The 72089-nt window shown below is 39.3% G+C and overlaps 1 protein-coding gene and 1 long non-coding RNA gene across 6 annotated transcripts; one reads left to right on the top strand and one right to left on the bottom strand.

The window, feature by feature from the left end:
• Positions 1-2115: 2115 nt before the first annotated feature.
• On the bottom strand, positions 2116-3550 carry LOC133628823 (uncharacterized). Its single transcript, XR_009820869.1, has 2 exons — positions 3028-3550; positions 2116-2687 (listed from the first exon to the last, which is right to left on the bottom strand). It is a non-coding gene; the product is annotated as an uncharacterized LOC133628823 (long non-coding RNA).
• On the top strand, positions 3217-59141 carry SPIN1 (spindlin 1). Of its 5 annotated transcripts, none has more exons than XM_062018419.1 (6): positions 3217-3366; positions 32673-32898; positions 48547-48595; positions 53801-54054; positions 55073-55324; positions 58528-59141. In XM_062018419.1, the coding sequence occupies exons 2-6, from the start codon at positions 32847-32849 to the stop codon at positions 58725-58727; spliced, it is 807 nt and encodes a 268-aa protein (XP_061874403.1). In that variant the 5' UTR covers positions 3217-3366; positions 32673-32846; the 3' UTR covers positions 58728-59141. The 5 variants fall into 5 exon arrangements, with proteins under 5 accessions (XP_061874403.1, XP_061874401.1, XP_061874405.1 ...); XM_062018417.1 differs by lacking the exon at positions 3217-3366 and adding an exon at positions 3557-3852; XM_062018421.1 differs by lacking the exon at positions 3217-3366 and adding an exon at positions 3557-3852 and having other exon boundaries at positions 55091-55324.
• The last annotated feature ends 12948 nt before the right edge of the window (positions 59142-72089 follow it).

The following is a 72089-nucleotide window of genomic DNA, read 5'->3' on the forward strand; positions in this document are numbered from 1 at the left end:
TAGCAACAGGTGTTTGATCATAAACAATTCCAAACACTTTTGCTATACCTTTATCCCTTATTGGGGAGTGAGGGTGAGGAGGGGACTGGTAGTAACATCCTTCTCTAGTTAGGTTCCTCACAGCAAAAATGCATGTCACATTTATGCATCTGGCTGATACAAGTAAAAAGAACAACAGCAGATAGGACCATTCAATCGACTGATAAGTTATTGAGACCTGTGTCTCTAACAGTTTGGAGTTGCTAAATGAAGTAGTACTGTGTTGGACTGTCACATGCAGGTGCAGTAGTTGGAGGGTCACAGCAAGAGTACAACATACCAATACATCAATTCTAAACATCCCTCATCCCTCTAGAAATGTGTTATGCTTTTGTTATAGCACACATGCTTAGCAGGTGATCAAAAACAAATTACTGCAGCTTGCAGAATTATGTAGGGAAAAACCTAGATGCCAGCATTGCCCATGATGTTTATATGGAGATTTGTGAGGTGTTGCTGTCAGCTATAGCTCAACCCCATGACTCTGAAGACCATGAAAGTTATTGCAGAATGAACTACCTCCAACTTAACAATTAAGGCAGAGATTTGCATGAGAAATAAGAAAGATCCCAGACTGGCTCATCCCAACACCACATCCAGTAAAACTATGTCAGCTACTTACTTAAAAATGTTGGGAAAGTGTCATTCAATGTTAAGTAGGGTCTGGAAGGGAACTATATCAGGTTTGGGAAGAATTAAGCAATCCTATGTTTTCTACTAAAACCTTCAGAAACTAAAAAAGTTCTATTAAAGAAGACCAGGTGCAATAAGATGGCTTGCACATCTCCATAACCACACCCCAGTGTGCTTCCCACTTGGAAATAATCCATCAGAAATAGACAGAATCATAGAATTGTTCAGGTTAGAAAAGACCATTGAGTACAACTGTTAACCCAATACTGACACATTCACCACTAAACCATGTCCCATAGCATTACATCTTTTAAATACCTTCAGAGAAGGTGACTCAGAAGCTTCTCTGAGCAGCCTGTTCTAATGCTTGACAAACCTTTTGGTGAAGAAATTTTTCCTAAAGTTCATTATAAACCCCTGATGCAACTTCAGGCCATTTACTCTTGACCTCTCATTTGGTTACTCGGTAGAAGAAAACTAGATGGACTAATCCAGAGCATCCAGACCTAAATCTAAGTTTAAAAGAGGTTGAAAGGTCTAGGTAGGTCCTAACAGAGAAGTCTTGTCTCCTATGAATGCTGCAGAAATAAGTTATTGCTAATAAGCTTTCTCAGGCTACCAAAAAGCGGGAAACTTTGATGTCTGTCATGCCTATTCTTTTGACCAACTGGGTACCAGACATTAAAACATCAGAAAAAAATCTTTCAAGGTCAGAAAATAGAAAAAATTATTACTAGCTCATGCTTACAGTATTCAATATCTTGAATCAGGGAAAATAACATACCTACTGCTATAGCACATATGCAGGTGCAGAATGTATCACAGACTATAATCATTGCCATGATCAGACATGCCAGAATGGGTAACATTCTTAAAGAAGTAACATCATTATCAAATCTTAAGTAACCATGAATGAGATTTCCCTAATAAGATGCAGCAAGTTAAGTGCTACCTATCATCTAGACATAAATCAACTATGGTTATTCAAAATTCTAATTTCAGATGCTGCCAGACATACATGAATGCCTGTCATCTGCTTAGGCTTGCAAGCAAAGATTTAGTATGTGTTCCGAGGAGTTGAACCACTATGATGCTGAGAAAGAAGTAGCTTTCAAACTGAATGTCGAAGGCTGTCACAAACATGACTCTGAAAGTTCAAGCTTGAATGACGTACCAAGCTAATAGACTAAAATTTGACTATGCTGTATCATATTTTCATCAGAATGTCCACAGATGTTTTTTTCTTTCCTGTGATTAAGAGCCTTACAGTTTCATCTGAAAATTTTTGGTATGGCTTTCTGAATTTCCTCATGTTCAACTCCATCTAGATTGTGTTCTCATGCAGCAAGAGCTGCTTCTCTTCTAGATGTTGAGAGTTTTAACAGTAATGGTTCAGAAAACAACACCTACCTATTGTGATAAATTATGTCTCCCCACACAGGATTTAAATTAAATTTTGGAATTTATTAAACAAATAAAAGCAAGCAAACAGCGCTGGGTGTGCAGAGAGCCTCTGCTCTACCAAGACGCACCTGTCACATCTGGAGTTCAGGTTGAATAGGCCTTACACATATTAATGAGACAGGCTTTATACATATTCGTAACTTTTCCAGGAGGGGGCTGGGATATGTAATGATTTCTGGGAAGAGGTTGTCTCCTTCTTGCTGTATGCTTTGTTCCATCTTGGGGGTCTTTCTCATCCTCTTTAGGTGGTCATGTGAGGAAGTCAGTAGTCTTCCTCACGGTGTCCCCCAGGCGACCTCCGTGTGTATATCACCACAAAACTGGTTCAAGCTAGTCTACCAAGACACCTGTCAAGCTGCCATTACGAACAGCAAGAACAAGTTACACAAGAACAAATAAAGCTACCAAAAATTACCATCCATATTCATTGTTCCACGAATCAGGGGAACACTTTTCACACTATGGTCTGGCAACTGCTGAAGAACAGTCTTGGCTTCTTGTTTTTCCATACATTGCCCTCTCGGGTATTTGGAACACCCAGAACAATCCATCTGTAAAGAACAAGTAACCAGTGTTTCTGTTTATCTGTGATTTCTTAAGTGTTCCCCCACACCCTTTTTTGTTTCCCCATTCCACAGACCACAAGAATCCATTCTAAAAGGAATCCTGTAAGTTTTTAAGAACTATTCCTTCTTCATCCCACTTACAATGCCTCTTTTGTCACAGTTTAGTAGAAACACAATCTTTTGCTTTTCTTTCGGAGATCATGCTACAATTGCTTCTATTACACTTTCCCCAGTCAGGTAGGCAAAATGCTCGTCAATCCCCACATGCCTACACAGCCATGAACTCCCCTGAACAAACCTAGGCACCAGCACCTCCCCAGATCACCTGAACATTCTTTACGGATTAGAAGACGAGCAGGGACATCACAGAAAACCCTTGGAGACCGCCGGGCCCCACGAAAACACGTGAGGCTGCCAGCCATAGCCCCAGGCCCCAAACGGGCCGTGGCCTCAGGGCCTGCCCGGGGAGGAGCCGCGGCTGCTGAGCGGCGCATGAGGAGCGTAAGGCGACGCTGCGCGCGCTGCGGTGAGCCAGCCAGCGAGCGGACGGGCGGGGCGAGGGCCACCCGCCGCCTCAGGGCCGGACAGGCTGTGTTCAGAGGTGGCCGGACAGGCAGCCGCCCGCCGAAGGGCTCCAGAAACTACTCGCAACACAGCCGCGACGGTGGGTAACAACCAGAGTAAAGCAGCGGCGACGGAGCAGCAGCGAAAGGCGGCCGCGGCCGCGCAGGCGCTCTGCGATGGGCGCCGGCGGGAGGGGCGGGGGAGCGCTTCCTGAGCTCCTGTCGCAGTTCGGGAGCCGCAGTGCGCCGGCGCCCCAGGACGGGGGGGGGGGGCAAAGCGGGGGAGGAAGGCGGGGCTCGGCCCTATGTTTTGAACGGCTCGATGCGGGTGGCTCACTATTTGGCAGGAAGGTGAGGAGGCCTGTATCCTAGCGGCAGAGCTCGCGTAGTGAGACTGGGATCCAAATGTGGCAGAGGCGAGCAGGAGGCAGCGGCGGCGGAGGGGGGCAAACGAGACAAGGGGAGCGGCCGTCCCCAGTGCCGCCGCGGAGGAGCTGAGCGGCCTGGCAAAGCGAGGGGCTGGGGCTGCAGCGCTGGCACCACCGGGACGCCCGCCTGGCACCCCTGGGCGCCTGTCCCGCCGGCAGGTGAGCGAGCGGTGAAGGCGGGGGAGGGGAGGCGGCGGGGGGGGGGGAGGAAGAGCGCAGCCCGTCGCGCCGCCCTTGGCCTGGCCCGGCCCAGTACCGGGCAGAGCCGGAGGGAGTCGCTGTGGGGGGAGCCGGAGCCGCAGCTCCCGGCACAGCCTTGCCTCCCCTCCCCCGGGGCTGACATGTGTCCACTCGCGGCATCTCGGTCTTGCGCCCCCGCCGTGATCCGGCGCCCCTCCCGGCCCACCTCTGCCACCCGCCTCAGCGACCTGCCTGGAAGCCGAGGGAGGCGGCCAGCAGCGGGACGACGAGGACCCCGGTCTCAAGTTGCCGTCATTGCCCTCCCTTCCCCCGCAACTCTCCGCTACCTGGCAACCTCCACCCTTCCGGGCTCCGGAGGGGGACTGTCGCCCTCCCCTGGCTCGCCGTCCACCCTCCATCTCTGGCCGGAGGAGAGGGCTCGGGGCCGTCCCCCCCCACCCCCCGCCCACCCTCACTCTGCGGGGTTATTGTATGTGGCCTGAGGCCCGCCGAGGGGCTGCCAGCAGATAAGCCATCCCCTCGGCTGCGCACGCCGGGGGCGGCGGAGGCGTGGGGACGCGTGTCCCGGCTCCCCTTCGCCGCGGGAAAGCGGGACGAGGGGGCGCAAGTGCGGTGGCGGCCGGGCCGCGACGGCTGTTGCGGGAGCTCTCCGGCAGCGGCCGAGCCGCGGGGAGCGCTGCGGCGGTATGAGGCTCCCCGAGCGCGCGCGCGGGTGTGCGCGTGAGTGCGTGCGCGCTGCGCTGGGATCCTTTGTCTGCTGCCGCCACCGCTCTCCCCTCCTCCCGCCCTCCCTTCCTTTGCTCCCTCTGCCTGCCTCTCCTCCCTCCTCGCCTTTCTCTCTCCCTCCCTTCGTTGCCCTCTCTCGCAGACTCCAAGCGGTGCTGCAGCTGCAGGTTTGTAAATACTGGACCAACACACACACAACATGGCTGACGCTCGCCCTGCTCCTCCACCAGGGTCTCCGCCTTCTCCCTCTGTCTCCGCCGCTTAGCCTCTCTTCCGTGTAGGCTTTTGTTTCTTCCCCCTCCCCCCTCATCTCCCATCCAAAAAAAAGAGGAAAAAACAATTCACTCTCCTTATTGCGCGCATGGCGGGATTTCAAGGGTAAGGATCCTCGCTTTGGAAGCTTTATCCTTTCATTTTACTGTTTACAACAAAATGAAACCTGAAATCAAAGGGGATTTGGGAACCTAGCAAGGCCTGGGGCGAGGGAGGGAGGGAGGAGGGGGGGAAAAACTGGGTGAGCCCCGCTGAGAGAGGCTTGATTGGAATGTGCATATCTTTTTCTCTTTTTGGGTGGGGGGAGGCTGATGCACCAAAGTGCTGGCAGAGATTAAATACTGTATTACACTTGCAGAATGATATAGGGCCGTTTCTTTCATTTCAGGACATAGTTTAGTATAAGGTATCAATAAAATAACGTAGCATAGGCTTTTTGGATTTCTTTGCGTTCCCTGTATCTCATTTTCGGTATCTTTGAACAGCTTGCAAATCATAGTATACAAAACTGGAATTAACACTTGCCAGGTCTTTATGTTGCTAGTTTTCTGTCACAGATTAATTTGCCCTTGTGATGACAATAGCACAAACCGAAGCATTTCCTTTTTTGCCGAAAGAAGCACTCCTGCTTTTCTGATGCCTTCTTTTGTAGGAAAAAAAAAAATAATAAAAAAAAATGTATGGCATTGTGAACTTAGGTGAGCTCCCAAACTAAAACAAGACAGCATGCTTCTGACCTCTCCTAACACAAGGCAAATGCTCAGTTCATACCCCCCACCTCAGTTATTCAGAGCACCCCCTTCTGGCTTTGATAAATATGTCTTTTTTTTTTTTTTTTTCCTGCTTATGATGTAAAACCAAAATACTGTTCAGAGGTAGATTGTTGAGCATATCTAAAGCGATCAACTGTGGGAGAAATTTATATCTAGGTAGTAACTTCAGGGTGAATGTTGAATGTGCAAAGATGTAGTGCTTTACGCTGCTTTCTAGACACGTTGCTGTAGTTCATAGTAAATGTTTCATTTTTCAAAGATTTCAAAGATTATATTTTAAGAAAGAGTCTTTATTCAGTCACATACACATGGATAACCATGGATTGTGTTAATATCTCAACACTATTCTAAAGTAATGAATGTCTTAGCTCTGTCATCTTTGTCTGCTTTGCTTTGGAAGCTTCTAGTGGAGGAGGACTGGCATGGCGTAACTTTTACTGCTGTAGAGATAAATATTACACTTAATTCTAGAATTAAGTATCATGTATTAGTACTTTTGTTGTTGTTCTTTTTCCATCTGTGTTAACCAGAGTTGAGGAGAAAATAATGTATAGTAATGAGTTTACAACACCGTAAATCTTGAGTAGTTATCCAAGTTACAAGATCTTTTTGGAATATGTATAGACATCATAGCTCCCGAGCTAACTGTACTATTGGAAGGAGAAGCCCAAGCAAAAGTCTGTAGCTTGATATACATCATCAGTAGATTCCTGCAGCAGACAGTTACTTTTTTCTTACATTTTAAGAACCTGAGGGCAACATTAGTAAAGCCACTAGAATATTATGCTGGTGGCAGCTACTTAGTCATCCATTATAATAGTCACCACATTTTGAAATTAGTACTCTCTTATTAGAAGTGTGACGTCCTCAGGTATGCAGCTCCTCCCTCATTATAGACCTTTTGATACTTGAACTGGGTCTTAGGCTGAAGAGTAAAATGAGCAAAAATGGGCTATTCACAACACATCTGTTTAAATAACAGATTAATTTAAAATAGTCATGTTTAAGTCTTGTATTTTGTAATTTTGTTTTTAGAACAGTATTCTGTAAAATTCAGCTCTAGTTTATTAGCTTTGTGAAGTTTCTTGTCTGTAGTATCTTTGATACAGCTTGAGATTGTGTTCTTTTCTCTTGCCACCTAGAAGGTGTTTTTTTTTTTTTTTGTCTTGGTTGTGTTCATTTGGTTGAAAGTCGCTATTGTGAGTTGTCATATGCCATGACGAGGTAACCTAGCTGAAGAACTTGTTGAATCTTTATGTCTGCGGTGTCACTAATTGAACACACTCCTGTGTTTTTGTCAGTGTAATATCCATGGTGTTTAACTAAATTGAAAACCAAGTATTAGTAACTTTTTTTCCCTAAACTGTTTACTTTTTCATTTTTGGGAGGAAAAAGAAGACCGTATGGTTTCAATGATTAGGTTGCTGGAAGATATTAAAAATTGTAACAAAGTTATTTTAGAAAGAAATGTTTTTCAGTGAATCTTTGGTCAAGTAAATAATGACTCAGGGTATTTCAAAATATTTATGAAATTACCAGTTAAAGTCTTAAGTCCTAAAGGTGATAAACGTTTTCAGTTGATCTTGTTCTTCAATACTTTTTGTATATTTTTTCAGTTGAGTGCTATTCTTCCATCTACTTCTTACCCTGTATCCTTGCTATCTGTTGCCAAGCTGCAGTCTGTGATATGTTCAGCTCTATAAACATCTAGCTGATGCAATAGCTTTTTTAAAGTGTTTTTTAATGTAATTCAGATTTTGCCTAATGTTTGACAAATGGAAGTTTCAGTAAGATTCTGTTTTCTGAAGAAAAGAAACAGCCTTTTTGCCTAATGTTTGACAAATGGAAGTTTCAGTAAGATTCTGTTTTCTGAAGAAAAGAAACAGCCTTTTTTCCTTTTTTTTTTTTCTGAAGAGTGAAGCCTGTTGCTGTGAACTTTTTGTGCCCTCTTTTTGTTTTTTCTTGCCCTTGCCTCCTTTCCTTTCTTTCACCAGGTATTAGAAAGAGCAAACTTGGCTTTTTGATGGTACAGCATGAGAATGTGGGTTTTTTTGTAGATGGCTAAAACCAATTCAATAAAGTGGTTTGAAACCCATCTTTTGAAAGCTGTTCACTGAAGCAGAACCAGGAGAGAATTGCTGTTACAGGAAGTTATTTCCTGTTGTGTCGGATTAGATGACTTGTTTTTCATACCAGGTATGAGAGATTTTTTTTGTTTTTTATTATTTTCCTCATCTTACTTATCTTCAGATGGTGGTTTTATGATCTGAAGGCAAATACTGATCTTTCTTGATGCTGGTTTTCTGAATGTGTACTTTCTGTATATCTACATACATCCCACTTTCTATCCAGATACAACCTAGATGTCAGTGTACTGCAGGACTTAAAAGAATGGTGAATATGACATTCCTTGTATAAATGTGCATCTGCATCACTGACATGGAAAACTGTTGAGTTCCTTGTAATGTTTTAGTTTACTGGTTTGTATTTATTTATGATGAACAGTTGATTCTATAGACAAAGAGACTTGGTCACTAATCTACATGAAACAATGGTGAAATAATTTAGTGCAAATGTACTGCTATCACTGTGGTGGTGTGTCATTAACAACAACAAAGAAAATATGCCAATATCACCACTTAAATGCTTCTGAGCGACTGTGTAATTGGGAGTGGCTTAGGATGAAACATTATTGCTCTTCTGTGGTGTACACTATGCAGAGGGATATTTCTGCTTCAGCACTGTATCTGGGCAGTCAAACCAATGGGCACTGTTGAGCAAGGGTAATAAATTTTATTAACTTCACTCACTATATATAAAAATATGTTTTTGTGTATATACACATACATATATTCTACTTTTCAGCTCTTTTTTAGAGGTTGACTGTGCTTATTACAAGTAAACTAAAAGTCAATGACATAGATGGATTAAGCTGGACCTGCCTCTGTAACTTTTCCAGTTCATCATTTGGGAATGGTCGACACTGTTTTTAAGGCCTTTGCAAGCTTTTGATAACAAGGAAGTGATACCTGTGCAGGACTCTGCTTCTTACTTAAGAATGGCTACACCGAGCCTCAGGAATGGACTTTTCCATACTTCATGCAGTTGAGTTTTCCATGCTCAAACCCCATTGTCCACAGGTGGTTGCAGCTGTCTTTCTGTTGTAGTGTAAAATGTGAATTTGCTGATGGTGTGCAGACTTCAGGAGGTGATTCAGGATTTGGCTGCCATGTGGGGTATAGTTCTACCAATCCAAGTTAGCTTTTTATGTTTCTTTCCTGTAATGTATGTTGTGAAACTGCCAGATATATCTGTGCTGTATGATCCCACAAAATGCTGAAATATATAGAAATTGTTGTCATGAACTGTGGTGTCTACTAGCCTTAACTATGACGTAATAGTAACCTAATCTTGCAGTTACTACAAGGTGGCTGAAACGGTGCTGAAATAATTCAACTATTATTTTCTTGAGATCTGCTTGCAGAATAAAGTTTACTGACAGTACATCATAGGCACTTACAAGTGGATTTTTATAGTCTTTTTAATAAGATTGTAAAGGTTGTAAACCCCTGAAAGCTAATTACCTCTTAGATTTGTTTGAGGTTTTTTTTGTTGTTTTTTCTTATGTGATTTTTAAAACATTTTCATGTTGAATGTTCCAGTAGAGTATTTGAGGTCTGCACCTATGAGTACTAGTGAAAGCATATGCTTTTTTTTGAGAGCAATACTATGGATTTTAATAATTTAATAAAAACTTACACAGAATAACTGCTGGACTTAAGACCTTTGGTTCCATACAGTAGTTTGAACCTAAGTGGAGTTTTTATTAGTGTCTTTTTAGTTACTCCTTTTTGTTTTCTAGTTCTCACATTGGTGGCCTTGTCTAGGGAGAACATTTTTACCACGATGACCAACTGTTGAGCCTGCTTACCGTCTTTCAAGTCATCTCTTAATTTTCACTTTGATTCTGGCGTAGCTCTATGCAGGTCCTGTTCCCTGACTCCGTTGTAGCTGATAGTCTCATTCTAATAGTGCCAGTTATGTCAGCTGAAGGGCCTGCACTCAATCACTGCCTTTCTCAAGTGTCTGCTGGTACATGATGACCTAACTATTCTTAATGATGGTTACCAGAGTTGTTTGGTTTAGTGTTAAGAGTGCTAGAGGGATTGTCCAGTCAAGTCTAAGACTGCTTTTATCTGCAAGCTTGGAAGTGTTTCAGAACTAAAGTTCTTCAATAAAACGTGTTACCTTTTTAAGGTCACTGGAGGCTCCTCCATCCTTTTGTTTTCAGAGTGTCTCCCTAGTGGTTGGGAGGCAGGTTTGAGTCCTGAGATTCTACTCTTAGCAAACTTAACTGTGTAAATTTGGGAGTAGACTATTACGATGACAGTTTCCACTGAAGATCTTCCTTGGAGGCTTCCCCCCCCCCGCCCAATGCATTGTGTTGCTTTATTTTCTCTCCTGAATTCTGTCAGAGCAGAACAGTTGGTGAATATAGGGAGTATCTGTATGTTTAATCTGCTTTAAGGTTACTGTGCTAACTAGGTTGTAGAGTGTGACATTACTTGGCAATTACAATGCCTACCACTCATGCCGATGTTTAGAGCCTTGCTGCTCTATCCAAATGAGTCCAGTCATATACAAAATGAAAAAGTAACAAGCTTTACTTCTTTTCCAGTGTTGTTTTTTTTTACTTGTTCTAAAGCATAGTAAGTAATTCTAGCTGATCTCTGCCATCATGCTGAGATCTGTAACATTTCACCTACGTAGTCATTAATTTAACACCCTTTCAAAAAAACCCAAAGTTTTTATTTCCTATGAACTTGTATTAATCCAATTTAAACATAAAAAAATGAACTTTGCTAGATCAACCTCTTACCTTAAGTAAGAACCCCAACCCTGCCTACTTATACAGGATGTGGTGCTTTTCCCCCCAAAAATCTGAACAACATATATGTAAGATAATAAAATACCATGTATTGTCACAATGCTGATGGCTCTTGTTAAACTGATGATCATACTTTTTTTCTGTATCGTCTCTGAAAGCAACATTGACTGCTGTATTTAGTGCTTTTTGTTTTAAAGTACTTCTTGCACTGATCCTCCAAATTTATCAAATCAGCATAGTTATCTGTAGATAAAACTCATAATACAATGCTGAATTTTGTTTTTGATGTCTTGCTGTTATTGTGTATTACAACCTTGACGACTATTGTAGCTATTCACCATTTAAGGGTTATATTCTGTTTTGGGTGAGATTTGTATTGACATTGTAGGTGGTTAGTGAATATCCTCCATTTTATCTGGAAAAATAAATATCACATTGTTGGTTAGTAACCATGTCAAGAAACTTGCCATTTTTAACTGCAAATGCTTTCTCCTAAGTGGTTCGTGTTTCCAGTGTGAAAAGTTACCTGAATGTATTTGTATGAAAACTGCTTTAATCTAAGCTAAAATGGCTGAAGGTTGAAGAAGATAGGTAAGAGAAATTCTGTTCATGACCGATTGCTCAGCTTTTTCAGGATACAGATTTAGGATGCAAGAGATCATTTTCCCTGAGTAGGGGTTTTATCAGTTTTTTTTTTTTTCCCTGGTTGCAAAGATAGGATGAAAGTGACTACTGATTTAAATTGTCTAATAATGTCCATAATAATGTCAGGTGTGTAGGGAGAAATTTTTCAAAGCTTTGGATATGGGCATAGGATCTCTATATAGCTATGACCATTCTTCAGTTTGCAAAATGTTGTTTACTTTTTTGATGCAGTAATTCCTAACAAAATTTGTCTGTTTTCTTGTGACTTAGTTTACCCAATAACTTTAATTCCTCTGTCTACTCACAGCTGATATAAGGAAGAGAACTACATTTTTGTCAGTAGAGGCAGTCAGTATTTGTGTCCAATAGAGACCCAAGTTAATACCTGTATTCATTAAACATTGTCTGTTATGATTGTGCTAACATTATAGGAGAAGTTTAGTCATGTGTGTCTCAGATCTGAGTAAATGGACTCAGTAGAAGTTGTCATAGTTTTTACTGTAAAAAGAATTAATGGGGATGACTAACCTAGTCCCTTTTAAGTATTTTGTGTTACTGCCTTTTTTTTTTTAGTGCAATATTACTACTTATTTGTCAATGCCAATTGGTTACTTAGGTTGAAGTGAATAACAATGAAATTTTTACTTCCTGTTCAGTGTTGGGAAAACCAATGTGTCCTAATAAGAGTTATAAAATCTCATGCCTTTTGTCTGTTATTAAAACTAATAGGTTTTAATAAGTAGTTGCCATAGCACAAGGATTGATGTGTGATTACTTGGCTTTCCCCTCCCTCAACTGTTTTTGGTGTCTTCTGGCCCTCTCCCCCCTGTTGGTGGCCTGCTACGGAACATCTTGAAAACAAATAGTGATTATGTCATGAGTAAGTTATAGAAAAATGGCTGAAATTGAATGTAAACTCTTAAGAATCAATGGTTGTTAAAGCATGAACTGTCATCTCTGAATGCAGGACACAAAGTCTGTTCTTTAGTGTGAGCCTTAAAGAATGAAGTTGTAGAAACCTGCTGCATTAGAGCAAAAGAAAGTTTCAAATACTTAAGCAGGCTATTTGCTCTTGCAAAGCTGATGTCACATTCTTAAGCTTGCTTTAGGAAAATATTTTAATTATGCTGATTTTCAATTAATTTGGATTAGGTCCATTTTTCAGAGCATGGATAAGGACAAAATGCTTGCATTGTAAAACTTAAAAGTTTACATTTTCCATGGAGCAGCAGCAAGCATGTGGCTTGTACAGTAATAAGTAACAGTAATAAGGTGTTGTATCCTGGACAGTGGTTATTTCTGTGCATACATTTTGTCAATTCAGAGGAAGAGGGTGATCGGTACCTATCAATAAAGAGAAGATAAGCTGCTGTGTATTTGCTTTGGTGCAAAAGTGTGCAACTTAAAAGCAATATACAGCAATTATATAGAACTGCGACAACTTGTTACCCTAGCATCTTCAATTTTTCTTGCCCTGTATTTAAATGCAAAGTATTTGCAGTAGACCGAAAAATTAATTAGAACTAAGTTAAAATTTACCTTTGGGTAAAGAGATGCAGGGAAGGTTCTTCTGGCTGTACATACTAGATCTCTTGAATTTTTAAAATCATTAACTTGTAAGATTTCTTTAAGCGTGGAGGGATTATGTATTTGTTCAGTGATCAATCAGTAAGTCAGAACATACACAGGTTTTGTCAGTGAGTGGTTTTGCATTGCCTGTAAGAGGAATTAGGCAGATGCTTTAAAAAGGTCACTGTGCTTCAGAGTCTTGATGTGTTGTGTCAAGTCACAGGAAGAATTGTAGGAATGTCATTAAAATAAAGTAAATAACATCTTAATATTACTAAGTAAGTTATAAGCTTTACCACTGTGAAGCTGTTTGGACAGACTGTCATGGCTGTTTGTCATGGTTCCATAGTAGAAGGACAGAAAAATACTGAAATCAAACTGTTTTTTATTAGCGTAGGCAAATCATTCCATAATAAAAAAAGAGGTTGTGCTTATCTGTACTGTTGGAAGGAAGAGTAGGCAAATGCTCTAAACAAATTCTAAAAATGCTCTGTTTCTGTCTTTATTCTTCTAATACTAAAGATGTGCATAATATTGTAATAATTAGCATTTTTTTTTAATAAAATTAGTTTTACTGTGCCAAGGAATGAGGGAAAGGTTTGTTGACAAGCACATTCTGTTTTTTTGCTGAAGCTAATACAAACTCAGTTAGCACTAGTTCTCATGTTCCTTCTTTAGCTTGATTCCTGTTCCACAGAGCAGGCACTGTGTGTGTTTTTAATACCAAATTTCAGATTCATTTTTGGTACTTTATGTGCAAGTTTTTGTATGTATTTTTTACACTAATATGGGATTTCAAAAGGAAAACATATGGAAAAATGTCATTGAATCCCTTAGCCAACTGTTATTGAATCTGATTTTGACATTGCTAAGATGGGACACAGATCAAATACGAAACTTACTACATTTGAAATAGTTTAAATTTAGATAAATGCCTAATATCTACCTTTACTGTTGATAGGCCTTAAACAGACCAAAACTACGAGGCTTTCTGGAATACATATGTGGAGAACTTGACTTTCTTTTGTTTTCTAGGTTACTTATTTATGAGTTCTTACAGTAGCACACAGATAGTTGTCCTTTCTCCCTGAAACCTGGAAAGAACTTCAGAAAGCTAATTGTTATTTAGTGTGAGTCTAAACTTCAAACCTGTAATTGAACAAAGCTATTTTGTTCCTTTCTGCGTTCTGAATATACTATGTGTGTCATTGCCTACTCCCACTCCCTTTTAACTCAGAAATTCAATTTTTCTTTGAATTATTTTGTTACTTTGGGTTTATGAGTGCTTTTTATTGATTGGTTAGTTGGTTGGGTTTTTTTTCCTAAAATCCTTTGCCTATAGTTAATTGTAACCAAGAGCTAATGTGTTGATAGCTTGTCTGTTTTAATGAACATGCACTGTTGCTTGCTCTTAATCAACCTGTATGACTTGACATTGAGCATTTAAAGATTAGTACTCTTTGGATGTAAATTCTGTAACCACCATTGTATGATACCTTGGTAGTGGGCTATAGATCTTTCCTGGCCTTTTCTTTCTCCAAAGCACTTCAGGAACATACACAGCAGCAAATAATTTAAGGCTTTGATCAGAGATTCCCAAACTATTTCAAGTTGAGTCAAAGGCCCAAACAATGGGAGAAGCCTTGATCTGTCAACTGTTGAGCTGGACCAGCCAGGATGATCATGTCGTGCAGGCATACCTTTCTGTTCATCAAAGGAAGATCAAGAACTTAGCCCACCTCTGTCCAGAGGATTTTTAATTCCTACAGAACAATACTGATCTGAATGATGGAACTTCTTGCTGCCCTTCATATGAAAAGCAAAATTTGAAAAATAGATAAAGCGTGATAAAAGTACACCTTTCTTCTGATTAAAGTGAGGTCAGCTGTCCCCATTGTCCTCTTTGTCTTTTTTTAATGCCACAAATGGAGAAAGTACCTGACCTCTGGCTAGCTTATTTGGTACCAGATGGGGAGGAGTCAGTTTTGTATGTCTACACTTCTAGCCATACCACAAAGATGACTCTGTGTGTCATGTACGTGCAGATGTGACAGAGGCTGCATGCTGCACAGGTTTCTAAGGTTCAGGGAACTGTATTAATTTGCTGATTACACCTAGTACGAAACTAAGTATAAAAGTATAGTTTATATTGACTTTATTTTAGTGACTTCTATCCTTGATACATAAATAAGGTTGCAAGATGAAAGGTTGTTGTGGAGCTGTGCTATGTTATTTTGTGGAAGCTTAAACATTCACAGATCATACTGAGACATAATATTTCTGATTATTTCCACAATTCTCTGCCATGCTGAAGGATAATACTTCCTCCTTGTTAGATCAAGAGTTCTCCTCTAGATAGTTTAAACTGCAATACTAGTCACTAATGGGCTGGAATAATGCAAATTTGTCTGCAGTTGTAAGCTCAACAGAAGTCAGAAATCCTCACATTAGCTTCAACTGACTGCAGCTAATCTCTTAAAACTCTTCAGGAAACAGATTGTAAAAGCTGATAGTGAGTTGTCCTACATCTTGGTTGATTTTCATCATTAGAGCCACTCTTCATTGCTGCCTGCCTGATTTGAGAGGGGTTCAGTCAATCACTACTATTGAAAGCTTGTGGGAGCAAAACAGAGGAGTTCTTGCCTTTGAAATTACTTGTGTTCATGATGCTAGTATTGAGGTATACTTACAGACACTTGTAACGTGATGAGTCTTTGTGTTTGCATTTGAGTGTGTGTACCAGATTGCCTATATGCCTATGTCAGTACCTCATCATTATTTGCTTGTGTCTTTTTAAAAATGACTGTATTTTTACTCCATAAAGGTACGTAACAATAACTAGAAGAGCTTTAAATTTTGAGAAAATAAATGTATAATATTACATTTCTTAAATGCAGTAAAGTATTATGAGGGAATTGTATCAGAACTAATTTACTTAATCAACTAACCTTCAGATGAGAGTATCATTTAATATCACTTACTTATGGAAGCTATAAGAAATAAATTGTAGGTGTGCAATGAGAGGTAGTTTTTGTTAGGTAGCCTAGTTCTTCAGCTGTAGTATATTCTTGTAGGTGTGACTTGTTACATGATCTCCTTTGGAGTTCAGATGAAACCATGCTTAGCATGTATTTGGACTGTTTTCCCTCAAATTTTGTTAGTGACTTGAAAGTTACAGCATACTTACCAAACATAAGAATTAGGCAGCATATTTGAAAAATGAAAAATGGAAAGTATAGAGGAAAAGTAAATGGAAAACATAAGACATGGAAAATATGCTTGTAGTGGTTTTACCTGGGCCAGGTTTTGGTAGCAGGGGACTATAGGGCTGGCTTCTTTAAACAAAGAGCTGCCAAATGCTCTGCCTGCGAGAAGCTGACAGGGCCAATGCCAGTCAACTCTAAGATGGACCCTGCAGCTAACGAAGGCCTGGCCAATTAGTGATTGACGTAATATCTGTGTGAATAAAGTGTTTGAGAAGGGGAAGAAGTTGCTGCACAGTTGCTAAACTGCAGCAGCAGCAAAAGGGAATGAGAATGTGAGAACAAGATCTCCTCAGACACCAAGGTCAGTGGAGAAGGAAGGGGAGGAGGTGCCCAGGCACTGGAAGAGAAGTAACCTGTGCTGAAGACCATGGTGAGTCAGCCGTACACATGAAGTCCATGGTGGAGCAGAGATCCACTTGCAACCTGTGAGAGACCCCATGCCAGAGCAGATGGATGCCTGAAGGAGGCTGTGACTCTATGGGAAGCCCATGCTGAGGCAAATTCCTGACAGGACCTGGAAGCCTGAGAGGAGCCCATGCCAGAGAAGGTTTGCTGTCAGGACTTGTGATCCTGTGAGGGACTCAGGCTGGAGCAGTTGGTACCTGAAGGACTATTCTCCCTGTGGATGACCCACGTTGAGGCAGGATGTGAGGAGCTGTCCCCATGGGAGGCCCCATGCTGGAGCAATTTGTGAAGAACTGCAGCCCATGGGAAGGGCCCACGCTGGAGAAGTTTGTAGAGGATTGTCTCCTGTGGGAAAGACCCCACACTGTGGGAAAGTCAGTTATGGTACTGCACAGTCCCAAGCCCCCTATGCCTCTTGCACTAGAGAAAGGAGAGTCCTGAGAAGAAGTGGTGGAGGGAAGTGTTTGAAGATTCAGTTTTCTCATTTTTCCTGCTCTGTTCTGATTGTTTATTAACAAATAAAACTTTTCCTTCCCAAGCTGGATCTACTTTGCCTGCTATGATAATTGCTGAGTGATCTCCCTGTCCTTATCTTAACTCACAAATCTCTTGTATTTCTCTATTCCCTGTTGAGTTTAAGATGAGTGATAAAATGACTTGGTTGCTACCTGGCACCTAGCCAGGGCTTAACTACCACAGTGCTTTAGTGTTAATCAATTTAACCTACCATCAAGAAAATAGCTTAATATAGATGGTCATTTTGAGGACCTTTAAAAGGCCATTTTCTCTAAGATGTTTTATTCATGCATGTTGCAAGGAGATGGCACGCACTTATTTTCTGTCTTTGAAGCCTTCAGCATACAAAACAATTCAGGAGTAGTTTAAAAAGCTATAGATGAATAATGTAGGGAATCTGCTTCTTTGGTGTTGTGTGTGTCTGTAACAGTTTTCTTAAATCTAGTGAAGAAGGAGAAAGTTCACTGTAGTTAGTTGGGAGAGTTGGCTAGGTGGGGTTTTTTCCATAGTAGTTTTTGTAATTCTGTGAGACTCTATGAATCATGATGTCTACTGTTGAAGTGAAAAAACATTGCTCTTCTACTGTTCTCTTTATTGGCTAAAGTAATGTTTTTCTTAAGATATAGGAAGTTAATTGTACACTGTGATAAATTCATTTTACTTTGAGCTCCAGAATTCTCATGTGCTTACCACGTGACTTGTCTACTGTTATGGTTTAACCCAGACAGCAACCAAGCTCACTCTCCGTCATCCCAGTGGGATGGGAAGGAGAATTGAGGAGGGGGAATAAAAAGTAAAACTTATGGGTTGAGATAAGAACAGTGTGAAGACTAAAATGAAATAACAACAGGGGGAAAAAAAAAAAAGATAATCATAGAGTGGTAGGGGTTGGAAGGGACCTTTAGAGATCATCTAGTCCAACCCCTCTGCAGAAGCAGCATCACCTAGATCAGGTCACATAGGAACATGTACAGGCGGGTCTTGAAAACCTCCAAGGAAGGAGACTCCACAACCCCTCTGGGCAGCCTGTGCCAGGGCTCCCTCACCTTCACAGTGAAATAGATTTTTCTTATATTTAAGTGGAACTTTTTGTGTTCCAGCTTCATCCCATTACCCTTGTCCTGTTACTGTCTACAATATAAAAAAGGGATGTCCCACCCTCCTGACACCCACCCTTTATATATTTATAAATGTTAATAAGATCTCCCAACAGTCTCCTCCAGACTAAACAGCCCCAGTTCCTGCAGCCTTTCCTTGTATGAAAGATGTTCCATTCCCCTGATCATATTGGTGGCCCTGCACTGGACTCTCTCCAGCACTTCCCTTTCCCTCTTGAACTGAGGAGCCCAGAACTGGACACAAGACTCCAGATGAGGCCTCATCGGGGCAGAGGAGAGAGGGAGAAGAACCTCCCTTGACCTACTGGCCACACTCTTCTTGATGCATCCCAGAATGCCACTGGCCTTCCTGGACATAAGGGCACATTGCTGGCTCATATTTAGCTTATTATCAATCAGGACTCTCTCTCTGCAGAGCTGCTCTTCAGCAGTTCGACCCCCAGCCTGTCCTGGTGCCTGGGGTTGTTCCTTCCCAGATACAGGACTCTGCACTTGTCCTTGGTGAACCTCAGGAGGTTCCCCTCTGCCCAACTCTCAAGCCGTTCCAGATCCCGCTGAATGGCAGCACAGCCTTCTGGGGAATCAGCCAGTCCTCCCAGTTTGGTGTCATCAGCCAACTTGCTGAGGGTACACTCTGTCCCTTCGTCCAGGCCGTTGATGAAGATGTTGAACAAGACTGGCCCCAGAATCGATCCCTGTGGAACTCCACTGGCCACAGGCCTCCAACTTGACTCTGTGCCATTGATCACCACCCTCTGGGCTCTCTCATTCAGCCAGCTCTCCATCCACCTCACTGTACACTCATCCCAGCCACACTGCCTGAGCTTTCTGATGAGGATGTTGTTGGAGACAGTGTCAAAAGCCTTGCTGAAGTCAAGGTAGATGACATCCGTTGCTCTCCCCTCATCTAGACAGCTGGTTATGCACTCATAGAACGATATCAGGTTAGTCAAACAGGATTTCCCCTTGGTCAAGCCATGTTGACTCCCCCTGATAACCGTCTTTTCCTTCATGTGTTCAGTGATAACGATTCAGATGAGTTGTTCCATCACTTTTCCACGGATGGAGGTGAGGCTGACCGACCTGTAGTTTCCTGGGTCATCCTTCCTGCCCTTTTTGAAGACTGGCATGACATTGGCCTTTCTCCAGTCCTCAGGCACCTCACCTGACCTCCATGTTTGTTCAAAAATGATAGAGCCTTATAAATCACATCAGCCAGCTCTCTCGGCACTCTAGGATGTATCCCATCAGGACCTATTGACTTACGAGCCTTAAGCTCGGCCAGCCTCTTCCTCTTCCACCCAGGGCAAGTCCTCTGCTGTCCTGGCCATCCTGTTATCCTTGCCGGACTGGGCTTCCTGAGGGTCAGCCTTGGCTGTAAAGACTGAAGCAAAGAAGGCATTCAGTACTTTGGGCTTCTCTGCATCCTCAAACACCAGGGTACCCTCAGCATTTAGCAGCAGGCCCACATTGCCCCTCACCATACTTCTGCTGCTGATGTACTTGAAAAATGCCTTATTGCTGTCCTTAACTTCCCTGGCTAAATTTAATTCTAGATATTTGTAAATATTAATTATATTTGCTTTCCTAAATGTTTACTAGTGAGTAGTGAGGTCAAGTCAGCTGTTTCTAGTTGCATATTCACTCCTCAAGGAAGAAAGGCAGACAAAGTTAGGGCTGCTGAAGTGTTTCGCAGGATTTAAGTCTTAACAATATTAACTAACCTTGGTCAAATTGCAGAAGTCAGTAAAGTGACTTACATTAAACTGGAAGGAAATTAAGAAAGGCTTCCAAGTCATACGCTGCTTCTTGTTCTTAAAGTTGTGGATAGTAATATAAAGTCAAGTTTTTAAACTGATGAGTTTTCTGTATTGTTATGGGGAAAAAAAAACCAGGTTATCATTTAAACTACTAAGGCAATAGTTTTGATCAACTAATATTTTTAAAACATAAAAACTTTGGAAATTACCGTCTACTTTCTTATACGTGCCTTATGTTATGCTATTGGCTGGCTAAAATGGTTGAGTACTTAATGGAAAATGATTTACGACTTGACTTGTCAAATAAGCAGTTCAAGTTTTCTGACAAATGTGGTTCATTATTGGATTCTATATTTCACTACAGACAGGTTTTGTGAACCAAGAGGTACTAGTATGTTAGAAAGTGTATATTCACTTTTAGATTTTTATAAAGGTAGTAGCTGATAAATTGCATTTCTGCTACAGGCTTTTTCTTAATTTGGATGGACTACAATTACATAATTTAATTGTAAATGAGAGATCATTGGGTGGAAGGTGGAAAGAGACTGCTGGTTCTAAAACTCTGTGGAGAAACATCCATCCACTAACAGAATGATGGAAAGAACAGTGTGTAGGATCTGGTGAAAATAGTAGTCTAAGATTAGGGATTGGGATAATAACATGGTTGGGAAATCCTTCTGAAGAAGACATGTAGGAATTTTGTGCTGAGGGACTGTGGTGCTGTAGTGTCTGCCCGTGGTTCTGTTTATGGTGGAAACTGCTTCCGTGTTCAATTATGAGAGTGTTTGTTTGCAATTTCTTTTGACATCCTGATATCAACCATCTCTTAGTCTGAATGTGTGCTTTAAGCTGTTTTTGGAGAGAAGTGGTAACAAAACTTCAGTTAAAATTGCTTAATTGTCTTGATGGTAGTGGTTTCTATTTTTCTGCAGAAAGAAATTATATACCTCATACCTTTAGATTGGAAAGGTGAAACTGAAGAGTATAAGGAGTATGTATCTCTTTGATAAAGATGTAGCTTGTTTTTACTAAAAAAACCCAACAAAACAAAAAAAAACTACTAAAACCAAAAAACCCAGTGAGCTGCTAGTGGAAAAACTTTGACTCTGAACAAATAAGCCCTAAGTAATTCCTGTTCATGTATATTTAACAAAGACCCACTGGGCTTGTCAGCAGAGCTCCCTATGTTGTCATGTATGTTTTCTTTCTGCCAAACACTGTGGGCTGAATAGAATTACGGCTGTAATTCGGTAGTGTATTCCTTGTTGTGCAGCTGAAGAAGACTAGTGAGACTTTTTTGCTTGTATTCCATGTTCTTCATTATGCTTTTAAAAATACTGTGTTGTTAACTCAGATGCAGAGTTTTTCAGAGGTGATAGCCAAAAGTTTTGTGACAATTAGCCCTGAGTGAGACATTAGAAACCACAGGGAAGCATGTACTGCAACTGGTTTTGCAGACAGGCTAGAACAGAAAAAATTACTACAGTAATCTTAAGACAGTATGGGTATGAGAAACTATGTTAAAAAATGTTGAGCAGCTGATGGAAGTCGTCGTTGCCAGATGACTGAAGGAATCTTTTTATAAGGCAATGGTAAAATGATTTATGGAAACACAAGGAAGACTAGAGGCTGAAGTCAGGGAGAAGGATCATATAGTGAGAGCATAAGGGCAGCACTTGAAGTAAAACGTCAAAAACAAGGTTTAGAAAGAAGTGAAAGACTTTTTCAATGTTCTGGAGTGTCAGATAACTTTGGAAACTATGGTAGAGTGACAAGTGTTTTTTCACAGGTAAAGAGACATACCCAATCTGGAAGGATGTAACTAATGTGTAATGAATGCAGGTAGAGCCAGCCAAGAGAGCGCTGACAGCGGCACAGATTTCTCAACAGAAACATGTGAATGTACATATGCAGTATTAATAATCACTTCTGTTCTGTAGTCATTAAGGCTTATCTGGCCTCTGAAACAGTTGTTGTCCATATACTTAATGTGAAATATGAAAAGAGCAGAGCTCTGAAGAACATGGAAAGAACTTTTTATTAATAAAGCCGTGATAAAGCAAATGTAACACACACAACTATTAACTTTAACATTAGTTTAACTCTTACTGAATAGCAAGGCATTGTGGCAAATTCCAAGTATCCTACTATGAAAAAGTTTGTAATGATTTATACTTTTTAAGTAAGAGAAAAATTTCCCAAAGTTGTGTTAAATAAATGTTTTTTAAAAACTATTTATTTAGAAGACTTCAACTTACTAAATACTGTCTGCATGCAAAACAAAAAGTTGAACTCAACTTCAATATTTCCAGGATTTTATTTCAGAATTGTACTTTTCTGAAATGAAATTTTTAGGTAAGGTTAAATAATTTAAGTAGGGTTAAATAATTCAGATTGTCTTTAGGATGTGCTGTATTGAACACTACTTCTTTGCATTGTGTTTAGTTTGCGTATTCTTTGAAGAGAATTTTTTTAGTGCTTCAAAATATGAAATCCAAGTAAAATCTAAACAGTGATTACATTATTGTCTCAGACTTTCAACAGCTTGGCTGTTGTAGTGCATTACTGTAATTTGATCATGGAATGTGTTTTACAGTGTCCTTAGCACAGAATTTACGGAAGTTAAGTGAAGGGAAAACAGTATCATAGTTTAAAAATATATATTGTGAAGTAAACTTTTCTTATAGATTTTGTTGACTAAAACCATATCTATTGAGGTTCTTATTCTTGGTTTCTCTTTCATTTAACAGTTTATACTCTTAAAAGAGTCCAAAGTCATAATTTTAGGCCATTTTAATTGTATAAGTGATTCTGATGTAACCCAAGTGAAGTTATAAAATATATACTTAATAATATCAGTGTCAAAATTTTCACTCTAAATTATTTGATAATGATATTTTGCTACTGCATGAACTATTGAGGACATAGAAGCATGTCAAGCCTCAGGACGTTTGTGGATCTTTCTGTGTTAAGTGGCAGAGACATCCAGTTGAATTTCATACTTCTGGGTGGCAATCTGTGTAGAGTAACTGACAATTCTGAGTAACAGTTATTCTAAGTATCTAGGCGTGGGGCTGTTGGTTTTGTCTATTTGTGAAGTCAGCGAGAAAACAGTTAATGGCTCACATGAATTTAATGGCTCACATGAATTTACTTAAATGTTAACAAGTTTAAACTTCTGATCAGTTCTATCCTTAATCCTTTACTCTTATCCTACAGTCTTTTCTGGCATAGAATTTAGAAGTCTTTTTATGGGAAAACTTGTTATGTGTTGATCTCATAGATCTGTAGAGTTCTAGAGTAGTGTTTCACTAGTATAATCACAAATAAAAGCTTCACATACAGGGATTGTTTGTTTGAACTACTTGGACAGATATTGCAGAGTTAAGAAAGGAATATCTTACAGGTTATGCTGATATTAATACATAATTTTTATATACAGGAAGCACTAGAAGATACTTCCAGGTCTCTGATGAATTTGCCTTCAACTTCTGTTTTTGTTTGCTAAGAATCATTAGAGCTTTTTTCCTGCCCCAGTGAAGAACAAAAACAAAAACAAGACTGGTAATCTGGGGCTTTATGACCCTGAAGGTAATTACAAGTTCTGTTCCAATGTGTTTATACATACCTAAAATACCTAGTAATGTGTTTAAATACACTGAATACTCTTTACATGAAAGGTTCTGCAAAGCAAGAAAGCTAGATATTCTTTCTAAGGGATACCCAAATGGCAGATCAAAGCAATGGTGTTATACACACAGATAATGATTAAATGAAGATTAGTGGGATGGAAGTGAAAGAGGGAAGAAAAAATGTAGAAGGCATATGGGCTGCATGCGCCTAATTTTTGGTCGCTATCATAGTCAAAAGTTACTGCTAACTATCTGCAATAGGTTTAATCTAGATTACAAAATAAGAAAATAAATGCATGTGAGGTACTTTCACTGTACAGATGTACAAATTACTATTAGGTGCTGACAGGCTAACATCTGACGTCCTAGTTGAGTCATCTTTGGGCAGTTTATCTTGGACAGTTTACTGTGTGCTTCCAGTAGTGGCCCACTAATAAAATCTTTCGTATAATTATATGCAATGCAATTCTTTGGGAATCCCTTGGAACTCTGTTTATGTGTGACACTTGTGGACCACGGGATACTGAGGGCTAGCATAAAATACCAAGCCAGTCAGGTGAACTGTTCTCATGACATCATTCTCATGGTTTAGGCCCATCCAGGGACAAAAGACCACAATTAGACTCAAGTACCAAAGACTTGAGACTTGCCAAAGGGCAGGAAGGGCTTCTGGTCCCAGACAAAACAGATTGGGCAACTCATCTTGGGCAAGAAAACAGAAAATAATTTAGTTCATCACCAACTAAACCATAACCATAAAACCCCAAAATGTAACCAACATAAAACAACACAGAGTGTACAACGATGAAGAGTACAACCAGCCCTTGAAGACCACCTTCCTCACCCCTCCCCTCTTCCTGACTTCAGAGCCCTGATCTCAGTGTCTTTATCTTCTTCCCCGCTGAATGGCCCAGGGGGCCAGGGAATGGGGGTTTTAGTCAGTCTGTTCTTGATGGCTTCTGCCATTTGTCTTTTCTCAGGGCAGGTGGGCTCCTTTGCAGGGTACCTCACACACCCGACAGCCCTGCATGGGCCACTCTGATGTGAGTTCATCCCAAAGGCTGCAGCTCCTCTCCACTTCTCGTGTGGGTCTGCTCTGTGGCACACAGGCTCTCCAGCCTCACAGGTGGCCATCTCCTCACACAGTCTCTGCCCATTCTGGGCACACTTACAGGAGCTACTGGTGGCTCTCAGACCTGCCATTGCCCTCCATGGATTGCAGGGACACAGCTGCGTTCTTGCCATGGGCTGCAGATGGATCTCTGGTCTAATGCTCCTCCTTCCTTCCTCCTTCTGTGACTGTGGGGTCCACGTGGTCACCTCTGCCTTGTACCACTGTTACACCTCCTCTCAGGCACTTCAAATTCCTGTCCTTAAAGAGTGATGGCAGGGCTGGAGGTGATTCTGAATCCAAGAGCTGGGGAAAAGTCTGAGAACTCTTTACTGGGTCTTCACTGCAGGCCGCTCCCCTGCAAAAGCAGCTCCTCACTAAACCGTGACAATCACTGAGACTTACAGTTGACCAAAAAAGTCTGAAGTCCTTTGATTGCAGTAGGGTCTAGACACACTTTAGGAAGTACCACTGTGGAATATTTCTGAAAAGTCAGAGTTTGACTCTAGAAATCTAAACTTAAGGAAGAGTACAACTTACTGTCTGGAGAGGCTTTGTCTCCTTCAATGCTTAATTTCTAGTTGCAGTTTAATAATAAATTTCACTGATGTGGCACTAGTCAACCCATGAACTCTTGAGCTGGAAGACATTTGGGAAATCTCACATTTTACGGTTGTTTCTCACATGGATTTTATTCATTTTAAGAATAGAAGGTAGACATATGCGAATGTTAAACACCCTACACTTGATTGTAGGGTGCTTAGAATGAACTTCATGAAATTATCTCTCTCCTAGTAATCCAGGGATTTTCAAGGAGCAGGTACCAGCAAATTGTGTCCAAATCGGATATAGGATGTTCTTCCTGTAATTAAGAGCAGGTGTCCAGAATGATAGTGTTAAATGTGATTGCTCTGAGTTTTGGCTTTTTGATGTTTTTCTGAGGAAAGTAAAAAAATCCTTTGTGGCTTTTTTTGGTGTTTCTAGGCTATTGGTGGGTTGGTGCTCTAATGCAGACAAGAACGTACTTAACTTCCATACTTTCTATCTCCCACAATAACTATTTATGTAAGCATAAGAGTAATGCAGACAAAGCTAAAAAGTTATTTTAAAATTTTTGGAGGAACTAACATATTTTTAGCATCTATCCTGTGACAGTTTTTTTAAAAATCAGAAATATGTGTATTGTGATGCAGGAACTGAGAATCCTGTGCTCTGCTGCTTTTGTTATTGGTGATTTTATTACAATTTAGAACTGTAGTATGGGATTTCTGAAAATTATTTTTGACAGTTGGTACTCTTGATGCTGACAGAGTGGTCATTAAGTTCCTGAAATTTGAAAGAAAATCAGGCAATGTATTTTAAATAGTATTTTATAATACTGGCTGTAATGAAGCTCTTACTACTGCCTTTACAAAGTATCTGAATTACATGCTGTCAGAGTTTATTTCAAATTATATATGTTGCAAAAATAAAAGTTGTTAAATGCTAAATTAGATCGAGACAGACTGATATATCATGAGGGAAATGCAGTGGAAATAACAAACTATACTAAGGTCTCGATAACAACTCTATTTTGCTAATTCAAGCAGGAAAAAGTGCAGAGAGGAAACATTGGAAACTATACTTTCATGATGCCTATCCGACTGTTGTTTTCTTTTATTTTTTCCCTTTTTTGGGGAAGAATTTTGAATGCAGTGTATGAGAGTTGCTATTGCATATATCGTAAAACTATATTAATGCTGTAAGTTAATGAAAGTAATTAAAATCTACATTGCACTTTAAATACTTGTTTCTAACTTCAGTAGAGCTATGGTAAGGACATATGCTGAAAGATAATTCAGACAAGACTTTTTCAACTGTTGCCTGAGATAGAAGACTTCTGAAAGAGTGGTATCATTTGGAAAGCTACCTAGCCAATTTTGAACCGTTGGGATAATTCTTCAAAGTAATATTAATGTTAATAGTTACTCTTCTACAATAGCAACTTTTTTTTTAAAGGTTTCATAAATTATGTCAGCTTCCATGGCTTTATGCTCTAGCTTGAATTTCTTCAGAACTTTTAAGCAAACCCCTTTTTTGCTTTATATTCTAGTAAATAGCATGCCCATTCTTTTATACTAAAGATATATAATAGATATATACTTATAAATAGAAACTGCAGCGTGTTGTTGTATTTTATATTGCTAACACAGTTCAAATACAGGACTTTGCTGAAAGGTTAAAAACATTTGTATGCAATTCAGAATCATCACAAAGTATCGTGTCTGATAGACTTCAAGTCTATGCATGGGCTCCTTCGTCTTTAGCAGAAACACTGTGGTATTTGTAGTCACATTCTCAATAAAAGTTACTTCAGTGGACACTTTTATCAATTCAGATTATTTTAATCTTCTGCTGAATAATCTGCAATTGCTTCACTATAGCATTGTAGCATGAAGGTTACTTAAAATTTTGTTTATGATTTTATAGCTCTCATAGAATCACAGTTGTTTGTGTTATAAAGATCCATCCAGTCCAACACCCCCTTCCATGGGCAGGAATGTCTTTCACTACATCAGACTGCTTAAAGCCATATCCAACCAAATACATGTACATTTGTGTCTTTGCACAGAGTGGTATGCCAGTGCTCCTTGTTTCTATACAATTGTAGACAAATGTCAACACATGTATGGGTAGTGGAAAAACTGCAGAGGCTATCATGACAGGAATAGTATTATTTGATTTAGGGTCTTTCGGCTCATGGATCTATAGTTGAAATGTGTTGCTCATCGTGGTTGTCAGCTGTAAACCACTTCTGTACAGTACGTAAACTCTGAAGTCTTTCTTCTCAGATGTTCCCCTCCACACAAAATTCTAGTGGTAGGATGAAAAGGGTTCTTAATAATCACTGTGTTGGTTGAACCTGTGGGATATTTCAGAACAAAATTGGAATTTGGATGAATTCTTATAACACAGGAATGTGTTTGAGGTTTCTTATTAGGGAAGCAAAAGAAAATTGTATCACAAACAAAAAATGGACATCTAATTTTAGTCTCCCTGTTAATTAGGAGATAAATTAAGATATTGCCTTTGGGGAGGAGGGGTGCAGAAGATTTGCACAGGTTGATCCTTTCATTCATATAATAAGATTTAGAGAGTCTGAATAACAAATATGCTTTATCCAGCTTGTTAGTGCCAAAACTGTGGTACTGCTTTGGCTGAAGCATGTACCAACAGTTCTGAGCTGGGTTAAAATCAAAATAGTACTTACCAGGGAATCTCTTCAGCTGATGCATTTTGTTTCAGACTGACTCCTTACACAGAGCACTCATGTGCTAGTCCTCCACTGAGCAACCACCAGTTCATACTGAGAGTGTGGAAATGACATAGGAGAGAAATATTTCATTTACCAAAGTTAAAATGGAGTCCATCAGGTGGTGCCAGGAGTCCTACTCACTGGTGGATCTGACAGAAGGAACAGACCTCTGGAGAAGGTGCCAGCCTGTATTTAACATCAGTAGATGTACAATCTGAATTTGCAGTTCTGTATCAGAGATAAGAGCCACCCATGCTATTACCCTTCTTCTTCTTCCAGACTTTTATCCCTTAAGCAAAGGCCTCAGCAAACGTTCCAGTACTATTTCATTCTGTGTTCAGGATGATAGAGTTTAGATATACTATTTAGGAGTGAAGCACTTAACATTGTGGTCTCGTTGTCATTAGCAGTTATTTGTCACAGCTATGTTTTGGGGCTATTAACATTCCTCTTCTATGTACAGTGGGATGCTGAAGCTTTCACTAGAATACAGCAAACTCTGTTGCAGTGAAATGCATGTAATTTGGTGGAAAAACAAGTATGTGTGTTAACTGAAAGTTAAGATGGAGAATTGTTTTATGTGGTCACATGTACTTTCATGGAGTTAAAAGCTCACTGAAAAGCATACAAATGTTTATAAATAAGTTTATAGAGAGCTAAGCTGGTTCACAGCAAAGCTACAGTCTGTGTATGTGCTGTTTTTTCCTCTTTTTGCCTTTATACTGCATAAATAACTTACAAACACAGCTTCATAGTCTTCTGTCTTAATACTGTGTCTTTGTCCTTACTCTGATAGTATGATTGCATGATTGTTATTAAAACTAGTGTGGTTATGATTTGTAGGGCTTGCATTTTAATCTAATACTTAAATCTTCTATGAAACGCTCCACAATAATTTGAATATTATCAAAGTAGTCACTCAGTTTCTGGAGTTTTTGTTGTTGTTGTCATCATCCAGGAAGGTTTGTAAAAACAAACAAGTAAGACACATGAGCTGGTGAGTAATTGCAGCTGATGAAAAAAGAAGGCCAGTCTTTTAAGTGAAAATGGCAACTGTGCTGCCAGAGACCTGTGTCAGGTGTTGGGGGAAACCAGTGTCTTAATTGGTGGACAGTGGCCATTCTCTTCTGAAGGTTACTGACAGTCTGTAAAGACCAGTATAACTTCTTTTGGATGTGTCACTTTGGATCCAAGAAAGTTACATGTGTTAATTTTGCTATAATTGACCTAAAATTTTGTTTCATATACACATCCAAACAAGGAGTTTCTACTTTTGCTTAATAGTACAGGTTACTGCTACTAAGTACATCAGACATGTCTTTTGGTTTTGTATTTTTTATTTTTATATGGAACGTGATGTTCTTCAAGACTTGTAATAACATTTTGTAATAAAAGGGTTTGCATTTTGTGAGTTAAATTTTTTTCTTAATGATTTTCCATGTTAAGAGTTCAAAATGTTTACATGATGGCATTCAATGTGTTGATTTGTCCTTCATGTTTAAAAATCCCAAGTTTTGTGAGTTTTGGTTTACTTTTAATCAAGTAAATGAGAATTACATATGCTTTTAAAATAAAAATGTTCTCAAATTGCATCAGTTTATTTTCAGACAACGAGGTTTCTTACCTTCTTATTAATATATTCAGAACTATCAGTATGCAACTGAAATGTAAATGGAATTCAGGATCCTAGTTTTGGGAAGACTCAAATTTCATTTGCTTTCAGCAGAAATAGTCAGTGAGGTTTTGAATAAGTAACACTAAGTTTCCAGGAAATTGGTTTGAACTACTGAATCAGGTTTTGATTTCAGTAACCTTGTATCCTTAAGTTCAGAGAGCACAGTGAAACAATTAAGTGCTTAGCAAGTCAGTTCTGCTTCAAAAGGACTGGCAACTAATATTTCTTTTCAGAGGTATGACTTTAGGTTTGCAGTATCAATTGGGGACATGTAGTACAACATTTAGATAGTAGCAAGCGAGGGCTTTTGTGGTGTTTTACTTACCTTTGTAAGCATAGCTGTTCAACGTATGAAATCAAATTCCTCATGAATTAATCTTGGAGAGTGGGCAAGTATATAATGAATACAGATGTTTTGAAATATTTACAGCTTTGCAAGTAACACTTTTGTGACTCACTACAAAAAGGGTATGATACTTTTTGAATCTGAAGGATTTTCTCTGTGGCGGTGAATTGTTTCGTTTAGGGTTGGAGGGTTGTTTTTGCTTTAAAGTGGAATAATGTAATGCTAGATTGCAGTTGATTCTCAACTAATAGCTCTTATTGAGCAAAAAAGCTGCATCCTCTTGTGTGCTTATCCAGTGCCTGTGAGATTGAATATGATAATGTATCACAGCAGTGCTCTGAACTCAGTTTTTCATCATCAATGATACTTCTCTAGAAATGTATTTTAATCTATAGTAAGACACTTTTTAGTTTAGTAGAAAAAAAAAAAAAGTCCTTGCACTGTGTTCTAGAAAGGTAGTTTAGCAAGCAAATTGTTTCCTATTGCTTCTTCAAGTGCTTTTAAGAAGTTGACTGCTGTCGCACTGGTATTGTTCAGCATTGTTGTGGGTGCACTGGTAGATTGCAGGAAGAGGTGAAATGTGGAAAAACTAGTTTAAGTTCCTGTAAATTAATTTATAACAAATTGCTGGTTTTCTCCTTGGAGTGTTTTTGTATTGCTCTAGTGTTCCTAGAAGCTGATGGGTGAGATTCATGGAATAATTAAACAGGTGTTAGATGTAAATGCATTTCTCTGCATAACAGTTTTAACATACCTCAAGGCATGTCTTCATATGTTCTCTTAGTAAGGCATGAGCATAAGATACACTTTCTTTAGGGTTAGGGCCATTCCTCTGTTTTTAAACCCTGTCTCCAAATTGACAACAAATTCCAAAACAGAAGCAAAAAACGTCTAAGATGGGCACTGATTAACAGATTAGAGAGAATGTGATAGCAACAATGACATCCCTTAATGAAACAAGACTAAAAGGACAAACTGACCTCACTTGTCCTAGCTGTGTGCAACAGTGAAGTAATGGATTAATCTGAATAACTGCTTCCTGTCCAGAGGTGTTAGTCTGAAACATTAACCTGTAATTCTTGAAACTTTCATATGATCACAAGTTTCTGTAAACATCCCGAGAAGGACTTTGTCGTGGGTTTGTGTGGCCAGGTTTTGGTAGTGGGGAGGCAACAGGAGTGGTTTCTTCAAAACAGAGCTGCTAGAAGCTTCCCCTATATCTGATAGAGCCAGTGTCAGTCAGCTCCAAAGTGGACCTACTGGTGCCCAAGGCCAAGCCAATAAGCAGTGGAGGTAATGCCTCTGTGATGAACATATTTGAGAAAGGGAAGAAGTTACTGCACAGGTAACAACAGAAGGGAGTGAGTATGTGAGAAATCTCTGCAGACACCAAAGTCACTGGAGGAGGAGGGGGGAGGAGGTGCCGAGGCACTGGAGGAGAGATTCCCCTGTGACCTGTGGTGCAGCCCATGGTGAGGCAGCTGTCCTCCTGCAGTCCATGGAGGCCACAGTGGAGCAAGGAGGACCCAAAGCCAGAGGAGGTGGATGCCTGAAGGCTATGACCTTGTGGAAAATCCACACTGGAGCATATTTGTAGCAGGACCTGGGAACCTGTGAAGAGAGAAGTCCATGCTGGACCAGGTTTGCTGTCAGGACTTGTGACCCCACTCTGGATCACAAGTGAGACCCACTCTGTAGCAGTTTGTGAAGAACTATAGCCGTGTGAGGGACCCATGTTAGAGAAACTTGTGGAGGACTGTCTCCCATGGGAAGGACTCCAGTGTACCAGGAAAATTATGAGGAGGCCTTCCCCTGAGAGGAGGAGGCAAAGCCCATCTGTGACAAACTAACAATAACCTGCATTCCCCATCTCCCTGTGCCACAGGAAGAAAGAGGTAGAAACTGGAGAAGAAAGGAGGAGTGGAGGGAGGTGTTTTTAAGATTCAGTTCTTATTTTCATTTCCCTACTGTTTTGATTATTTGATGATAAATCAAACCACTTCTCCCCAAGTTGAGTCTGTTTTGCCTGTGACACTAGTTGCTGAGTGATCTCACTGTCCTTACCGCAACTCAGGAGCCCTTTGTTCTGTTTCTGTCTCCCTTGTCCAGTTTAGGAGAGAGAGTGATAGATGAACTTGGTGAGCAGCTGTCACCTAGACAGGATTAAACCACCACAGACTTAAAGGAGAACAGTTTTGTAATCTCCCTCATCTAAAGGAATGTCATGACTAAATGCTTCAGAAATTTGAGTTTAAGTGTAGAGACTCATCAGAGCTGCAGATATTCTGTGGGACCAGTAACTTAAAAATTAGTGGCTTGAGCAGTCACATAAGTGGAATTGGTGTCTTTGTTGGATGTTTTCAACATGCTTTTTTTAAAAAATTAAAGAAAAGGTATTCTATGTGGGTGTGAGGATGCTTTATTTCTAAAAATGGAGGTAGTTGATTTGTGTTGTGCCTCAGTTTCTTCTAAGATGATCATTCTTCACTGAAGTAAGTGGAGAAATCTTTACGAAGCTTGCCTTTTGTTATGTAGTTGGCTTTGTGATATGAAACCTGCCTGTGAATATGAAGACGAAGTAACAATCTCAGAATTTGTTTTGCTGTATTGACTATATGCCCTCTGTTTACTGGATGTTTTCAGAGTAGCAGAATATGAAAGAATTTCCTGTGGAGTATAATAACAAGCGTGAAAGTTTTTATCTTAACCAAATCATTTAATGCTTATTTTAACCAAGTTTAAAATCGAACTACTTCTACTTTACCTGTTTTGTTTTTCAGAGTACTGTAATTGAAAGTGCATCTTATGCATTTGAAGAAAGACAAATTCGTGATTGAATGGTGGATTAGCAAGTAGCTATCGTATTCCAAGAGTAAGAAGATATCCTAGGAACTGGGAAGAACTGGATTTTCACCCTAGTCCAGCAGCTTTGCTGCTCACTTAAACACAGATGAATGAAGACCCCATTTGGAAAATCACCAGGTCAGCGGTCCAGAGCTGATGCAGGTGAGCTGTTTTTTGATTCATGTTTCTTTGACTTCAGTGGGCAAAAAGTGTTCTTGTTTCATAGATTTTTCTTTTTAAGAAGAGTTAATGATTTTATGAAGGTTCCTTCCTTATCATTCCTTATGTTTTAAAAGAACATTTACTTTCGTTATAGAAGCTTATGAATTGAAAAGGTATGCACAAATTTAGCAGTACAGACATTCATATAGGAAGTATTGTAATACATCCTATACATTTAAGTTACATAAAATTCCAGAAAGGAACAAAACCTGTTTTGTTGGTAAGGGGAGAATTTATCTTCCTCTCAGAAGTGCTGGAACATAAACAGAAAATTATTGACCATAAACACCGAGGACACTGAGCCAGGTTGCAACCTTAGACTTCAGGCAAGCTAGCTTTACACTTTTGAGATAACTACTTTTGTAAGAGTCTCAAGGGATTGGATTCTATACAGTGCCCAAGAAAGCTGGTTGATCTCCAAGCATGACTTCCTCCAACCCCAAGATTGATGTGTCCCCACAAGTAGAAAATCAGAAAGAGATAAGAGGCCTGTGTGGCTGAACAGAGAACTACTGAATCTACTGAAGGAGAAAAGAGAAATCTATAAGAGGTGGAAAAATGACCTGGTTGCTTGGGAAGAGTATAGTAATATCACCAGAGTATACAGGGACAAAACCAGGGAGGTTAAAGCCCTTTTGGAATTACTACTGGCAAAAGAAGTAAAGGAAAACTATAAGGGCTTTTTCATCAGTAGCAAAAGGAAGATTAGGGAGAATGTGAATCCGCTGATGAACAAAGAGGGAGTCTGATGACAGGATGCAGAGAAGGCAGAACTACTAAATGCCTCTTTGGTTTACTCTTCACTGCAAAGGCTGGCCCTCAGGAGGCCCAGTCCCTGGAGGATAGTAGAATATTCTGGAGAGTGGAAGACTTTCCCTTGGTAGACACAAGGATGAGGCTAGAAACCTGTTGGGCAAACTTGACACCCATAAATATATGGGACCTGATGGAATGCACCCACGAGTACTGAGAGATCTGATGTTATTGCTAAGCCACTCTCCATTACTTTTGATTGATTGTGGAGGACTGGCGAGGTGCCTGAGGACTGGAGAAAGGCCAGTGTCACTCCAGTCTTCAAAAGAGGCAAAAAGAACAACCCAAGAAACTACAGGCCAGTCAGCCTCACTTTCATCCCTGGTGTCATGGTTTAGCAAGGAGCAGCTTTTGCTTGGTAACAGGGGCAGAGGGTTGCAGTGAAGATCCAGTAGAGAGTTCTCGGACTTTCCCCCGGCTCTTGGGTTCAGACCCACCTCCAGCCCAGCTGGGCCAATCTGGCACCTTTGCCATCACTCTTTAAGGACAAGAATGTGAAGTGCCTGAGAAGGAGGTGTAAGAGTGCTACAAGATGGAGGCTACGATGCAGACCCCAACAGTCAGAGGAGGAGGAAGGAAGGAGGAGCCACCAGACCAGAGACGCCTCTGCAAGCCATGGCGAAAATGCAGCTGTGCCCTTGCAACCCATGGAGGGCAATGGCAGGACTGAGAGCCACCAGCAGCTCTGGGTAAGTGCACCCAGACAGGCAAGAGACTGTGTGAGGAGGTGGCCATGGCGCAGGCTGTGCTGGAGAGACTGCGGGCTGCAGAGCAGACCCACACAAGAGGCAGAGAGGAGCTGCAGCCTTTGGGATGAACACACGTCAGAGCAGCCTGAGCAGGGCTGCCAGGGATGTGAGATACCTCATGGTGGAGCAGGGAGGACTGGTGAGGAGCCCACCTGCCCTGAGAAAAGACAAATGGCAGAAACCATCAAGAATAGACTGACTGAAATCCCCATTCCCTGCCCCCCTGAGCTGTTCAGCGGGGGGAGGAGATAAAGACACCAGGATCAGGGCTATGAGGCTCGGAAGAGGGGAGGGGTGGGGAGAAGGTGTTCTTAAAGGGCTGGTTGTACTCTTCATTGTTGTACCACTCTGTGTTGTTTTATGTTGGTTACATTTTGGGGTTTTATGGTTATGGTTTAGTTGGTGTTGGATTAAATTATTTTCTGTTTTCTTGCCCAAGATGAGTTGCCCAATCTGTTTTGTCTGGGACCAGAAGCAGCAATTAGGCCTTTCCTGCCCTTTGGCAAGTCTCAAGTCTTTGGTACTTGAGTCTAATTGTGGTCTTTTGTCCCTGGATGGGCCTAAACCAGGACACCTGGAAAGATGGTGGAACAGCTTATCCTGGATACCATCTCAAAACACATGAATGAACAGATGGTTACCAGGGGGAATCATCATGGAATCACCAGGGGAAAACCCTGCTTGACCAACCTGATAGCCTTCTGTGGAAGTGGCTGGCTAAATGATGGTGGACCAGCAGATTTCATCTACTCTTGACTTCAGCAAGGCTTTTGACACAGTCTTCCATTATATTCTCATCAAAAAGCCTAGGCAGCGTGGGTGTTGTGTGTTGGGTAAGTGGGCAGTGATGTTTTTCAAGGACCAGCTGAATGACAGAGCCCAGAGGGGTAGTGATCAACGGAGCCAAGTTGGAGGCCTGTGGTCAGTGGGGTTCCACAGGGATTGGTTCTGGGGCCAGTCTTATTCAACATCTTCATCAATGACCTGGATGAGGGGACAGAGTGTACCCTCAGCAAGTTCCCTGATGACACCAGACTGGGAGGACTGGCTGATTCCCCAGAAGGCTGTGCTGCCATTCAGCGGGATCTCAACCAGCTTGAGAGTTGGGCAGAGAGGAACCTCATGAGGTTCAACAAGGACAAGTGCAGAGTCCTGCAGCTGGGGAGGAATAACCACATGGCACCAGTACAGGCTGGGGATTGACCTACTGCAGAGCAGCTCTGTGGAGAGGGACCTGGGAGTCCTGGTTGATAATAAACTGAACATGAGCCAGCAATGTGCTCTCGTGGCCAAGAAGGCCAATGGCATCCTGGGATGCATCATGAAGAATGTAGCCAGCAGGTCGAGAGAGGTTCATCTCCCCCTCTCCTCTGCCCTGGTGAGGCCTCATCTGAAGTCCTATGTCTAGTTCTGGGCTCCCCAGCTCTGGAGGGACAGGGAACTTCTGGAGAGAGTCCTGAAATACTGGCCTGTGGCTTGTGGTTTGCTTTCAGATCACAGCTGCAAGTCATTGCACATAGGTAAAACAATTTTACAGAAGCAGACCTTAAGTTTGAGTAACTTGGGGATCTGTCTAGCACAGTGACATCATCCTGGCCAGGTACACTTGACAATATGATATTTCCAGTTGCCGTAATTGCAGTCATGAGTGTTACTAGTATTAACAGTAATTTTCTTGCTTACCTTTATCCATGACTATTTGAATAAAATAAGATCTGTTAGATCTAACTAAGCAACTGTTAGCAAATATTTAGATGCTTAATAAAACATATATACATTGATGACTCTGATTTGGATTAATTGTCTTAGCACTGGAGCTCAGTGGGTACCGTTCTTCTGTCTCCTGTTTGCAAATGTCACTGTATGATCATTGATCTGGTAACGGGCATATACCCATTTTAAACAGGTGAGAGGAAGCAGGGGAGCTGGGGACAAGGCATCTGGGTATTGTTCCAGCACACAGCCTGAACCTTTACCAGTGCACAACCACCTCCTCAGAGTAGTTGGGTTATGTCACTGATTATCTAGTAATTGTAAAAATTAATCTCTTAAACACTACAAAAATGCAAATACTGCTACTACTGTGTGTGCTCTCAAAATAGAAATAGTCAAAATATTTTAAAGCATTTTTTCATTCAGAGAAACACAGAAGATGAGTAAGCATCATCGTTTTAGACTAATGAATCTCAGGCTGTCATTGCTGCTCTGTAGTAAGGGTTGTCAGTAATTCTGAAAAAAAAAAGGTATCAAGGGACCAATGAAGATTTGTTCTACAGGTATGTACCTGATGCTGTGTATATGGAGCTAGACTATGCTTTGACTGTGCATTCTGCCTCACTGAGTGTAGGACAGAGACTAGAAGTTACTGTTTACAAGTTAGGAGTTGTGCAGTTTGAGAATGAAGAGGTTGCAGATGAATGTTATTCATTCCTCAGTTCAGTTATTTGCTTTTCAATAGAACTTATTTAGGTAACGTAAGTAACTTTGGTATATTTAGTAATTATTTTTGTTAGGAGATTATTTTTCAGTGTTTTTCAGAGGTGGGAAATGCCCTTCTTGTTCTGTCCAATAGCAAAAGTCACTAGTCAGTGACCCATGTGGAGAAAGAAAATACACTGCCGTCATGCATCTACAAAGTCTATCACCAACCATTGTGAATGGCACTTTTCGAAAAGTCTCTAGAAAAAAAAAACTGTAATGTGTAATTGGGAAAGATCAGTTAACTTTTAAAATACCCAAGCAATAGTCAACTCCGATGCTTTCAAATACTCATCCAATTCATTGAGAGCTGAAGCAAGTGATATTGGAAAGTTTCTCTGAAACCCAGTGAAAACCTTCAAAACTGTTTACCTGTGATTAGCTTATATAAATGTTAATTTTCTGTCACACATTTAAAACAGCTACTGAATTGCAAGGCAAATATTTTTAATAAATTATTTTGGAGGAGAGGCCCAGTATCAAAAATCTCAGTGAGTTTTCATTCTATTTCATTTTGTTTTGGTTCACTGAGTTTTCATTCTGTCAACGTATAAATCATTCTTTTTCTTGACACTAGCAGAATACCTGTGGGAGTAGAATTGAATGTTAGAGGGAAAAAAAAAAAAAAGAGAGCAGACTTTGACCTGGGATATAACTTCAGTCTTCTTGACTTCTAAGCATGTGCTGTGCCCACTTCAGATATTAAACAGTAGGTTTTTAAAGCAACCATTAAAAGAATTTTATGTAACAGCTTTAACATGACATGTGATGAACAACAAAATTACAGCACAGATGTGAAGTGTCATAACATGAAACTTCTGTAGAGGGTGATTATGTGACTGTTCTTTCTAAAGGACAACTTAAGCTAGGACATTTTACTTACATATGTTAAACAGATTTTTGCTTCATATTTTGTTGTTTTGGCTCTTCAAAATCTGGATTTTTTAAGAGTTGCATTTTCTGTTGTTTATTGTTCATTATCTTATATATTGTTCAGTGTAGTTTGTCCAATGACTGGCATCATGCCAAATTGTCATTAAAATTCACACACATGATTATTTTTGTAAATTATTTAAGAAACATGGAAAATCATGTTTCTTTGATTTTTAATATCCCTTTACACCTGTGATTCTTTAAATATCCCTGTGCACCTATTAATTTTTTTATCATTTTCTCTCTGAAGTTTTAAAATATTAACTGAGAAATTAATTTGTATTAATGTGATTAATGTAGTATCACTGTAATTTGAATACAACCGATGAGTCATACACATTTGGTCTACTTCAGCTCTTGGCTTAGTTGTGGCCTATGCCGTTATATTGTTGAGGAAGACAGCTGCTGACCTCCTTGCTGTTGTTGCTTCTCATCTTGGTCATATTTGATGGTCTGAGGCTAGGAAACTTTGAGGGGAGAGCAGGGGATGCACAGCAGGCAGAAGGTAAGAGTATGGAATTATCCTCTGTTTATCTTGTGATTATGTATATGCATTAGGAAATAGTACAGCAGGCAGACCTCGTAGGAAATTGCTTAGCCCACTCTGCAAGCAAGATTGTGCATGGGACTTTAGAAGGCAGCTACTGAGCAAGAAAGACAGAACATTTTTTTATTGCAGCAATGGTTTCACTGATAGTGATCAAATTTGTCTTTTGGAAGAGCAGAGGTGTTGGACTAGATGGTCTTTAGAGGTCCTTTACAACCCCTATTGTTCTGTGATTCTGTGGATGAGGACTCTGAGCCCGGGAAGAGGGGAGAGGTTGGGGGAAAGTGGTCTTGGCTGGTTGTGGTCATGATCATCGTGCCACTCTGTGTTGTTTTCCATGTGTTAGGTTTTCGGTTGGGAGTGGATTAAATTAATCCATTTCCTTCCTAAAGCTGAATTGTCCTTTCTGTTTTGTCTGGGGCCATAATTCGGGAGTGAGCCTTTCCTGTCCAAAGGCTCTCCGTAGTTACAGCTGGTTGTGGTCCTTTGTCCTTTGTTCCTTGATAGGCCTAAACGAGGACACTTCTTTTTCCTCCTGATTAAAAGATACAGTGAAAGCATGAAAATACTTTACTAACTTTGTTTGATCTGTTAATCGTGTACAATCATAAAATTATGGGATTCTAAGAAGCTCTTGGGTCATGTACTGGCTACAAAAAACTTATCTGGAGGTACAGATAAACTAATGGTGTCAGATATTCATATAGGGCAAAATTTAATACATTACAAAAGCTTTTTGCAACTGACATAGATTTAATTGTATTGCAGAGGTTTACTAATGACATATCAGGTGTGCTGGCCATAAAGTAGATGTAAAGGAAGAGATACATTGATTAAAATAACTAGACTTTTGAAATATTACTGGAAAATATACTTCATAGTTCTGTCTAGTTTAGCTGTTGCATTTTAGGTTCTGTTCTAAGGATTCTAAGAGCCTCAAAAAACCCATATAGACCACATGACAAATAAATGCCTAATTCTATTGCTTTTGATGAGGACCTGTAGTTTTTATTTTTGATATTAAAAAAAATATTTATGGGAAGACCAGCTCTGCAGAGAGAGACCTGGGAGTCCTGGCTGATAATAAACTAACCATGAACCAGCAATGTGCCCTCGTAGCCAAGAAGGCCAATGGCATCCTGGGATGCATCAAGAATGTAGCCAGCAGGTCAAGGGAGGTTCTGCTCCACCTCTACTCTGCCCTGGTGAGGCCTCATCTGGAGTCCTGTGTCCAGTTCTGGGCTCCTCAGCTCAAGAGGGACAGGGAACTGCTGGAGCTAGTCCAGCTCAGGGCCACCAGGACGATCAAGGGACTGGAGCATCTTCCTTATGAGGAAAGGCTGCAGGAACTGGGGCTGTTTAGTCTAGAGAAGACTGAGAGGGGATCGTATTAATATTTATAAATATCTAAATGATGAGTGTCAGGAGGTTGAGACATCCCTTTTTTCAATGGTATCTAGCAATAGGACAAGGGGTAATGGGGTAAAGCTGGAACACAAAAAGTTCCATTTAAATAGAAGAAAAAATCTATTTCACTGTGAGGGTGAGGGAGCCCTGGCGCAGGCTGCCCATGGAGGTTGTGGAGTCTCCTTCCTTGGAGATCTTCAAGACCCACCTGGACACGTTCCTATGCAGCCTGATCTAGGTGGGCCTACTTCTGCAGGAGGAGTGGACTAGATGATCTCTAAAGGTCCCTTCCAACCCCTACCATTCTGTGAATCTGTGAATATAAAAATTGTACTCTTGTATCGATGACTGAGATGTATTTTATCCTTATGCAGTTTCATCAAAGTTTTTCACTGCTTGCTTACAAAGAACGCTAGAACTAAACAATTTACTTCAATTTGCCTTAAATATTAACTTTTTCTGGGTTTATGTTCAGGGCAATTTAGTTAGAGTATTTTAAGGGTTTGCCAAAATAGGGAATTTCGTGGGAGTGTTTGAGTTAGATTTTGTCGTCTCATAGTTAAAAGACTTAAAGAATGTGGACTTAGTCCCATTCATTCAATGGCATTGATGCTGTGTAGAGTGTAATTACCCTGCTTTATTGTTCTTAAAATAGTATTAACATATTCAGAGTCATGTTACAACTCCTGACCAAACTGTGTTTGACCCCAAAACACTTGCTACACAAATAGTTGAGTTTTTTTCTCTTCAAAGATTTGCCTGAAGATATTGCCCTTGAAACAATTGGGATTTTTTAAAATGCCTTTCTACTTTGAACTGCCTACATGACAATGAAGGACTATGGAAATTAGGCTTCTGTCCCAAGCTGTTTAAATCGTTCTACAGGTTTGCCAAGTTACTACGTTGTTATATTCCTCAATCATAAGGTGAAGATGATCAGCAATGCATGTGCATGTTACAAGTTAACTTTAAAAAAAACAGTGGTTTATCTCAAAAAATATTCTAAGTCATTGAGACATAGCAATACAACATTGTAGACGTCAACTTATTAAGATGTTATGCATTTACGAAGAAGTATCTCTGTAAAGAAATCTACAAGCTCTTGGCAATTCTAAGTGGAGAATGAAGCGTCTTCTGCAGAAATGATTTCTTGCTGTATAAAGACTTGGTTTGGTTTGGTTTGTGGTAGCTTTATTCTTCCTTTAATCTTACAAAAAAGGAAAATACACAGGACTTAGGATATCCTCACACATTAGAATAATTTCAGTATATCCAATTCACTACTTAATACCTGTAGAGAAAAGAAAAACAGAACAGCACTTCTAAGTGTTTTTATTGTGAATCTTTTTTAACGTGCTTTACCACTTCAAAGGAACAGTTTTTGCAGCTGTTCAAAGACTACCTTGCATTAGCTGCTTGAAACATGTTTCATCTTGACATGGGTCAGAGGATACTTTATTGAGGAAGAGATGATAGTTACACAGGTATTTCAAGAACTATAGCTATTCTTATGTGTGACAGGGGTTGTTCAGCATAGGTTTTCTACTTTTGCTACTCTGTTTTTTTTTTTTCAGAACGTTCCCTCTTTCAGTGCTGTCTCTGGAATTCAGTCTAAGCCCCTATTAGGAAAACAGTCTTTTACAAGCTGCTGTTAAATAGCAGTTGATGCAATTTCAAGAGTTACAGCATTATGTACTATAAAGTCTTCAAGTGTAGAACTAGTTCTTGAAGGTGTAACTGTTTCCTTGGGGTTTTATTATTAGTTCATCAATATCTGTGTTTCAGCAATTATTTTAAAGCATCACTTTATTTTAGATGCTCTTGGTAATAGATGAGAGAAAAGCAGTTTGAAACAGTTATGGTGTAATTTTCTTTTTTTTTTGTGGTTATTGTGTGCCATTTACCTGGACATCATCCATGGTTTTGGTGACTGAAAGAGGATCAGACAGTAAAATTTGGAGGTGGGAGATGGGTGGAGTACATATGTGTGTGTTTAACAGTGCAACTACAAAATCAAGCCGTCTTATTGTTAAATGTGCAGGAACTGCTTAAGTTAGCTTCTTTAGTTGTCTTGATTTTCAAAATCCTCACTGAATACTGTGAAGATTGTGCGTATACTATTTGAATATATGATGTTAGCAGTAAGGAAGATGTTGTCCCAAGTGATAAATAAGAAAGTGGCACAGTTGATGTCTTGAATACTTCCTTCTCCTCCTGTTCTGAAAATTTGATATTCAACTCCAAACCCTGGATGTTATTGAACTACAGCCCCATGAGTATCTCATAGATCTGTTTTTTGCAGCTTTCCAGTAGCAGAGGAAAAACTATTGAAAGAATTCTCCTGGACCAATAAATAGGCAGGCAGATTTCAGATATTTCTGGTTTTGATGTTTTTACTTAAACACGTGAAACGTAGAGATTCTGTTGTTTCCATCCTGCTATTTAGAGCCGATGTAGGGGATAGAAATGTTCATGATTCATTGAACTCTTGCCAGAGTTTCTGCAACCTTCAAGCCAAATGAAGCACTGCACAACACAGTTGTGTAGCCTAAGATATCTTTGAAAGGAGCATGCATCTTCCTGAGGCATTACTGAATTCATACAGTGCAAAATACAAAGGTGAATTCCGGCAAAAAGACTCATAGTCAGTACAAGAGTGAGTTTGTACTAGAATCTTAAATACTTCTTGTGTCTTCTTGGAGGACTGCTATATTTGTTTAAATACTTAATCTTAACATACTGCCTGACATAACAAAAAGCAGTGCTTTGTTTTCACAATTGTCTGTGGTTTTGGGGCCACTACATAAAGGAACTGAGGTTCCCAGGGTGAGAAGTTAGTGAGCAGAGCAAATGCCCATTCCCAGAAGTCTGCATACCTTCTCCTTTGTGCTTGTTGTGGCTTCTGTAATAAATCTTCCTGAATAGGAATCTCTTGTGTTCTTCACTTTGGAGGATTAATGCTTTGGATCAACATTCTTATGCAGAAATTCAGAGTCCTTGAGTGCAGGACAAAACACAAATTTTGTGCTAAACCATTCTGCAGAATATGTGGCTGTTCTTTCTGTGGTGGTTTTAACTACCTGAGCAAAATTAGCCTAAATCTTGCTTTCTCTCATCAAACAGTAATGTAAAATCAGTTGTGCCTGTTCACGTTCTGATGTTACAGTTCTTAGAATCACAGAATGGTAGAGGTTGGAAGAGACCTTTAGAGATAATTCCTGTAGTTTATAAGAACAGTTCTCTTTTTTCTAAGAATATTGTTTTTAATAAAATGTGTTTTATTTTGTAATAATGATATGCACCTACCTCATACAGAAAAGGAAACTGACAGTATGATCAGAAAACATTAGTGGTTGCAGTCAAGTCCCAAAATCTTTGAGTTTTTAACCAAGATTTTGGTGATACTATTTTTTAATTTCCAGCTAATAATTTTTATAAATCATTTTATTATTTCATCTTGCAGCATTCAAAACTTGCAAATATGTTTTTTTCTATAGTAATTAGCATATAAGGTTTAGTTCTTTAAACCCAGAAGTTTCAGATGTCATTACAGCTGGAAATGCAGGTTCCTGAGGATTTGATACAAACTTGAGTGTTGTAAATATAAGATGTATTGTTTTAATTCTGCTAGTTCTGTAAATTTGTATATGTCCTTATGAATTTTTCATATCAAAAGGGAAAGATTAAAATTTAATTTGAGGACTTGTAAGGTTAATGGTACTTTTAGTGCTTTACTCTTTAATGTGACTATTGCTATCTTGAAAGCTTTCATAGAATCATAGAATGTTAGGGGTTGGAAGGGACCTTTAGAGATCATCTAGTCCAACCCCCTTGCAGAAGCCTAGATCAGGTCACATAGGAACATGTCCAGGTGGGTCTTGAAGACCTCCAAGGAAGGAGACTTCACAACTCCTCTGGGCAGCCTGTGCCACTGCTCCATCACTCTCATGGTGAAATAGTTTTTTCTTATGTTTAAGTGGAACTTTTTGTGTTCCAGCTTCATCCCACTACCCTTTGTCCTGTTGCTAGCTACTATAGAAAAAAAGGATGTCCCACCTTCCTGACACCCACCCTTTAGATATTTATAAATTTTAATAAGATCACCCCTCAATCTCCTCCAGACTAAACAGCCCCAGTTCCTGCAGCCTTTCTTCGTAAGAAAGATGTTCCATTCCCCTGATCATCTTGGTGGCCCTGAGCTGGACTAGCTCCAGCACTTCCCTGTCTCTCTTGAGCTGAGGAGCCCAGAACTGGACACGGGACATCAGATGAGGCCTCACCAGGGCAGAGGAGAGGGGGAGATGAACCTCCCTTAACCTGCTGGCCACACTCTTCTTGATACATCCTAGAATGCCACTGGCCTTCTTGGCTACGAGGGCACATTGCTGGCTCATATTTAGCTTATTATCAGCCAGGACTCCCAGGTCTCTCTCTGCAGAGCTGCTCTTCAGCAGTTCGACCCCCAGCCTGTCCTGGTGCAGGGGGTTGTTCCTTCCCAGATGCAGGACTCTGCACTTGTCCTTGTTGAACCTCATGGGGTTCCTCTCTGCCCAACTCTCAAGCCGGTTGAGATCCCGCTGAATGCCAGCACAGCCTTCTGGGGAATCAGCCAGTCCTCCCAGTCTGGTGTCATCAGGGAACTTGCTGAGGGTACACTCTGTCCCCTCATCCAGGTCGCTGATAAAGATGTTGAACAAGACTGGCCCCAGAATCGATCCCTGTGGAGCTCCACTGGCCACAGGCCTCCAACTCGACTCTGTGCCATTGATCACCACCCTCTGGGCTCTGTCATTCAGCCAGCTCTCGATCCACCTCACTGTCCACTCATCCAAACCACACTGCCTGAGCTTTCTGATGAGGATGTTGTGGGAGACAGTGTCAAAAGCCTTGCTGAAGTCAAGGTAGATGACATCCGCTGCTCTCCCCTCATCTAGACAGCTGGTTATGCACTCATAGAAGGATATCAGGTTGGTCAAACAGGATTTCCCCTTGGTCAGCCCATGTTGACTCCCCTTGATAACCATCTTTTCCTTCATGTGTTCAGTGATAATGATTCAGGATGAGTTATTCCGTCACTTTTCCAGGGATGGAGGTGAGGCTGCCTGGCCTGTAGTTTCCTTGGTCGTCCTTCCTGCCCTTTTTGAAAACTGGCATGACATTGGCCTTTCTGCAGTCCTCAGGCACCTTGCCTGTCCTGCCTAATTGTTCAAAAATGAGGCTTAGAAATCACATCAGCCAGCTCTCTCAGCACTCTAGGATGCATCCCATCAGGACCCATTGACTTATGAGCCTTAAGCTTAGTCAACAAGTCTTTAACCTCTTCCACCCAGGGCAACTCCTCTGCTGTCCTGGCTGGGCATCCTGTTATCCTTGCCCGACTGGGCTTCCCGAGGGTCAGCCTTGGCTGTAAAGACTGAAGCAAAGAAGGCATTCAGTACTTCGGCCTTCTCTGCATCCTCAGACACCAGGGCACCATAATTGAAATTTTTGGCATACTTGTACATACATGAGACAGCTAAATGCCTCAGTCCATCAATCTGACCAGGTACTTTCAGATATTGCACACAAAGAGAGTTTAATGTTTTAATAATAACTGAAGACATTTAACATTATGTGACATTCTGGTTTTGCAGGGTAATGTACTGAAATCATAAATCAATTATAGCTTAGCAATTGCATTATGATAGTGACTATCACAGCATCCTCTTGACGGTATGAGCCTGTGTAGCTGCCTGATGTCATGAGCCTGGTAAAAACCCACATAACTGGCCTATGACTGATCAAGCTTCTCAGCTGTAGCACCCAGAAGACTTAGCAGCTCCCTCTTCTGACCTACAATCTCAGATCTGTCCACCATGTCTGAGGTGGCAGATTTCAGCATGGTGGTTTGCAGCACTTGGATGTTTTCCCACCACCTTGCCTGACCCCTCCTCACCCCTTACTTCCCTGATGGCACCCCTTACTTCCCTGGCCCAGCAGACAGCACAACTCACTGCAAATCTGCCTGTTGCAGTGCAGGGTTTACAGGAGAATCCCTAGTCCTTGGTAGTAAACCTTCAGTCTCCTCCATGGTGAGGATAACCTGATTCACTCCCTTTTCCCTATAAACTGGTCATACATTCTACGCATGTATTTCCTGGTTTAGATGGAAACTTAGTTTAATTAACTCGTAAGATGACAAAATGTCTCAGATGGATGCGTCTGGTGTTCGCTTAATTTTTATCATGGGAGCAACCACTATTAAGTTCTTTTCCTGGATCATGCAAACAGTCATCATGAATTTTGTCAGTTAACTTCAGCTGGCAACTGAGCACTACACAGATGCTCATTCACTCCCTCCCCAGGTGACATGAGGTAAGAACCAAGAGGGTAAAAATGAGGAAAAAGCCCTTTAGGAGTGAAGCAGAAACAGTTTAATTAAAAAAAAAAAAAAGATATTATGATTATAACAGGAATAATTTTTAAAAAAGTAGGAAAAGAGGGAAAAAAAAATCTACCCATGTCCTCACCCTCACTTTCTTCATAAGCGTGATTTCATATAGTATAGGAAATCCCTTTGTTCAATTGGGGTCAGTTGCCCCAGCTGTGTCACCTTCAAACTTTTTGTGCACTTCCAACTTACTTGCTGGCAGGGTGATCTGAGAAGCAGAATAGGTCTTGTTGCTGTGTAAGTACTGCTCAGCAGTGACTAAAACATCAGTGTCTTCATCAGCTCTATTTTCATCACAAATTCAAAACACAGTTGAAGAAATTGAATTCATCTCAGCCAGAAACAGTAGGTTGAGGAAGACTAGGAGAATCAGGATAAAGCCAGATGTTCCTTGGCTATTTGTTACCCTCAGCACACATAGCAACTGTCACTTAAACAGATGTATTTGAGTTGACCTTAGTAAATGATCCATACATATGTGGGCATTGGCTATGATCTGAGGCCACAGTTTTCATTCTAAGAACTTATTTTAATAACTTATAACTTTAATAACTTATTTTAACTGTATTCATCACCTTTCATGCACCGCATCACTTTTTGTACCTGTTTTTAATTTCTGTGTTCTGTTTCTTGCACATCTCTGACTTCTTCACTACTGCTCACAAGTAGCTTTCTAAAAACCAGCACAAGCCTGCTTTCCCTTTTCTTCTTTCCAGCGTATTGGAAGCTTTCCATCTTTCATATTCATCTCAATGTATCATTGGGATCAATACAGTATTCTAGCCATGAAAAGTCCAACTTAGGATTTCTCTTTGCCTCTTTCAAATTTATTAGCTAGCTTTTTCTAGCCTTTGTTAGCATTCATAATGCTTTACATTTTCTTGTAGTGAGGGGCCCAGAACTGGACACAGTGTTCGGGATGCAGCCTCACCAGTGCTAAGTACAAGGAGATAATCATTTATGCTCTCACATACTCTATTAGACTGAAATACTTCTCCAGTGCTGGTCTGACTAACTTAAAGATTTGTATTTGCACCCTTTCACTTAATGATGAAAAGTTACACAGACAATTAATTCATTAACTGTAGTTGATTGACATCTCAACTGTTAGACCTCTTTTCCTAGAAAGGAGACCACACGGGTTCCTGTTGCGTTCTCAGCTTTCTTTTTGGTAGTCATGGTCAGTCACTACTCCTGCTTATTCCTGAGCTTATGTATTGGGTTTGTGGGGCAGGGTTGGTGATTGTGGGGAGACAGCTGCAGAGGTGACTTCTGTGAGAAGATACTAGAAGTTCAATGCAGAAAGAGAGGTAGCAGATGCTACAAGCCCAGAGCACAGGTTCCGCTGCAGCCTGTGGTGCAGCCCATGGTGAGACCCTGCTCCTGCAGCCCTGGAGGCTCACAGGGGAGCAGCCCAGGAAGGACACAACACTGAAGTGGGTCAATGCCTGAAGGAGACAGTAACCCCATGCTGGAGCAGTCTCCTGGCAGGACCTGGGAACCCATGGAGAGAGAACAGCCCAATCTGGAGCAGGTTTACCACCAGGACTTGTGACCATGAGAGACCCATAACAGAGCAGTCTATTCTTGAAGGACTGTCCCTATGGTTCGGACCTATGCTGGAGCAGTTCTTTATGAACCATAGCCCATGGGAAGGACACAGCTTGGAGAAGTTTTTGAAGGATTGTTTGCTGTGGGAGGGACCCTACACCAGAACAGAGGAAGTGTGAGGAATCTTCCTTCTGAGAGGAAGGAGCAGCAAAGACCATCCGTGATGAACTGACTGTAACATTCCCCATCCCCCTCTGCTGGTGTAGCAGCGGAGGTAGAGAAAATCGGGAGTGAAATCAAGCATGGGAAGAAGGGGGAGGAATGGGGGAAGGTATTTTTACAATTAATTTTTATTTCTTATTATCCTACTGTGGTAATAATTAATTTTCTCTAAGTTGAGTGTTTTGCCTGTGACAGTAGGTGCTGAGTGATATCACTTTCTCCTGTTCAGCTTAGGATGGAAAGCGAGAATAGCTTTGGTGAGCACCTGACATCCAGCCAGGGTCAGCCCACCACAGCTTCATGAGTGTGTAGCCTGAGTCTATCTCTACAGAGCCCTCCCATCTTGTAACAGTTCATTGATAAGATGAAGTGTTTGGTTTATTTACCTTTAGATATTCAAAAGAAATATTTTTGGCCACTCTTATTTTTCAGTAATTCCAAAATCATTTATATTGTAGGTCATGCAGGAGTGTCTGCAAGCATGATGAAGAAAAGGACTTCCCACAAGTAAGTTATTCACATTTTTACTAAAGTCTAGCTCTCAGAAACTGGAAGTACTGTTATATTTAGAAATATATCTGTATTGTTCTGGTCACTTCACTCTTGAAAATCATGTGGAATATGTCCCTATATGTTTTTAGAGTCAAACTTGAAATTCTTTCAGGAAGGTGGTAGGAAAGAATGCCCCACAGAAGTTGTTTTAAATATCCTTTTGTTTGTTAATATGAAATTGGCCCTGAATACATTTTGTAATTCATTCTGGAATTGAGAGAGAAGGAATTTCAAGGCAGAAATTAGCCACATATACTGTAGGATCTCTGTTGTCTGACACAGAGTTCATACATTATCACCAGGACAATAAAAACTGCAAAGATTGCTTACTGATAACCCAGTCTGGAATTAAGCCTAGAAATATCCAATCTTGTGTTTACTGCAGCTGTAGTTTACTGCACCCTTTTCTAAAATAAATAATATACTGAAATACTTCTGTGAGGAGGCTGTTATTTTTGTGTGAAGGATGCCTGCTTATCCTACACATTATCCTCTACAATATTTTAAAATAGTAGCTGCTGAACGTTGTTGAATAGCTGTATGAAAATAGAGGTAATGTTCTGAGAGTAATTAGTCTTAAACAAAAATTAGTCTTGTTAAACAGCAAGATACGATATCTGCTTACATCTCCAATGTGAGAAATCTAAGCTGGGTAAGTGTGAAACTTAATGTTACTAGCTGCATTTTAAGTGTAAAGTTGTATAGTGCTGCGTTAATCAAGAGTAATTTGTTCAGCAGGTGATTTTCCATGATTAACATAGTTAATCACTGCTAACAGTGTTAACTGTTTCCCAGAGACATCATCTTCTGTAAAACTACTTTCATCCCTTCCACCAGCTCGTCATTATGCTTTCTTATCTATCTCCATAGAAGGCAAAGAGAAACATTTATTTGTCTAGGGCCAGGTAGAGTTGGTTAAAACTTAATTTCTCTTGTTCTCTTTCAACCGCTCAGAAAAAGGAGTGTATGATGGGAAGACTATCAGAGGTGGGTTGCCTTTCGTACTTGAGGGTGGCTAGATTTGTCTTTATTGTTGTGTTGATATACACTGACTTAAATACCTAAGTAGGCTGTAAATTTGTTAGTGTAAAGGCTTATATGGGGCATTAAAAGTTTTGATCCTAAGTGACATGTTTTTGGGCACTTTTCATCATCCAGCTTAGTTTTATGTTAATTTAGCTTAGTTCAATTGTTTAATTATTTAGTAAAGAGGTTTTTTTATACCAAACTAAGATCATTTCTAATATGCTGCTCACTGACTTGTCTGACAATGAGGCAGAATAGTAAATTGTTTATTTTTGTAGTTTAACATGAATTAGTAGGATATGAAAGACCATATAAAAATATATGCTGATCATACTCTGAGCTGTTGCAGAAGACTATGAGTTAATAGTAATGCATACTTTATCACTGGTTTAGTTATTTGTTTAGTTATTGCTCATTTAAAGTAGAAGGAAAACAAGCCTACTGGCACTTAAAGGCCACCAGGGAGATTTTAAATTAGCTTCAGAAGGTTTGTGGCAGAGAATGGAGCTAAGAGGATGGAGCATGGCATGACTCAGTAGTTGAAAATGAATGAGCAGTGTGGATAAGTCTTCTGAACGTTTCTTTACTAAATGATAGTTAACTGTTGAGCCTTTTGGGTATGATTCCCATGGTTAGAAGGCAGTTCTTCCAAGTGTTCTGTCAGTGGGTAGTGGTGATCTCTGCCAATATGAAGTTGACCTCAGTGGCATCAGATCAGTTGTTAATCTCCCAAGTCTCTTTCTTTCCACCCTTGGTGCGTTTTGAGAGAGTACAAGAAATAGCATAAAGCAATCATAGGCTCTTGTAGTTGGCTATTCAGGGACTTTGAGGCACAGGTTATACTAGAGTTTAACTACAAATGAACTTAAAGTGGGATCAGACTTTCAAAATGTTTAAGATAACTTGTAATCTTGGTTCCTACAGCATCTGAAGGTGAAATTCACAACTGAATGATGCTTTTGAGAAGGACAGAAAACTTTTAAAATTTTTGCCTCAACTAATGTGCTTCCTAGTCTGAACAGTAGTTAATAACAAAAAGTAGTCAATAACAACTCTTCCATCACCATTCTGCTAGTAACAATAGTTTTTAATAAAGTCACAGTAAGCTTTGGGTCCTAGTTTTAAAAACTTCTCTGCTTAGGAGCATGAAGGACTTGAAATTGTGCTGACCATTGCTACTGACCATACACTGTACTGCATTACACTGTTCTACCATTTTCCTTCCTGTCATTCACAGTTGTGCCTTTTTTGTATGTTCAGGGCTATGTTTTTCTTTCACCTCTGTAGGTTTGTTGGTTTTTTTTCCTTAGTTCTAACCTTGGTGTTTTCTGAGATGAGAAGATAAGGGGCAAAGGAAAAAAAAAAAAACAAAAAAAAACCCCAAAAACCCCCACAAAACAAAAAACCAAAACCAGCACCAAATCTAAACAGACAACTTTACTTCACAGGTTATTGGGAATTTCTATCCTCCTTTCTATAAATGCTAGTTTGTCTTTTAAGCACAGCCCTGAAGCAATGGTTGATTCTGCTGCCATTCCTGTGCATTTCTTCACTACATTTTTTTCCCCTGGTAGCAGCTGCCAAATAAAAGTTTATGTGAGGACCGTATAAATACAAGTTTAAAATCTGGGAGGATTTCTTTCTTCCTATGTAGTATGTAGAAGGTTTTAAAGATATCCAATTCTAACAATGAAACTTTTTCACATAACTAGACTTCACATACTGGTTTACTGCCTTTTAAGATAAGGAAGAAGATCTGAAACTTTTGGGAGCTGAAGGACCATTTACAATGAGGATGTATCTGATGTGTCAAGAGCTATTTCCAGAACTTACTGTTTCACTTACCTGGGAAAATTGTTACTAGTCTTCAAGACCAAATATTTGTGGAATTTAAATTCTAATTATAATAATAATTGTAATAAAACAGAAGGGAAAAAACGTGGTTTGCCTTTTTGATATAGCATCATAGAACATTATGTACCTTTGGATTACTTGGTGTTTCACAGAAATAATACTGTTGAGGACAAGAGGGCTTTGAGTTAGTTGCGTGGAAGTATATTCATAGCTATTATTTATTAGTTAGAAACCTATGCTTGCTTTCTTATTATATGTGCAAATGCAGGAGGTATATTTTCTCTAGTAATTTATTAGTCTGAAAATCTACTACTGTAATGCGGTAGTACAACCTTCAAAGAAAATATCTGAAGTGCATATAGCAAGTACTTGACTTATAATTAAATTTGTAGTGTTTTTTGCTCTATGAGGCAGAAAGTAAAATTGTGAGGTTGAATATGAATAGTGTTGTTACTACCTTCTTTAATGATTACATAATTAGCAGTATAGACTAACTGCTTAAAACTGACACCGTTTTATCTGTTTTGACTTTTTTCTCTTCAGTTGATTTTATCCTGCTTTAGAATGTAACTATGGTTCATTAGAACTCAATAAACTAATTGCATGCAAAACAAACTAATTTTTATTGTGCCAAGAGACAGACCTTTGGTCTCATTTTGTAATAGTAAACTATTACTGAGACTATTATAATTTTTTTTAAAACCAAACATATACTTGAGCAAGAACTAGAATTTGAAAATGTATCATAGTTTCTGCATAAAATTAGAAGCAGCTTTGTAGGAGAGTGTTTCTTAACTGAAAGAAGTTGGAGTTCCTGTAATAATCTATGATATCAAAGTTAGGAATACAAAAGCTGCATTGTGATCTTATTGAAAGACTCCAATGATAACAAAAGTGAAATTTGACAAAACTTCCTGCTAAGATCTTCATGGTGAATAAAAGTCTGGAGATGGAACAAGCCACTGAAGGAATCATACATCTTGTTCTTCATAGTTATGATTACATCTTGAGTTTTAAGTATTCCAATGTCATGCACTGAGCACGTTGCTCTGAAAGACTACTTCAAGGATTTCTGTGTGATTGTTACTGGTCTTTTATGGATCATATGGGGACATCTCTGAGAGTGTTCATTGTTCCCAGAGACATTTGTCTTTGATCACCATTTCTAACCTGAGAAAGAATATTGGGTTTGGCAACTGATATTCCGTGTTAGATGTAGCTTTTAAGCGTGCTACTGATGTGCATGTTTTCCAGCCATTCAAATAAAATGTGTTACAAATATTGACTGAACAATTTATTTTACTAGTTCATATTCGCAAAAATTTTAATCAAGCAACCTTCTAAATAATCCTTTTGGAAATGAATATGTGCATTGTAACATACTAAAATAGATACAGTATTCATTTCTTATCACCAATATACTGTCATGTTCCTGAGTTTCTTCCATTTGTATTCAAAATTGTCAATTTGTAATTTTAGTAACTGGTAGAACAAGACTTGAGTAACACAATTTCAATTGATTTGAAACATCAAATAGCTACTGACAACTGTTGATCAGAGCAGCTGGTAGTCAGCAGAGGGAATTTTGATGCAACTTCCATGAAAACAGAAGAAAAACAAAGAAGTATATTTAATCTATTTTCCACATTAAGGAGGAGTACCCTTTCTGTTGCCATTAGCATTACATATCATTTTTCTTTTGCTATACTAAGAAGGAAGTATTAAAGTTTTGTTGCTACCATGTGTCTTTAAAAATACTTCTGATAAAAAATATCCAAAATGGAGAAGGAGGTTAAAGTTGCTTCAGGTGAAAACACAGATTAGGGAAAACAAATGCCTTTGAAGAATTTTAGTCAGCACTCGTAATGTTTCCGCTGATGACTTCCTCCTGGGACAGGAGTTGCATTTACTATTCTGCAGAGAGCAATGAGATGGTAAAGTAACAATACTGCCAGGTAGCTTGTGCTTTGAGACCTGATCAGGTGAGTTTTACCTCTGACATTCAGCATCACAAGGGCTAGAAAACTTCTTTTGGTTTAAGGAAACTAGTTTTACAAGGGATTGTTGGGAAACTGACCTTGTAAAGCACATAAAAAATGTTTCACTACTTTTCAGTGTGATTTTCTTTTTTTCTAGCATAATGTAACTCTACAGCCTAATTTGAATAAAGTGCACTAAGGTGTAAAAGACAGTGCTACTTTAAAGCATACCTCCCTTGTCTGGAGTAGAATTTTGAGTATATATGTACTTGTTTAATGTTATGTTTGTATCTGTGTACAGAAAGCATAGAAACAATGTGGGACCAAGCAAACCTATTTCTCAGCCACGAAGAAATATTGTAGGCTGCAGAATACAACATGGATGGAAAGAAGGAAGCGGACCTGTAACACAATGGAAGGGCACAGTTCTTGATCAAGTTCCTGTAAATCCCTCTCTCTATCTTATCAAGTACGATGGATTTGATTGTGTGTATGGACTAGAACTGCACAAAGATGAAAGAGTTTCAGCACTTGAAGTTCTTCCAGACAGAGTTGGTAAGTGTTTCAGATTTTTCTTCTCAATTCACGTATGTATAAGCTGATATTTAATAGTAAGTGTTCCCACTAATCACTCCAGACTTCCCCCAAGGTCGCATTTCACCACTTAAATGTTACAAGTCAATTTCATTTTTGCCACATGTCTGGTAGTATAAATGCCTCATTTTAAATTTCTTGTTTCCACAAAGATTTTCTGATACCTGTGAGTACAGTGCTAACTTGGCTGTAGGTAGCAAGCAGTACATCCTGTAGTTTTTGGAGTGTTATCCCTAAGAGCTATCTGTAAATTTAACATTGATACTTCTATTCAAATGTGAACTTGAAAGTTGTCTTGACTGTGTTGTCTGTGTGTGTCTAACATTACTAGTATCACACTTTCTTCATGTACTTCCCCTAACTACTTCTATTATTGAAGTAGTATTGTTATCTAAGTAAAATAACTTACTTTCCAAAATTGCCACTGATTGTTTAAGCTGCAAGTTTGTCAAACTGCAAAGTTCCATATTTACCCAAGTAATTCATAAAGTTCATAAACAGAAGCTATTGCTTTTTCTGCCTGCAAAGCAATTGGTAGCAGTCTCTAGAATGGCATCAGAGGGAACCAAATCCCCGAGTTTTATCATAAAAATCACAGACTTATAAATAGAATTCTATTTTATGAAGAGGAATTCTAATAATTGTGAATCAGAATATGTAGAATTCTGTTATTGGCCTCTCTTCCTCTTTTCCCCAGCCTGCCTGTCCCGGTCCAGTGTTGCAGTTAAAATAGTCTTCACTGCTGTGGCCTTGGTTAATCTCCCTTTACATTATGATTGTTTAATCATAGGAAGTACAAAGAGGTATTGTTATTTTTAAAATGTTTTGAAGTGAAGCTGTTCTTCAGTAATAAACTCTCTGAAAGGGACAGTGTGTGTTTTGTGTGTGAATCGACTGACTTCCAGTCAAACTTGTTTATTAATCAAGGTAAAGATTATTTTTCACCAAGGCATCTTTCTGTGCTTTTCATTGAACTTAGGAAATGTTGTCATTTCAGCTTCATCTCGAATTAGTGATGCCCACCTGGCAGACACAATGATTGGTAAAGCTGTGGAACATATGTTTGAGACAGAGGACGGCTCAAAAGATGAATGGAGGGGGATGGTTTTGGCTCGAGCTCCTATTATGAACACATGGTTTTATATTACCTATGAGAAAGACCCCGTCTTGTACATGTACCAGCTCTTAGATGATTATAAAGAAGGTGACCTTCGCATTATGCCCGATTCGAGTAAGTAGGCCAGTTACTGTTTTCTTCTGGAAGGCTACAGCTTTTTAATATTAACAGTTGGCTGTGGTTTATTTGTGGACAGAGGACTGACAAACTAATATCTTGTTTGGTACTCATATTTTAAAGTTTCACAACTAACAAAGGTTATAGCACAACAGAGAAATCTGTGTTAATCGCTGAAATATTTTACTTGAATCAACAGTGACACATATACAGGGGAAACATTTCTGTAGTTGTTCTTGATTCTGCTGAAAGTATGTACATGCTACTGTGAAAGGGTTTATGCTTAAGAGTTTTTCAATGGAAACTGACAAACCAGAAGTTTTCCACTGTTATTTTCTTACAAAAGTATCACAGCTTGTTGAGATGGCTGAGGGTTTGTGTTTCTAAAGCAGTTCTTGTGGGAATAATATTTTGGGACCAAACAATATAGTCAATTTCATTTGGATAGGTATCTTCAGTGTGGAAAACTTTTGGTATTGTTTCTTGGGGGAAAAGTGCTAATCTTTTGAAAATTTTTTTCCTGTCACATGTTGCAACATACGAGGAAGAAAAATATTCAGCAGATTAGGATTATCCCTATACTTTTTCCTCCTTTCTTGAAGACAAAGTCATTGGGACATTTTCTAAGAGATTTTCCCAGAATCAATATCAGTTAAAGAGATTTAGATGGCCAGTAAAAAAAGAGGAGAGGAAAAAAAGCTTTTGAAGAACACTCTTAAAAATTTCTCCCATGTACCTAAACCACACTTCTCTCACAAAAGTAATCTGGGCTTTAAAGAAAATTAATAATTAGATAACCAGAGTGGTTTGCTACATAGTGCTTTACATAAGTATTAATTACAATTAATTTGTTGAGTTCAGATCTAGCACTGATAGCAGTTTACTGACTAAATAGGAGAGTGGCACATTCTTGAATAATGTCTATAGTAATTGTCTGTGTTTAGATATTTTTCCCCACCATTCTTTAACAAAATGCAATGGATCTGCTGATTGTAAAGGCTGAACCACAAATGTTAATGGAAAAAAGTACCACCTTCTTCCTAAAAAAATAAAGCAAACTCTTTTAGATTCAATGTTTTAGATAATTTATTCTTGTCTTAACTATTCAAAAAGGAATTGAAAAGTATTTTAAGTCTGCTTTACTTTCTTTTATCTTTGTGGTTGGGAGTAGGGAAAGAGCTAATGTGCTTTCTTTCCATTTAAGAACTAAAGTTTCAGCGCACATTTTCCTCCATGCTTGCCACAAGATTTATCTACTGCATACCTGTTTCCAACACACTTCTGAATATGTACTGCATGCTTCCCAGCTATTTTAAATTATGGACTTAAGTCAATGATTGGATGTTAAGGGGAATATTTTTCAAATTGGATTTTAGAATATCTAGAAGTATGTCTCTAAATTTGGTGAAACCTGCCTTATTAAATTTCTAGGGAACTGTTTCTTCTCAAAGGCTTTGCGTTGGTGAGGAGGCCAAAATTTAAAGGATTTTTTAAAGGTTTTTTAGCGAGGAGAAAATGTATTGCTGGATCTGATACTAAATTTTGTCAACACTTCATACTTCCCTCTAAATGAAAATGTCAGAGTTTAACTTGCGACTTTGTTAAGGAAGATTTTTTACAAAAAAAATATATTATTAATGTTTACAAATATCTAAATAGTGGGTGTCAGGAGGTTGGGGCATCCCTTTTTTCTATGGTATCTAGCAACAGGACAAGGGGTAATGGGACAAAGCTGGAACACAAAAAGTTCCACTTAAATATAAGAAAAAACCTGTTTTACTGTGAGAGTGATGGAGCAGTGGCACAGGCTGTCCAGGGAGGGTGTGGAGTCTCCTTCCTTGGAGGTCTTCAAGACCTGCCTGGACACATTCCTGTGTGACCTGATCTGAGTGGACCTGCTTCTGCAGGGTCATCTCTAAAGGTCCCTTCCAACCCCTACCACACTATGATTCTATGATGTTATGAGAAGGATAATAATAATGTGTGACAGTACATTTACAGAAGAACCAAATCAAAAATTGAAAGAGAAACTTCTTGAATTTGTTGAAGATCGGCTTTGAGTGAAATCTGTAAGGGATTCTTAAGGCAAACCTGAAAGACAGACATTAATGTAAAAGCTTAGGATTCCAGAATAAATGCCACATCAGATGCAAACACTTCTAAGAAAATTCCTCACTGGAATACAGAACAAATGTTTATCTATAAACTGGACAGAAACATGATAAGCTGAGAAAGAAAGTGTGGTTAGCCTGCAGTTCTCCAGTATAGGGCTTTTATCTTTTTGTCGTATTTATTCTATGATTGGCATGTAAGCAACCACTGGGCAGTTGACATGTTAAAAGTCACACCTTTTTGTATCCAGGTATATCATAAGCAGCATCCAAAATTGTGGTTGTTTTAGCCCTGGCTGGGTACCAGATGTCCATCCACCAAGTTGTTTGATCACTCCCCCTCCTAAACTCGACAGGGGAGAGAGAAATATAACGAGAGGTTCATGAGGTGAGGTGAACACAGGGAGATCACTCAGCAATTAGAGTCACAGGCAAGACAAACTCAGCTTGGGGAGAAAAAGTTTGATTTATTAGTGAACCATCAGAACAGAGCAGGAAAATGGGAAATAAAACCAAATCTAGCTAGGTTTTACTGGACAAAAACCCAATATGGTTAGACTTTAACAAAAACATTATTCCAATATGGAGTCAAAAGCTTTACTAAGTTTAGTAAGTTTATACTTACTGAAGTTTTAGTTAGTAACATTTGGGGTATTAACTTAGCAACATTTTAGTTGCAGTGACATGCATACTCTGAAACTTTCAATAATATGTGTGGGATGAATAAGGTTTAGTTTGACTGCCATTCTGCTAAAGATACCCAGTGCCTTTTTCTGCTGGGGGAATTTTCTGTAACATTTGTGTTAAACCTTGGTGTCAAAAGATATATTTCTCTTACCAATAGAAGTACTATTTTTGTCTTAATGAAACTGAAGACAGTATTAGTTGATTTTTTTTTTTTTAAGTTGAAATATGCTTTTTAGAGTTACAGCAATCATTAAGTGCTTGTCTGAACTACACTTACTTTCTGTATAATCTGCATTAAAAACTTCTGAATGTTTTGTATGAATTTTAAAGAAAACTGTAGTTTTCTTCCATACTGAAAAATTCCATTGATGTCTACCGAAGTACACTCGTTTTGTGTTACAGATGATTCACCTCCTGCAGAACGGGAACCAGGAGAAGTTGTGGACAGCCTGGTAGGCAAACAAGTGGAATATGCCAAAGAAGATGGCTCAAAAAGGACTGGCATGGTCATTCATCAAGTTGAAGCCAAACCATCTGTCTATTTCATCAAGTTTGATGATGATTTCCATATTTATGTCTATGATTTGGTGAAGACATCCTAGACGTTATCTTGAACTTTTGCCAAATTTGTGGAACTATTAAATGTAAAATTTGTAGACACAAAGACTTGACTGCTTTCCAGTTTAATGAAAGCTTAAATGTCCCTGCGAACCCACAATCTCTGCCAGCAAAACTGTTTTGTTCTGAATAATATAAACGTGACACATTTTGTGTAAGAGAACTCCTTTTCTTGAAGGAAGTCAATATATTTGGGCAGGAGGGAGTTAAAAGCAAAGAACAGCTGCAAATTCAAGCTGTGTAAAGTTGCTCTAATATTGTAATGGTTAATCTAAACTTTTTCATAGATTTTAACTTTTTCTTCAACCTTGCACTCACTTGTTCAACTGCCACATGCAAGTGTAGTTTGATATTTTGATATGCCTTCTTTTGTAACATTAAATTTCATTTCTTGGCTATTGGCAGTCCTTGTTTTCAGGGTTGGGACAGAGGTGTCTTTCTGAAAGGTTTAAACTGTTGGTGCAACATTGAGTGCCTAACCTAAGTAACATCAATCTGCTGTGTTTCTACACTTCAATTTGAAATGAGCTTAAGAACTCGCAGTACATGGAAATACTTGTGCATTTTTAGTAGTCACAGGGCAGTAGGATACCAAGTGTTTGACTTATGCACCTTTCAGTGAAAAGGCTTTAAACTATAAAAATACATTTAATCTGTATAACCAGTTAATTACAAAATGCAGGTTAATGGCCCATATTTACAAGTTGTAGGAACCAGTGAAATACATGCAACAAGACTGCCTTCAATCCTAAGTGTTGTACTTCTTTCTTTCTTTGTTATACACACTTCTTAGCAAAACCCAAGCGCTTGGTGCCACAACTTCAACAAGATATTATGCTACTTCAGAAAACTTTAGACTACGCATTGGCCATCAGTAGTCTCTCATTTAATACCAGAACCTAGCAACCTGAGTGTTTGTGTGTGGACTTAAAAGCCTAATATATTACATGGTAAATACAGTCTTAATGCCAGGGGGGCGGGAGGGACTGTCCTTTTCCATTGAAGACTTACTTTAGAGAAGGAGAAGTATTTGTTGCCTTCTGCTCAATCTGTTGCATTCCTTTGTTTCGTTGGTTTGGTTTGGTTTGAACCATTTTGATTCAAGAAGGCATCTTCCCAGTTTGTTCTTTTTCTGGCTTTTCCACATAAGGAGTTTCTGGACAAATCTACAGCTTAAACCTGTCATTGCCTTTTGTGTGGTGTACATTGTACTTGCTTTGAAGTATGCTGTTAAACGTGAATTTCATTCTATGAACACTAGAGTTCTGCATGCCAGTGATGTACTATCTAATGGAAGCTATAGGCAGTCTCAGTGGTTCAGTCATCTGCGTTAGATTGTGGATATAAATAGCAGCCCAAACCAGCAAAATCTTTTCATGGTTTTAATCTCGCAAGATAGTTGTGAATGAAAATTATGATGTTTTAAGCGTGGCAGCTTTTAAAAGTATCAGAATTGCAACAACAATCAGCACAGCAACAAAAGTGTCATGTTACATTAAGGCAGAGCTCTGCAAGTTTCAGAGAACTGCTTCACAAAAATGCAGTGTGTGAAGACAGTCAACACTTGTTGGAAGGAATAGATACACTGATATCCAACTGTATGCCATTAGTGGAAGGATGCAGGAGAGGTGCTGTTAATCAGAGATCCGGAGTCCGGATGACCTCCATTGTGGGTATTCTCGATACTGAAGACTCAGTGGTTTAAGCCCGTTTCTGTCCATTTTTTTGCCTGATTTCATATTTTAGCCTTAAGGCTTGTGCCTCATTACGCTGTTGAATGGTAATAAATACTCTCCATACAAATATGATACCTTAAATCTTTTTCCATTGCTACTATATTGCATTATGTCCAGTATTTCATCATGGGCAACCAAAGGCAGGCTGTTGTCTTTCAGTGAATAGCTTCTCAATACAGTCCTTGAGCACTAAGTACCCAAGTCATAAATGTTCCTTGTGTTTTGATCAAAGTGAGCAGATTTGCAACACAGTGTTTTCATCCTGCAGATCTGTTAAGTGTTTTCTATTGACTCTTAAGAGTCCTGCATGTAAATCTCAAAGCTGAGCCTGGCTCCATGAGCCCAAGTTGATCTTTGTGGCACAAGAATGAGTGAGTGTATTGGTGATACACAATAATGAATACATGAATAATACATGAATAATCTAGTACACTGAACTTTGGGCTATATATCTGAGGAATACAAAGTTTGTTTTGAAATATGTGAGGTTTAGGTCTATTGGAACATTTTTAGCATTAGGCTTGCATTTGTGGGTTTTCTGGAAGCCTCTTGAATACACATATTCTGCCAATTAGAGTATAATCTATAAACTGTAAATTTTATTGTTGTTTTCAGATGTCCCTATTGTCTGTTGCGTGGGTATTTCTTTTCATCTTTTTTTTTTCCTTTTTTTTTTCCTTTTTTTAGTAATAGCTTAAACCATCTTTTTGAGGCTTGAGACTAATTCCACTCCCTGCCCATCTGCTTTGGGCTTTGTTTTAGGCTCATGTTTCAGATCTGCATGCAGTGCTTGCGTTACCCTGGTAACTAAATGTTGGTTCCTTGTTATAGGGGTTCAACATTACTTTCCAAAACCACATAGGGCTTGTGATGACACAAGCTATGGATCTTTGTATAAAAAAGTTATTCGCCTTTCACATTTACCTGCTGTAGTGTTGTTGTATATTGTGTGTGTGCGTGTGTGTGACGTCAGGCTGCCATGTAAAACTTCTTAAAAGGGAAAAAAAAAAGACCTTAAATGCAGACCATCCTTTTTTGCATGCTTTTGGAAGGTTAGAACATTCAATGTAACAAACTAAAGTTGCATGTTAAAATGTTTAGGTTTTTGTTTTGTTCTGTTTTTATTTTGTGTTTAGTTTTTTGTGAATTTGCTTATTGTGCTGTTTTAATGGTTGTTAGTAGGATTAAATGCACCGGTGAGACGAGCATAGTGCCAACGGAAGGTAATTTTCCAGTTGTATGTGTCATACAGCATTTGAAGGGACCATGTATTCTGTGAAAAAATAAAAATCACAGTTAAGTAGAAAAACACTACATTTTTCCTCTTTCTTTTGAGTGCCAAACCCTAAACTGTGTTGGAGTAGACTATGGGGAAAGCCTTTTTTATTGCAACAGGTAGAAGCCTTCTTTAGGTGAATCGTTTAAAAATGGAGGCTCTATCTTCAGAGAGAATTTTGACTAGTTGCTTCAGGGAAAAGAGTTACAGTAAAAACAGTTTCTGGTTCCTTGAAAATGCTGTGCTTTTCGTATTTTACATCATTAGTGCAATTTGGATGGTTCTTGGTATGTGTATAGTTCAAAGGTCTTCGTGTTCACATTTTAAAATTAGGTAATGAATTCATCTTTAGAGCTTGGTTTCATTATTTTTATTTTATTTTGAATAATGTAGACAGTTCCCTGTTCTCTGCATTTAGAAGTATAAACACTTTAAATCTGTTACTTAATTATGTAAGTAATTTTTATAATTATGATGTAACTCTATCCTTAAAACATTTAAAATAAACCCTTTATGTGCAACTGATGACTGAAAACTTTGTTCTCATGAGCAAAATGTAGTGATGTGATTTCAGATTGTGAAGAAGCAGTTTCTTCAGTTTTCTAATTTAAAATAATTGATTATTTTAATACTGAACCATATATGCTGGTATAATACATGCCCTGTTGAAATAAGCTTGCTTGAAAAAACAGACTTTTTTTCCAAATAAGTAAAAATGCTGATAAGGTGGTATTTGGCTAAAGAAAAGCATACTACTTAAGCTTTATTTTACCAAACACAGAAAAACTCCCTTCCAGGGGACTGTGCAAGTGTGTGAAGGTACCTGTTGTTCTCAGAGCACACAAAGTATTTCAGCAGTAGGGAACAGCAGAGATATCTGACAGTCTTTAGGTGATACATTTGTCTACTCTGTATTCACAAAAATCAAAATTAAATTAGGAATGTGCAACGTTGATCTGAATTAAAGATGATGATCAGAGAAGACTAAAGTATCAGCAGCATGGTGATGTTAAATCATGTAAGTCATTAGGATTAATGCATGAAGACGTAATTATTTTATGCTGTTAAATTGGCAGGATATGCTTTTAGTACTGAAAATATTTTCTTTTTTCCCTAACTTTTCTGATAATAAAGGGGAGAGTGTTTTATGGATATGCCAAAATGCATTTTTTTGTCACCAAGCTCATTAGATGTATACTGAAGATCTTGGAGCATGCTGGCTTGTGGTAGGATGGATAACCAAGCCTCTTCAGTTCCCTTAGTTTAGTGACCTTTTTACTGTATCCTATTGCCTGACAGACTGGTCCCAAGGAGGATTTATATTGTATGCATCTGCGGATGGGAGAGCGTCATAACTGATGCTAAAGCAAAGACTTGTTGCATCCAAAAGGAATGTTAACCTCTCAGAGGTGGGTGTGCTTCAGTTAAAAATAGATGTACTGACATCTCAGGAGTTAATGCCTGAACGTGTTCTGTATTACAGCTGATAAAGCGATGTCAGTTTTGTAACATCTCTTTTTCTTCATAGAGGATGAAGCCTTATAGAAGCAAAGGTGTTTTTGTTCTCTATTATTACATTAATGAAACTGCCCCTTAAAGCCAGTTACTTAAGAGCTCATTTATCGGCAGCTCAAATGTCAATACTTAGAAGACAATAATGTCCCACAGATTTAGGAGTCTGAGGGTAGCAGTCCTACCTTGAGCTACAGCTTTAATACTACAGTGCTGTTTCCATGTCTGTCAGGTTCCTCCTTCTGCATGTAAACAAGTTATCTTTTCAGGAGAAAAAAAAATTATCTGAGTTGCTTATTTTGATATTAATAATGTTCTAAAAAATCATGCTATAAGCAGGCAAGTTGCTGATGACTTCAGCAGGCTCCTCTGTTTCCAGAAAGGATAAGCTTTAGTAAGGCTATTTTGGAGGAGGTTGGGTTGCTGCAAATTAAGATCATTGAAGTCTAAAAGGTGAAGTAAGACTAGGTCAAGGAAATGATAGGTTCACATTTTTTTGCACACCTAGAAGCACGTTTTCTAACTAAGAAAGTTTAGAAAGATTTTTTTAGTAAGTTACTACTTTGGCATGTTGTATCACCTAATTCTTTGCAACTATCAATACATTAATTATTTTCAGGATTGGTAAACCCAGGAAAGTTACCAAGCTATTAAGTGTTGCTGGGGATTTTTCAGACTCTCCTCTTACTTTTTCAGTAGTTTACTACCCTGTGAATTCTTTGATTTCCAGGGTACAGAGCTGCATATGCACTATACACATGCATGTGTGCATGTACAGCTGTGTATGCACAACAGAAAGCTGCTGGGGTGCCAGCAGTATAAGTAAGGTCTCCTTAACATCTCCCTCTTCTACTTGGATGTTACTTACAGATTTCTACATTTTCATCTGAAATCAGTTATGATTTGTGTAACTCACTTGTATGCAATGTGTGTAAATGGTTTTGTAGCCCAACAGTTAAAAGAACTGTATGCTTTGGCACTGGTATCACCCATCTCGCTGTCATGTAATTAATTATGAAATCTACTTTTATTCAATTAAGTCTGACTTCTGCAAGGGGTTTTTTTAATGTTTTCATGCATTTTGGTGACATGTTCCTCAGGTCTCTACGGTGAAGTCTGATCTGTTCAAAGCTGGTTTTGGTAATGAGCAGAGACATCTGCAGATTTACTCTGATTTTAGAAAACTTCTTTTGTTACTTCTTGAAAATGTTCTACTCAGACATGACATTTGAGAGGCATATTCTTGTTATTAAAATAACCAGTGCAGCTTTACTTAATGCACATTCACGTTAATCAAAGTGATTTAATGTAAGCAGCCCCTATTGTGGGAAGGGAGAGGGCTGAGGTTCTTTTTTTCTTCTGGCTTTATGGAAGATTGCTCAGTGACAGAGCAGATAGTCCTCCAAGTATGAGAAAGGAAAAGTAAGTTCCTCAGACATTTCACTTAACTGGATTTTGAGATGGTGAATTTTAGTGCTGCTGTCCTAACCAGCTACACGTGATATGTACTCGCCTTTGCACTGGACCATGGGAAGGCTTCTTAAACTACCATTCACCACTGGGAACAATGATTATAATGCTTTACACATAAGTTCTAATTAATTTGATTTTACAGCACTGTTCACCAGCTCTTAGCCATTTTTATCTTATGCAAGATGTCCAACATAAATTTTCATTAGTTTAAGGGATTAAAAACCAAAGTAAGCTTTTAAACTGTAAGAGTAAAATAAGACTACTAGCAGAATTATTATAGAATAAATCTGTAATGATTTGAAGGCTATATGCAAAAGTGTAGAAAGAATAGCAAGTTTTACAAGTAACCTGTTGCTACATTACCACACGTTTCATTATGTAAGGCTGAAACTGTGTCTTGCCAGGAATCCTTACTATAACCTCCAGCTTTGTTCATGCATTCTGTTTTCTGCCTTAAAAAAATATTCAATCTGCCCAACCCAAATCCTCTTCTATTGTTACTGAGGCTCCCAGTATTGTGTATGCAAAAGCTGGCAGAAAGAATAAAATGAACAATGGACTTATGGTGAAGTTTTCTCGAAAAGTAAGGTAGAAGAGCTTACTGCTCTGATCCAGAATTTCTGATGATAGGGGGAAAAAAGAATGGGCCCAGTGTCTACTGATTATGAACTGACAGAGAAAAAGAATGAAAATAAGAAATCAAGAATGAAAGCAAGAGGTTGCTCATAATATATAATAAACACTCAAAGTATTAGGGTTTACTGAGCAGTGAAGGATGCTCAATATCTTCTAATCCTGTAAATCCAAACATCATTATCCTGGTCTTTAACTTCATATTACAAGGCTAGTAGTGTACAAGGGAGAAGATTCACAGCATTTTGGCCTCCACAGAATTAGTTTAATGTGTGGAAATTCTCATATGTAAAATATAAATAGGCAAATGGTCCAAATTAACAGCATATGTGCTTCATATTCAGGTGAAGAACTAACACTTCCAGATTAGAAAATTTCAGCCAGATAAAATTATTGCTAATTATTACTGACATCATACTCCTGGAGATAATCAGAAAGTTTCAAACAGGAGATCTGAATTGCTTGAGACTTTTATGGAAAACGGTTGTGTGTGGAAGGAAGGAAATGCTTGAAGAATGCTAAAAACCCACAGTAATGCACGCAGTCATATCCCTGAAAACCACTTTTTACGTTGTGTTTTGTGCTGAATTGCTCCTAGGTGGAGTAAAAAGAGTTTTTTGCACTCAACATCAGTTCTAGATTGCAAACATAAGTGATCTGATGACTTTATCCACTTGAGTTAAGAAGTAATAAAGGAAAGTATGCACTGTGCTGCTAAAGACAGAAATTTTAATTCTGTAGAAACTTGCTTTTCCATAAATGATCTGGTTAAATCACTGGCAAGCATCTTAGAAATAATTAATGCAACTTCAAGATTTGTTTTAGTTTGTGTTTTGTTTTTCTAACTGGGGTTAGTCATTAATCTTGAATGGTTACTTGGCTAGGTAAAGGTGCAGAATAACCATCAGAGAAAATGGTGCAGTGAAGAAGTCACCTGGCCAACCAACTGAAATCCTGAACTGCAGTTCGGGATAGCAAGGAGACAGGAGGCTCTGGCAAGGTACAGCAGTAACTGAACCCACTTGGAATAGCTCTGCCATGACTATAAGGATATACTGACTTAGTTCTGATGCAATAATCCTTTAATCACTGGGTCAGGTTAAGATTAGTTCTGTCCCACACTATAGTATGCTTTCTTTGCATCGTGATTAACAATGCAGAGGTAAAAAAGGCTGTGTCTTGATGCTGTAGCACTGGGGAAGTCCTGTCCATTCTACTTCTGCTACGTGTTTTCAAGATACAAGTCTTATCTCACAGGGAGAATTTGTGCCACAGCCAATCAGAGACACAGAATGCGATGTGATTTCACTGTTAACATGGAAGACCTATATTTTGAGGTTTCTTTAACTCACTGTGTATGCAGGCAACAGATCTGTCCTAGTGGGAAATGACCTGTAGAGCTTCACAGTTCTTTCATCCTGGGCCTGATTTTCTGCCTCATCACTGTGTCCCATTTGCAGTGATCTGTTCCTGTGGCTTAGCCACAGAACTATCCCTGGAACAGCTAGTTTTCAGAGTTAATAGCCTTCCAACTCCTTGACTGCGAGTAACATGAAAAAGATAAAGATGATTGAGTTCAAATAATTGGTTCTCTGAATTGTTTTAGACATAGAACAAGTTTTGGGGTGACGTTTGTTGGAAAATTACAGAATATTGGCTATGAGGATTGTAAACATACTCAAGTGCACTGCAGCTGGGGTGTTGAAAAACACATATATCAGTGATGCTAATCATTTAGCTCTGTGTGCTCCACAAGTAGAACATCCCAGTTTAGATAACATAGGCCTGTGACAGACTCAGAGGCACCTGTTGGACATTCTTGAGATTCCTGCCCTGCTGCAGGAAAGATCAAAGCACAGTGCAAAACAATGCATGCAAAAGCACCAGTTTGGAAGTCTTTGTCTTTTGTCTTTTTGCTCTTCTGCTGTCAGAACAGACCTCCTAGGGTGTTGTGTTCCTGTGTCATGCTTGTGCCTGCAGGCCTTTTCGGAAATCCACTGGACTGTGAGGTAACAAGAATAAATTAGTTCTTGGCATTTTATCTGTGGCTGTTTCTGCTTGTGTCAGCTCACACAATGTTATTCTTGGGATGCAAGAATTTGAAATGCCTGTATTGGGTATACATGGCAATATGTTGGCAGCAGGGAGGCTGTAGTAGTAGCCTCTGTTGTGAAGAGGCCAGCAGCTGCCTCCACATTGCACACAGCCAACCCAAACAGACCCACTGAAAGACATAGCTGAGCCCCTCAGCTGAGCCTGTGACGCCTCTGGAAAGTCTATGAGAGAAAGGGTACAAAATGCTGCCCAGCAGCTGTGAGAGAGGAAGGAGTAGGTAAGAAAAACAACCTTGCAGACACCAAGGTCAGCGGAGAGGTGTTCCTGGCACTGGAGTATATATCCACACTACAGTTCCTGGTGGACTCCAGGCTGGCACAAGTGACATGCCCAGAGGGAAGCTGCAGCTTGGGGAGAGCCCATGCTGGAGCAGGCTCCTAGCAGGAACTATGGCCTGCAGAGAGGGGCCTACACTGGAGCAGGTTTTCTGGCAGGAACTGCAGACAATGGAGGGACCCACACTAGAGTAGTCTGTTCTTGAAGGACTGCATCCCATGGAAAGGATATATGCTGTAGCAGTTCGTTATGAACTGTAGCCCATAAGAGAGTCCCCATGCTAGAGCAGGGGAAAAATGTGAGAAGGAAGGAGCAGCAGAGATGGAGTGTCTGACCAACAACCCCTCTTCTCCAACTCCCTGCATTTCTTGGGGAGAGATGGAGGAGGCAGAAGATTTGGGAGTAGAGATGAGGGGGAGAGGAGGAGGGTATTTTTGGTTTCTCCTTTGTTGCCATACTACTCTGTATTTTAATGGCAATACATTAATTTTCTCCAGGTCGAGTATGTCTTGCCCATGGTGGTAAGTGATAAGCAACCTCCCTGTCTCTAGATTGATGAACTTTCTCATCGTACTTTCTCTTCCATTGGCAAAGTGGTCTGAGAGAGCAGCTGAGTGGACGACTGGCTGCCAGGCAAGGTTAACCCATCACAATGATGTAAGAATTTATTCTGCACAACAACCTTGCCTATTTTTTCCCTGCCTCTTGGCTAGGATAATTTTGTATGTAACAAAAAATGATATGATTATATGAAAATCATGAGGCAGAGACACTAGCAGGTGACACCTGAATCTAACATCTTCCATTCTCCTGAGTTAAATGTTGTTTCAGATGTCTGAAATACAGTCACTGTTTTCTTAACATGTGTTCAATCAGAGGAACAGGTTTTAACAGGTTTTCTTTTCTAGTCTTTTTGTAGTGGAGCTCTCTATGTATGCCAGTTTTCTGGTCATGTTTCATTCTCACTGCAAAAACCCACCATGTTTTGACTGTCTTAGCTCATAATTATTTCTCTGTAATGGTTTTAAAATTAAAAAGCACATGACTAAAGGCTAGGGGATGTCATGTTTTCTGGGTATGTCTGTGCTTGAGGAAAGTCTTTGAAATTTTATAGTTGTTACATAAGCCATGTACAATCTAAATGACTGCAAATCCAAGCCATAAAACAACATTCCCTTTATGCAAAGAACAAAACCAGATATGTCCTATGAAAATGAGCACGCTAGACAGAAATACTCTCCCTGGAGACTAACTGCAAGGCCCTGAGACAAGTGACTGCAATGGGATCGATGTGCTCTACCAAAACTCCAATTGGAAGTTTGTATTCTCAGCTGGCAGGTTGCTTATTTGCACAAGTATTTCTAGCTTTCAGCCCTGTAATATTCTTATCAGCTTGGCTTCTCCCCTGCCCCAGACTTCTTATTTGCTAATGAAGAAAGGTATACAGTGGGAAACTGGAATGAGGATAATACAGAATAAGGCTCAGTAGCCAAAGCATGCTCTGTGTTGGACTTACACATTAGGAATCTGTAATGAATGTAATAATCTAATGAAACAATAGGTCATTTAATGTATCTGTTTTAAAGATGAATCTGAAAAAAAATGTAATTAAGCAGAAATTATACGTTACAAGATTTTTGTTAGTGTCACTTCCCTTAAGAAGAATGTTAGCCTTTTATTTGTTAAAATACAACTCTTTCAAGTAATCAGAACTAATGAATGATCACCTGAAATCCTTGGATTAATTAAATCATTTAAAGTCAGTCTAGCTATAAGAGCCTTCTAACAAAACTAGTAGGAGTAGATGTAGTCTGTCCTCTCTGTGACTGAAGCCTCATATTCAAGTTTTGCAGGCAGATGATGTGTTTATATAGCAAAAGCCGTACACTTTTGTATGTGCCTATCAAATTACTTAAAGCAACTAAAACACTACTACCAAAACTCTGGAATCCCTCCTTGGGACAATCAGGCCTGCTTCCTGAGGAGCTCTGAGAATGAATAGGATTAGATGGTGGTTGCTGATGACTGTGGAGAAGGACTAAGCCAGATACCACAGGAAGTCCTACTCAGCCCTACACTTCTAATAAGGCACAGGATCTAATGATAGATGATTCTGGCCCTGCAAGGTATGTACCTAGTCAGTCTCATTAGACAAATAAATGACTACTTAATTACACTACACTACCAAAAGGCCAAAGAGTGAGGAGTAAAGAGTGTCTGCACACAAAGGAACTTGAGGAGGATTTTGTTATAGTATTTCTCTACTGCTGCAGGTAGTTACTTTGTTGCCATGCTGCTGCTACTCCTGCTATATTAAGTGACTGAATTTGAATTGCTTTCCTGTCCTACACATTTTAAGTCAGAATTGCTACAGCACTGATCTTTGGGCTATTTAATGCTATTTGGTGATTTGATGCACCCTAGCCAGGATAAAGTTAGGCACAAAAGATGGTTGAATCAGACTTTTCATGCCACAAGGAGAAATTTATATACCTTTGTTATTTTCCTAATGTTCGGCACTGCTCTTAGAACCCAGGGACAACATGAAGAATGTAGCCCTGGTAGTCATTCTTTTTTAATAACAGAATTCTTACTTAGATTCTATTAATAAATTTGAGAGTTTCTGGATTAAAAATATGCAGACACTCAAATCCAGGTAATTTGTAAGTTTTGGAATGAATCCTTTCCTCCTCGCAGTATGTGCTTTTGTTCATTTATGCCAAGAATACATACTAAATTGGACCCAGAGATATGTTACAAATGACAATATAACAATTGTTATCTATAATAATTATTAGCTCTTATTTGTAACAACCTATTGCTTCGAAAAAGGGAATATTCCTTACCTAAACAGCACCTTCGGTACTAAAGTGTTACAGTGAGTTGATTACTCGTACAGCTTTTATTCTGTTGTGGCTTGATACTGATGTCTTTTTGGTAAGAATGATAAGTGACATCCCAGGGATGTCACTTTCTCCAGGGAAAGCAAGGTTCTCTTACAGCTGACCTTTGACATCTGCAGGATGTCTTTGGTCACAGGGCAGTTGGAGTAAGAGTAATAAAACCATAAAGAACCTATGTGCTATTTAATTGGTATCTAGCAACAGGACAAGGGGTAATAGGATGAAGCTGGAACAAAAAAAGTTCCATTTAAACATGAGAAAATATTTTTTTCACTGTTCAGGTGAGGGAGCCCTGGCACAGGCTGCCCAGGGAGGGTGTGGCGTCTACTTCCTTGGAGGTCTTCAAGACCCATCTGGACATGTTCCTATGTGACCTGATCTAGGTGAACCTGCTTCTGCATGGGGGTTGGACTCGATGATCTCCAAAGATCCCTTCCAACCCCTACCATTCTATGATTCTATGAATTTTCCTACTTGAAAAAAAAGGAATAAATTCTTTTGTGTTTGGAGGTTATGTAAGGTAAATAGACCTAAAATGGGTAATGAAAGAACATTCACAAAGTATTTGTTTTACTACTGACTATGCAATAATGACCCATGTGTTTGGGCCTCCTGATCCCAGATGGGGAATCAGTGTACCACATGTACAACTCCAACTCTAAGGTGTGCTATGAATAGCCAGTAACTCTTTTAGCTGGCAGATTGTGTATTATAAAATTGAAATTTTTTGGCTCAGTATTATTTCTTTGTGCACACTGGTCTCTTTTTGTAACTCATTGGTTAATGTATTGAATTGAGAGTAAACAGCTTTCTTTTACTTTTTTCTTTTACTTTGTGTACACTGCAGAAAGTAATTTTGTCTGTTTTCCCACCAATAACTCTCTCCTATAAAACATATTGATATGTATTGTAAAAGCAAATTAAAAACCAAACTTATTAAATCTAACTGTATCAATGACTACTATGTATCTAATTCTTTAATCTACTGGTATCTTTCCTTTATTCTCTGTGTTCTTTCCCTTGATATCTCCTTTGTGGTCTTATTTTCTGTCTGGTTAGTATTCACACACAAAGCATCTCCAAGTTCAGCTTCTAATCCGACTTCTTTAGGGATTGCATTCCATATAGTTTTGCCCAACTAAAGTTTTGCTTGGTTGGGTTTGTTACTTCTATTTGTTAATAAGAGTACAGTTGAGGACATGGCATGCTAATGACTAAACTGAACACAGGTTCAACGAGTCCTCTTCTAGATAGCACTCTCCGTTGGGAAATTCACACAGTTTCCACCTCATGGCTTCATGTATTAACGTCAATTGCATCACATAGTTATGCATTTCTTAAGGGGTACTTAAAAATTATAAGTGGATTTAAACCATGTGTTTAATCCCTTTGCACTTAAAACTGCAGCATTATGCATTAACT

The sequence above is a fragment of the Colius striatus genome, chromosome Z (assembly GCF_028858725.1).
Source record: "Colius striatus isolate bColStr4 chromosome Z, bColStr4.1.hap1, whole genome shotgun sequence".
NCBI classification, from domain to species: domain Eukaryota; kingdom Metazoa; phylum Chordata; class Aves; order Coliiformes; family Coliidae; genus Colius; species Colius striatus.

Excerpts from the sequence above, each read along its gene's own strand:
- SPIN1 (XM_062018419.1), top strand. The coding sequence starts at position 32,847 with ATGAAGACCCCATTTGGAAAATCACCAGGTCAGCGGTCCAGAGCTGAT. Across the intron at positions 48,596-53,800 it reads AAGAAAAGGACTTCCCACAA|AAAGCATAGAAACAATGTGG; the intron begins GTAAGTTATTCA and ends ATCTGTGTACAG. Across the intron at positions 54,055-55,072 it reads AGTTCTTCCAGACAGAGTTG|GAAATGTTGTCATTTCAGCT; the intron begins GTAAGTGTTTCA and ends CATTGAACTTAG.